The 53,071-nt window shown below is 36.9% G+C and overlaps 4 protein-coding genes and 1 long non-coding RNA gene across 5 annotated transcripts; all 5 read left to right on the top strand.

Moving 5' to 3' along the window:
* The first annotated feature begins 11,997 nt into the window (after nucleotides 1-11,997).
* LOC146950954 (flowering-promoting factor 1-like) lies at nucleotides 11,998-12,779 on the top strand. The gene has a single exon (XM_085741582.1). The coding sequence runs from the start codon at nucleotides 12,056-12,058 to the stop codon at nucleotides 12,431-12,433; it is 378 nt and encodes a 125-aa protein (XP_085597708.1). The 5' UTR covers nucleotides 11,998-12,055; the 3' UTR covers nucleotides 12,434-12,779.
* An 11,944-nt stretch (nucleotides 12,780-24,723) lies between these two features.
* LOC146950953 (flowering-promoting factor 1-like) lies at nucleotides 24,724-25,462 on the top strand. The gene has a single exon (XM_085741581.1). It carries the CDS (start codon nucleotides 24,739-24,741, stop codon nucleotides 25,114-25,116), a length of 378 nt encoding a protein of 125 aa, XP_085597707.1. The 5' UTR covers nucleotides 24,724-24,738; the 3' UTR covers nucleotides 25,117-25,462.
* A 5,430-nt stretch (nucleotides 25,463-30,892) lies between these two features.
* Nucleotides 30,893-32,194, top strand: LOC146950952 (uncharacterized). Its single transcript, XM_085748691.1, has 2 exons — nucleotides 30,893-31,712; nucleotides 32,190-32,194. Exons 1-2 carry the CDS (start codon nucleotides 30,893-30,895, stop codon nucleotides 32,192-32,194), a joined length of 825 nt encoding a protein of 274 aa, XP_085604817.1.
* A 1,688-nt stretch (nucleotides 32,195-33,882) lies between these two features.
* On the top strand, nucleotides 33,883-36,841 carry LOC146950951 (uncharacterized). The gene is made up of 2 exons (XR_015025492.1): nucleotides 33,883-34,502; nucleotides 36,462-36,841. It is a non-coding gene; the product is annotated as an uncharacterized LOC146950951 (long non-coding RNA).
* A 950-nt stretch (nucleotides 36,842-37,791) lies between these two features.
* On the top strand, nucleotides 37,792-38,909 carry LOC146950950 (uncharacterized). Its single transcript, XM_085748690.1, has 5 exons — nucleotides 37,792-38,184; nucleotides 38,305-38,426; nucleotides 38,477-38,519; nucleotides 38,608-38,807; nucleotides 38,849-38,909. The coding sequence occupies exons 1-5, from the start codon at nucleotides 37,792-37,794 to the stop codon at nucleotides 38,907-38,909; spliced, it is 819 nt and encodes a 272-aa protein (XP_085604816.1).
* Nucleotides 38,910-53,071: the final 14,162 nt, after the last annotated feature.

The raw sequence follows: 53,071 nt of genomic DNA, 5'->3' as shown, positions 1-53,071 counted from the left end.
CACCGCATCACCCCCAATGTGGACACTGGCTGTCCTAGTAAAGTCATCAGCTGCTCCACCAAATGCTGCACCACTGCCCCCTCCTGGGTAGATTGGCCTGTCCCCAGGCCACATGCAGGAATCATAGTACTGTGCAGGAGTGAACATAAAACACCGGGGATCCATGTGAGCATCGTAAAGATGCGAATAGATGCCCTGGTTGCTACGGAAGATAGCAGCCTGTTGATCCATAATGTGATTCTCTCTCAGCTCCTGTGCTTGAGCTAACTGAAAGGCTTGCTGCTGCTGTGCCTGAGCTCTCTCAACTGCCCGCTGCTCATACTGAGCCATGTATGCCTGAAAAGATGAAAAATCAAAAGTGGCTGACTGCTGAGGTGGTGGCATAGTCTGGTGAGGATCTTCATGCTCTGGAAAGTCCTCAGGTTGGGGTGCATCCTCAGGTTGGGGTACATCCTCAGGTTGGGGTACTTGAGAAGAAGAAGCAACACCCTTAGATAGTGCTCTAGAAATGTAACCCCGAATGTACTTGTCATCAATGGGAGATACCAGCTCTTCTGAAAAAGGCTCGGTGACTGGTACCTGATGGTGCCTAAGTAAGCCCATAATAAAGCCCGGAAAAGCGAGTCTGGTCTCTGGTCCTGCTACACCACCGAGAGCTACATGCTTCAGCTCTCTTGAAATAATTGCAGCCACATCCACTGCCCTTCCTTTGCAAATATGCCAAATCAGAGGAGGCATCACTTTCTTTGGAGTTGTGGTGACATGGCTTTTTGGCCAGACATTATGAACCAAGAACTTAAAAATAATACCAGCTTTTGGCCTCATATCAGAGAAAGCTGCCAAATTTCGGTTACCCGCTTTGGACTCAGTGTAAGTCCTTCCTGGGAGCAAAATTTCCCTCTCTATCTTACCAAGATTCCAATCAGCAGCCTCTTCTCTTTCCCCATAAGGACACAAGGCAGGTGTGTCAGGGTCATCGGACTCGGGTAAAGTGTAAGGTTTGCCTAGGTAATCATTAATAGCATCCCTATCGAAGCGGATGGTTTTTCCTCTCACCATGGTGGTATAGGAAAATGCAGCTTGCATTTCCTTAGCATCACAATCTGGTAAGGCATTTGCATAAAACTCACACAGAAGGTCCAGGTTGATTTTGGGGTATGGGTTAAGGAGTTTCTCCCATTTTCTCTCAGTGAAAACGGCTGCTATGTCAGCATACTCTCCCTCAGGGTTAATCCGGAAAATTTTGTCATGCCAAGTTTTCTCTTTTTTCAGCTCGAGAAACCTGGCATAGGTTTTGTTGGAAGTGTAAATGGTACGGTCCGGGTTTCTAGGTAAGGGTGCAGGACGGTTTACAACACCGGATGAGGAAGCAGTGGTTTTTCGTTTCTTGGTTGGTTGATTTTTAGGTGCCATCTGCAAAACAACCAGCAAAACCATATACAGTATAGAACAATAATCAGCACATGTATGGAATCAAAAAGGTTAAGGCAGATAGACTTTAAAAACAGAGGTACAAAACAATCTCGCTTGTGGCTCGCTTAAGCGAGTTGCAAGCGAGATATTTCCAGAATTTTCTTTGAAAATTCGCTTGCGCGAGATTTCTGCTCAAGAACCTCGCTTGCGCGAGATTTGTCTGTACCTGCGAAATTTCAGAACTTTTCCAGCATATTCAACACATTCAGCATTTCTAATCACAACATTCATCTCCCTAGGTTTCTATAACGTACCAAAGTCCAAAAAGGAACCAAAATCACAACATTTTTCCAAGAACCACTCAAAACCCTAATTTATCAAAAATTTCAAAAATGGGTCTATGTTCCAAAAGTGAGTGTTCATGGTATTGAGTTGTGATTCTTGTTCATGAACATCCTATGGAAACAGTCTCTAGTCACAAACAACTACATCTTTCCCTAACCTAGCCATTTCTACACAAATTGAGAAAGTGAAGTTGCAAAATGAAAACAAGAAATTGGAAAGGATAACAAACCTGTTATGATGCAAAAGCAAGATTAATGGAATGGATGCAATGAAATGCTTGACTTGCTTAAACTAAGAATGAATTGAGGTTTGTGTTTGATGGTTGTGAGTGTGAGAGAAGAGAGAAAAAGAAATTTGAGGGGAAGAGATATGGAAACCGTAAAAGGGGAAAATGAGTGGATGGGGGAGTGGTTAAGGGGAGTTAATCCCCTTGGAAACCGTTACACTTTTTGAAATTCAAAACTCATCTCGCTTGCGCGAGGTCATCTCGCTTAAGCGAGATTTCTCCAGAACCAAAAATTCGAAAATGCAACAATCTCGCTTAAGCGAGATTAACTTCGCTTGAGCGAGATTTCTCCAGATATGCTTCTTACTTTGCTTTGCTCATGAAATTATTCCTAAATGCATTAAAACATGAAAATACTTACAAAACTGGGTGTGACTCCCAGCAAGAGCTTGTTTTACGTCCTTAGCTTGACGCATTTTGAAGAAATCATGGCTCGATTAGTGAAATCGTCGTCAAACACCGATCAATTTCACCACCGAAGTAGGGCTTAAGCCTTTGCCCATTAACAGTCCAGTTGGCTTTGGTGACTGGGTCCTCAAGTTCAACAGCTCCGTACGGTTTGACCTCTTTAACCATGAAAGGTCCGGACCACTTAGACTTCAATTTGCCCGGAAACAACCTCAGTCTTGAATTGAAAAGTAATACCATTTGTCCCGGCATGAATTGTCTCAGAATGATCTTCTTGTCATGATACTTCTTGGTCCTTTCTTTGTAGAGCTTTGAAGATTCATAAGCTTGATTTCTCAATTCTTCAAGCTCATGCATTTGAACTTTTCTTCTTTCACCGGCCTTCTCTTGATCAAAGTTTAGGAACTTCAATGCCCAAAAGGCTTTATGTTCGAGCTCGACCGGTAAGTGACAAGATTTGCCATAAACCATTTGGAAAGGAGTGAGGCCTATAGGAGACTTGTATGCAGTCCTATATGCCCACAAAGCTTCATCAAGTTTAGCCGACCAATCCTTCCGAGATGTAGAGACCGTCTTCTCAAGTATGCGTTTGACCTCCCGGTTAGAAACTTCGGCTTGTCCATTCGTTTGCGGATGATACGGTGATGCTACTTTGTGCTTGACTCCATAATGATCTAGGGCCTTGGCAAGTTGTGTGTTGCAAAAGTGTGACCCTCCATCACTAATGAGAACTCTTGGTGTACCAAACCGGGTGAAAATATTCTTCTTTAGGAACTTCACCACCGTCTTGCTATCGGCTTTAGGCGATGCTACGGCTTCCACCCACTTTGACACATAATCAACAGCGACCAAGATGTACTCATTTGAATATGATGAAGGAAAAGGGCCAACAAAATCTATACCCCAACAATCAAACACTTCCACTTCAAGGATGAGTTGTAGAGGCATCTCATTTCTTTTTGACATTGATCCGGTTCTTTGGCATTCATCACAATACTTGCAATGTAAATTGGCATCTTTGAATAAAGTTGGCCAATAGAACCCGGATTGAAGTACCTTTGCGGCTGTTCTCTCCCCGTTGAAGTGACCTCCATAGGGCGAATTATGACATTGCCATAGGATCTTCTTTGCCTCTTCATCGTCCACACACCTACGCAAGAGATTGTCCGCTCCAATTTTGAACAAGTATGGCTCATCCCACACATAGTGGTTAGCATCATGGAGGAACTTCTTGCGTTGTTGCCATTCAAAATCTTCCGGAATGAACCCGGTTGCTTTGTAATTCACCATGTCGGCAAACCACGGTCTCACATTGATTGCTAGCAACCGTTCATCTGGAAATTCTTCACGAACCTCCGGTTCATTCTTGGTTACCTCATTGTTTGTCAACCTTGAAAGGTGATCAGCTACAAGATTCTCCGTGCCTTTCTTATCCTTGATCTCTAAGTCAAACTCTTGAAGCAACAACATCCAACGGATGAGTCTAGGCTTCGAGTCGGACTTAGTAAGGAGATACTTGATAGCTGCATGGTCAGTATAAACAACAATTTTGGAACCTACAAAGTAAGAACGAAATTTCTCCATTGCATAAACTATTGCAAGTAACTCTTTTTCAGTTGTGGCATAATTAATTTGTGCCTCATTTAAAACCTTACTTGCATAGTGAATAGCATGAAAAATTTTATCCTTACGTTGACCCAAGACCGCACCAACAGCATAATCACTTGCATCACACATTAATTCAAAATTTAAATCCCAATTAGGAGCAATGATTATTGGTGCGGTGGTCAACTTTTCTTTTAAAGATTCAAATGCATCAAGACATTCATTATCAAAAACAAAAGACTTATCTTTGTTGAGCAAGTTGCTCATAGGCTTTGCAATCTTTGAGAAGTCTTTGATGAATCTCCGGTAGAAACCGGCATGACCAAGAAAACTCCGAACACCTTTGACATTCACCGGTGGTGGAAGCTTTCCTATGACATCGACCTTTGCTTGGTCTACCTCAATACCCTTAGCAGAAATCTTATGACCAAGGACAATACCCTCGGTAACCATGAAGTGACATTTCTCCCAATTGAGCACCAAGCTAGTTTCAATACACCGCTTCAGCACGGTATCCAAGCTATTCAAACACGTATCAAATGACGAACCGAAAACTGAGAAATCATCCATGAACACCTCCATGCATTTTCCAATAAGTTTGGAGAAGATTGCTTGAACACACCGTTGAAAAGTTGCGGGTGCATTACACAAGCCAAATGGCATTCTTCGATAAGCAAAAATACCAAAGGGGCAAGTGAAAGCCGTCTTCTCGTGATCATCTGGATTCATGGCGATTTGATTGTAACCGGAGTAACCATCTAGGAAGCAATAAAAGGATTGACCGGAGAGTCTTTCAAGCATTTGATCCATGAAGGGCAAGGGGAAGTGATCCTTCCTTGTTGCTTGATTGAGTCTTCTATAATCTATACACATCCTCCATCCGGTGACGGTTCTAGTTGGGATCAACTCATTTTTATCGTTAGTGATCACCGTCATTCCTCCTTTCTTGGGAACTACTTGAACCGGGCTTACCCAAGCACTATCCGAGATAGGATAGATCATGCCGGCTTCAAGTAACTTCACTACTTCCTTTCGCACCACCTCTTTCATGTTTGGATTCAAGCGGCGTTGAGGTTGTGCTACCGGTTTAAAGTTTTCTTCCATCATGATCTTGTGCATACAATAAATGGACTTATCCCTTTCAAGTCGGATAGCTTCCACCCTATTGCTTCCTTGTTGGCCTTGAGAACCTCTACCAACTTTGTTTCTTCATCGATGGACAAGGAGCTACTAATGATCACCGGTTTTGTACCATCTTTCTCAAGAAAAACATATTTCAAATTAGATGGTAAAACTTTTAATTCTACCTTGGTGTCATCAACTTTGGCTTCTTCCTTGGATTCTTCTTTCAAATCTTCAAGTATGGCTTGATTAGGAAGAACCTCCTTCAAGGAATCTAGCTCCTTTAAACACTCTTCAATGGCACTTGCTTCGTCTTCATCAATAGCATTGAGTGCGTCCACCAAAGCACTCTCAAGGGGTGTTCTATTGTGCATTTGCTTCCGAGTAGTCAAGATGACTTCTTCGGTTGCATCCATTTTGAAACATGCACCCTTGTCTTTCGAGTACTTCAAAGCTTCTCGGATGTTGAAGGTAACCTCTTCATCATTTACCTTGACCTTCATGATATTATCATCAAGATCAATCATCATCCGAGCCGTTTGCATGAAATTCCTTCCCATTAAGATAGGCACATCCTCATCTTCTTCGACATCCATAACCACAAAATCAGCCGGAAAAATAAATTTGTCCACTTTTACAAGAACATCTTCGGCCATACCTAGTGGTTTTGCAAAGGATTTGTCGGCCAATTGCAACATCATCCTAGTCCGCTTTATACAAAGGTCACCAACTCTTTTGGCAACGGACAAAGGCATGAGATTGATGCTTGATCCAAGATCAAGTAGTGCTTTACCTACATGTGTTGTGCCAATAGCTACCGGTAGAGTGACTCTTCCCGGATCTTGCTCTTTCTTTGGCATTGTTCTTTGAATAATAGCACTACAATTGGCATCGATTTGGATCGTCTCTTCATCGTTGATTCTTCTTTTCTTGGAAAGGATATCTTTCATGAACTTTGCATAGACCGGCATTTGCTCCAAGGCTTCCGAGAATGGTATATCAATTTGCAACTTCTTGAAGAGTTCAAGAAACCTTGCGTATTGCCGCTCTTTGTCTTTCTTCGATGGAGCATGTGGGTAAGGTAAGCGTTGAGCCACCTCTTGCTTCTCAACTACTTGTTTCTTCCCTTTATCTCTCCCCACATCTTTATTCTTCCTCTCCATCTCCTCTTGTAACTCTAGATCTCTTTTTTGATTTTTTTCTTTTTCAACTAATGCTTCTTTATTCTTTATATACACTTCCTCCTCTATCTCTACACTATCCTCCTCTTTGTCCTCCTTATTGACAACTTCATCATCCTTTTCCTCAACAACAATATCATCACCTACCCCTATACCTACTACTCTCCCACTCCTTGTAGCTATAGCTTTTGACTGCTATGCCTTGTGGTGCTCTTTAGGATTTGGTTGAGTGTTAGCGGTGAAAGCTCCCACTTGCGGAGGACCTTGAGCCATTTGTTGAGCTAACTGACCAACTTGCGTTTCAAGGCCTTTGATGGACGCGTCGGTGTTTTTCTGGTTAGCCATGGACACTTGCATGAATTGTTTCAAGACCTCCTCGGTGCTTTGGGAATTATTTGGTTGTTGGGGGTTATTTGGTGGTGGATTTTGGTATTGATTATTGAATGGTTGTTGGTAAGGTTGTTGGTAGTAGTTTGATGGTGGATATTGATAGTTATTATTGTACGGTGTTCTCCAAGGTCTTTGTTGGTTTTGGTTGGCCGGATACCTTCCTTGGAAGTTGGAAGTACCCGGATTTTGTTGTGAGGTTCCGGCTTGTTGTGGTTGGTTAGGCCTTTGTTGGTTTCCCACATAGTTGACCTCTTCCCCTTCAAAAGAACCGGGCTCGGGACAATAGCCGGTGGGATGATCCCCCGTACAAAGTCCACAAGTATAGACTTGAGCGGTTCCTCCTTCTTGCTTGAGAGATTCAAGAATTTGTTTAGGCATAGCTTTCATCTCCTTTTGCATAGCTTCTAATTGTTGAGTGAGAAGCTTATTTTGAGCTAAGACCGCATCATTTGCTTCAAGCTCAAGAATACCGGCTTTCCTTTGATTAGGATTCCGATTGTGAGAAGATTTTCTTGTGTTGAGCGCCATTTGGTTAATGATTCTGACAGCTTCAGCTGGGTTTTTCAAAGCAATAGAACCTCCAGCACTTGCATCTAGCATCGTCTTGGACATGTCTTGAAGCCCTTGACGAAAAAGATATAGCTGCATTTGGCTATCAAAACCATGCTTTGGACAATTCCTTAGCAATGATTTATAGCGCTCCCAAGCTTCACAAAGAGTCTCACTTTGGCCTTGAGCAAAAGTTGTAATTGAAGTTTTAGCCTCAAGATGCCTATCCTCCGGAAAGAACCTTTCTTGAAATGCTTTCTCTAGCTCACCCCAATTTTCCATCAACGAAGTTGGTTGATCAAGATACCACTCCTTAGCCTTCCCGATCAAAGAATGAGGAAACAATTGCACAAACACACCCTCTTCCTCATCTTCCTTCATACCAAGTGTACCGGCGGTAACATAGAAGTTGGTAAGATGTCTATATGGATCCTCATGATCCATACCGGTAAACTGGTTATGAGTTATCAAGTTTATCAACCCAGACTTCAGCTCAAAAGATTTGGCATTACGGTTGCCAAGATTAGCTAGCCTCCTCGGACTAACCCACATAGGTAGAGCATTCTCATCTTCATTAGCCATGACTACTTCTGGATCACTCCTCGGAGATGAATGTGCAGAAGAATGTGATGAAGAATCACCTAGTGATATAGTATGCACCGATCCTGACGGAGAAGGAATAAAAAGTAAAGATTCCGGCTGAGCCAGCCTGGCTAATCTCCTAGCTTCCTTTGCTTGCTTTCTAAGTAACCTAGCAGTTTTCTCAATTTCAGGATCAAATTGTAGGTCTTCCTTATCAACGGTACCTCGCATAAACAAAGTTCACCAAGACTATACCAGGTGGTTAGCATAAAAAATAATGAATGACATAAGTGTATAAGTATATGCATGAAAGAATTTTGTGCAAAATTGACTTAACATGACAAAATTGTTTCAATACTTATGATAAAAGTTTCCGTTACTCCCCGGCAACGGCGCCATTTTGGTATAAGATTATTCCTACACGTCATATAACTATGTACACGTGAGTATATATAGGATCGTTTCCACAGGGAGTTACGTTTAATCATAAGCATTTACACAATCGTTCACATTAAGGGTTTGGATATAATTTGTTTGTTTGTAACACTATATCCATATTTGACACTAAAGTAAAAACGAGAGGGGATCGAACTATTTCGCTTGCGGTATAAGATAACGAGCAAGCATAACAGCAGCAATCTCTCGATCGATTAACAGACTCTAGCTTTATAACCAATATTATCACAATCATTTCTACAATATCCTTCGTGTCCAAAGCGACATCGTTATTTCCAAGTTAGCGTTTAAACATTCGTGTCCAAATTCCTTAAACGATAACAAAGTCGATCGGATAACTTAATCGACCGTGTCCAGCCTGATTAAGTATCCGAAAGCATTAAAATCTTGATTAAAAGTAATTATCAAAGGTTTACAAACTTGTCAAGAGTGATATAACATAAGATAGATTGTTATTCTAGTTCTAGATTCAAGAGTTTGTGTCCAAATCATCTTGAATCTCTTTGAAAGCATTAAAAGCAAGAATAACAACAATATTGAATCATATAGCTAGAACCATATATATTAAAAGATCAAAAGATTACATAATAGCTTGATTGTTACCTCAATACTACAAAGAAGGTTAGTTACATATAGACATGTAAACTAATGCAAGGAATGAAGGAAAGATGAAGATTCCATGCCAAGATCCTTGATGTCTCAATGAATCTAGGGTTGAATCTACTCCTTAATCACTTGCTTTGTGTTTCTCTCTATGAAATAGCTCTAACCTCTCTCTAGAATTGTGTAAAATGTTTTAATGGAATAGTGAATAGTCCTAGAGAGAGGGAAAACTTGTATTTAAATGGGCTGAAAACGTGCAATCTCGCTTAAGCGAGCTGCATCTCGCGCAAGCGAGATGCCTAAATATCTAACAATAACCAATGAAGTCTTGCCACGTAGCCCTGCTCCTTGATGAAGTTGTATCTCGCGTAAGCGAGTTAGACCTCGCGCAAGCGAAGTTGCTTCAAACATAAACCGCCTTAGAATCCTGCTTGAGCGACATGGAAGCGAGATGGAAAGCGAGATGCTCATCAGTTCCCTGGAGAAATCTCGCGTAAGCGAGATGATCTCGCGTAAGCGAGATGCCAAAATCCACAAGCGACCCTGGAAGCGAGATGCAAGCGAAGGTTGAGCTTCTCCCTGGAGGAATCTCGCTTAAGCGAGATGACCTCGCGTAAGCGAGATTTGCTTGGTTCACACAACTTGAGTTTTGGTCCTTGCTTGTCATTTCCTGCATAAATTGGGTAGAATTAGGCATATAAAGCATAAATGGTATAATTACAACAATTGATTGCTTTTCCGTAGATAACTTGCATAACAAGTCACTAAAAATGCCTCTTTTAACACATGAAATATATTACTTTTGAGCACTTATCAATATGCCACACTTACACTGTGTTTGGTAGAAGAGAAAAAGGAGAGAGAGAAGTTGAAGAGAGAGAGATAGAAGAGAAAATGAGTATTTCTCTAGTTTGGTTGTGGTGAGAAATAGGGAAGAGAGAGATAAAACATGTAGGGCCCACGCTTTTTTTAGTCTTCCCACAACAGCGAAGAAATAGGAGAGAGTTCCAATTTTTAATGATTTTCCATTTGTACCCTTTCATTATATCATAAAAGACAAAAAAAAAAAAATACATTGGAATTCTGGAACCGTTTGTTGATAGCCCTATACATGAAAGATGAAGCATTGCAACGAGAATAGTAATTTGTACCCATTTCACAATGTTTATTTTTTGACACAATCAGTTTTGGTTTGTTTATGTATGACCTTATCAATTACATTAGGCAAATATTTACTGATTGACAAAATAATTAAATTCTAAGAATAACATAAATTAATCAAATATAAATTAATAATTAATTGTTTAATTAAATTAATATTGATAAAAAATGTGTTTCAAAACAACATTAAATTATGTATTTGTTTATTGAGTTAAAGGGTATTTTTGTCCTTTCAAAAATAAATGCAGTTCTCTCTATTCTATTTCTGAAACCTTTCTCTTCTACCAAACAATCCATCAACTATACTCTATTTCTCATCTTTTTCTCTCTTCCCACTCTCTCTCTCACCTATTTCTCTCTTCACAACTTCTCTTTCAAACCAAACACACCCTTAATGTTAGAAGTCAGACATCTTCTACTTCTTTCTTCATCTCTGAGAAGTAAATAACATAAAGGTCATGTTAACCGGTGCTTCCGGGACACTAGTTAAGGAAACCAAAAAAAGAAAGTTTTAAATTTAAAAAAAAATACTTTTTAGACTTTTAATGAGTTGACTGCACAAGTTCCAATGTGATATTACTATATTTTCTTCCTTAACCAATGCCTCGGAGGCACTGGTTAACATTACCCATAACATAAACATCAGATATTCTTTGATAAGAAATTTATTGCAAAGGAATCTAATTTTTAAGGGACATTTTTTTTTCACAGACAAAGTGGTAAAGACCACTGAAAATCACACACTGCAAGGTCTTGTGTTTGAGTCTGGATGAAGACGTCTAACCTAACAATTTTGATTTTTGACATTACTAGTTGAGTTAAACTTTACGGGCTGAAGGGGTGTTTTTAAACCTTTGTTTATTGTGAATAAGTAAATTAGTCTTGCACCACGCATAAGTTTATTTTTCACAATAATTTTTATTTAATTTTCATCAAATTTAAATTTAATTTAATTTAATGATGAGACTTATTTATACAAAATAGATTTAATTGGTTTTTGAAAGTAATGATATTTAACAACTATTTTAAGGCAATATTAAGAATAATATTTTTTTCCTTTTTTTTTATCATAGATAAAAAACAACATAGAGATTAGGGAGAAATAGAAAGAGAAAAACACAATAATCATTTTTAGTTTTTAAATAGTTGCAATGAAAATGATATCTCTTCTCTTCTATGAAGCCCGTATACTCCAAAATGGTGCCGTACTCGTGTCGGATACGTATCGGATACCGATACTCCACGGATACTCCGGATACCGTATCCCAGAAGTATCGGAATTAATTATTTTAATTTAAAATATATATTTTATCGGATACTTAAAAGATACTCGACGGATACACACTGATACTTATAAGATACTTCACACATACGTATCCAAAAAAAATGAAGTGTATAAAAATGAGATTGTGTTGTGAAAATTTAAGATACGAATCACTATAATTACTTTTCAATTAACAAATTAAATATTATGATTTTGGTGGATGAAAGTAACGAGAGAGAGGGGAGATTTAATCAATCAACATTAAACAAACTTTGTTTTGAGTTCTTTTATTGATACATTTGTTGATATCCTAACATATGAATGAAAATATAATATGATTTATACAAAAACTTTACATTTTTTGATCATATGTATTTTTATTTTTTTTTGTAAATTGAAACTTTTATGATTATATAGTATGAGTAATCAATTTTTTTTTAAGTATTTTACACGCATATAAATTTTAATATAAATATTTTGTTAACGTATCTTAGCCGTATCGTATCCTAAATTTTAAAAATTCCGCGTATTCGCATACCCGTATCGTATTGTACCCGTATCGCACTACGTATCCGGCCTTCCTAACTTCTCTTTCATGGAGTATTCAATTTTCTTAACACATACATATATATAAGTGATAGCTACACTAGAGAAGAGATAGTGAAAACAGTGAAACAAAGCAAGCAAGCAATGTCAGGTGTATGGGTATTTGATAAGAAAGGTGTGGTGAGGTTAATAACCAACCCAACAAGAGAATCCTTCGAGCACAAGACAGAACCAGGAACAGCAACAGCAACAGCACCAGGTGCAAGACCAAGAGTTCTTGTATACCTTCCAACAAACCAAGTCATTCATTCCTTCTCTCAACTTGAGCAACGACTCACTGAACTTGGTTGGACTCGTTACTCTCATTCTCATCTTCCTGACCACATCCAGTTTCATCGTTCAGACACATCTCCACACCTTCTCTCACTCCCAAGAAACTTCTCTAGTTTTAAGCACTTTCATATGTACGATATTGTTATTCAAAACCGTTCTTTTTTTCAAGTTCGTGACCCTATTTCTTAGTTCTTACTACTAAGCCTATACATAGCTTCATTTTGTCTTTTATCATCTTGATCGTGCATTGTTAGTTAGCTAGGAAAAAAAATTCCTCTTGCCCTATGTTCCTACCCTAGCTGTAAACATAGGCATATATAACATGCATTGTATCATTTTGATGAACAAGTAGTACATGAATTATCGATCCCTTGTTAATTCATCCCAATATTTATCCTAGTTTTTCTGCCTCCTTTGATTGAATTGAAAACTTAATGATATCACGATCATTGAGTAATTTATTTGTTCGTAGTAGTAACTAGCTTTTTCAGTTTAGGTTTAAATATGTTATCCTCATAGTTATGTTGGAGCTTTGTTCCCCTGATTAGTTTTTATGATTAACCAAGTTTAAATTAAATCCTTGTTATTCAATCATTTCCTTTCATAAGCGTATTTCTATATGCATGTTTTTGAAGACTGTAAAATTTATCCATTTTTTGTACCAAAAAAAAAAAGTAAATTTTTTAAATATAAAGTGAGTTTTTGAAAGCATATGTGTGTATATGGAATTAAAGAGTAATCTACTCTTGCTGGATATGATTGTAAAACTGTTTTATGAACTACACCGATAAGAAGAAGCAACACCCTTAGATAGTGCTCTAGAAATGTAACCCTGAGGGAGAGTATGCTGACATACCCCAACCTGATCCTCAGGTTGGGGTACATCCTCAGGTTGGGGTACTTGAGAAGAAGAAGCAACACCCTTAGATAGTGCTCTAGAAATGTAACCCCGAATGTACTTGTCATCAATGGGAGATACCAGCTCTTCTGAAAAAGGCTCGGTGACTGGTACCTGATGGTGCCTAAGTAAGCCCATAATAAAGCCCGGAAAAGCGAGTCTGGTCTCTGGTCCTGCTACACCACCGAGAGCTACATGCTTCAGCTCTCTTGAAATAATTGCAGCCACATCCACTGCCCTTCCTTTGCAAATATGCCAAATCAGAGGAGGCATCACTTTCTTTGGAGTTGTGGTGACATGGCTTTTTGGCCAGACATTATGAACCAAGAACTTAAAAATAATACCAGCTTTTGGCCTCATATCAGAGAAAGCTGCCAAATTTCGGTTACCCGCTTTGGACTCAGTGTAAGTCCTTCCTGGGAGCAAAATTTCCCTCTCTATCTTACCAAGATTCCAATCAGCAGCCTCTTCTCTTTCCCCATAAGGACACAAGGCAGGTGTGTCAGGGTCATCGGACTCGGGTAAAGTGTAAGGTTTGCCTAGGTAATCATTAATAGCATCTCTATCGAAGCGGATGGTTTTTCCTCTCACCATGGTGGTATAGGAAAATGCAGCTTGCATTTCCTTAGCATCACAATCTGGTAAGGCATTTGCATAAAACTCACACAGAAGGTCCAGGTTGATTTTGGGGTATGGGTTAAGGAGTTTCTCCCATTTTCTCTCAGTGAAAACGGCTGCTATGTCAGCATACTCTCCCTCAGGGTTAATCCGGAAAATTTTGTCATGCCAAGTTTTCTCTTTTTTCAGCTCGAGAAACCTGGCATAGGTTTTGTTGGAAGTGTAAATGGTACGGTCCGGGTTTCTAGGTAAGGGTGCAGGACGGTTTACAACACCGGATGAGGAAGCAGTGGTTTTTCGTTTCTTGGTTGGTTGATTTTTAGGTGCCATCTGCAAAACAACCAGCAAAACCATATACAGTATAGAACAATAATCAGCACATGTATGGAATCAAAAAGGTTAAGGCAGATAGACTTTAAAAACAGAGGTACAAAACAATCTCGCTTGTGGCTCGCTTAAGCGAGTTGCAAGCGAGATATTTCCAGAATTTTCTTTGAAAATTCGCTTGCGCGAGATTTCTGCTCAAGAACCTCGCTTGCGCGAGATTTGTCTGTACCTGCGAAATTTCAGAACTTTTCCAGCATATTCAACACATTCAGCATTTCTAATCACAACATTCATCTCCCTAGGTTTCTATAACGTACCAAAGTCCAAAAAGGAACCAAAATCACAACATTTTTCCAAGAACCACTCAAAACCCTAATTTATCAAAAATTTCAAAAATGGGTCTATGTTCCAAAAGTGAGTGTTCATGGTATTGAGTTGTGATTCTTGTTCATGAACATCCTATGGAAACAGTCTCTAGTCACAAACAACTACATCTTTCCCTAACCTAGCCATTTCTACACAAATTGAGAAAGTGAAGTTGCAAAATGAAAACAAGAAATTGGAAAGGATAACAAACCTGTTATGATGCAAAAGCAAGATTAATGGAATGGATGCAATGAAATGCTTGACTTGCTTAAACTAAGAATGAATTGAGGTTTGTGTTTGATGGTTGTGAGTGTGAGAGAAGAGAGAAAAAGAAATTTGAGGGGAAGAGATATGGAAACCGTAAAAGGGGAAAATGAGTGGATGGGGGAGTGGTTAAGGGGAGTTAATCCCCTTGGAAACCGTTACACTTTTTGAAATTCAAAACTCATCTCGCTTGCGCGAGGTCATCTCGCTTAAGCGAGATTTCTCCAGAACCAAAAATTCGAAAATGCAACAATCTCGCTTAAGCGAGATTAACTTCGCTTGAGCGAGATTTCTCCAGATATGCTTCTTACTTTGCTTTGCTCATGAAATTATTCCTAAATGCATTAAAACATGAAAATACTTACAAAACTGGGTGTGACTCCCAGCAAGAGCTTGTTTTACGTCCTTAGCTTGACGCATTTTGAAGAAATCATGGCTCGATTAGTGAAATCGTCGTCAAACACCGATCAATTTCACCACCGAAGTAGGGCTTAAGCCTTTGCCCATTAACAGTCCAGTTGGCTTTGGTGACTGGGTCCTCAAGTTCAACAGCTCCGTACGGTTTGACCTCTTTAACCATGAAAGGTCCGGACCACTTAGACTTCAATTTGCCCGGAAACAACCTCAGTCTTGAATTGAAAAGTAATACCATTTGTCCCGGCATGAATTGTCTCAGAATGATCTTCTTGTCATGATACTTCTTGGTCCTTTCTTTGTAGAGCTTTGAAGATTCATAAGCTTGATTTCTCAATTCTTCAAGCTCATGCATTTGAACTTTTCTTCTTTCACCGGCCTTCTCTTGATCAAAGTTTAGGAACTTCAATGCCCAAAAGGCTTTATGTTCGAGCTCGACCGGTAAGTGACAAGATTTGCCATAAACCATTTGGAAAGGAGTGAGGCCTATAGGAGACTTGTATGCAGTCCTATATGCCCACAAAGCTTCATCAAGTTTAGCCGACCAATCCTTCCGAGATGTAGAGACCGTCTTCTCAAGTATGCGTTTGACCTCCCGGTTAGAAACTTCGGCTTGTCCATTCGTTTGCGGATGATACGGTGATGCTACTTTGTGCTTGACTCCATAATGATCTAGGGCCTTGGCAAGTTGTGTGTTGCAAAAGTGTGACCCTCCATCACTAATGAGAACTCTTGGTGTACCAAACCGGGTGAAAATATTCTTCTTTAGGAACTTCACCACCGTCTTGCTATCGGCTTTAGGCGATGCTACGGCTTCCACCCACTTTGACACATAATCAACAGCGACCAAGATGTACTCATTTGAATATGATGAAGGAAAAGGGCCAACAAAATCTATACCCCAACAATCAAACACTTCCACTTCAAGGATGAGTTGTAGAGGCATCTCATTTCTTTTTGACATTGATCCGGTTCTTTGGCATTCATCACAATACTTGCAATGTAAATTGGCATCTTTGAATAAAGTTGGCCAATAGAACCCGGATTGAAGTACCTTTGCGGCTGTTCTCTCCCCGTTGAAGTGACCTCCATAGGGCGAATTATGACATTGCCATAGGATCTTCTTTGCCTCTTCATCGTCCACACACCTACGCAAGAGATTGTCCGCTCCAATTTTGAACAAGTATGGCTCATCCCACACATAGTGGTTAGCATCATGGAGGAACTTCTTGCGTTGTTGCCATTCAAAATCTTCCGGAATGAACCCGGTTGCTTTGTAATTCACCATGTCGGCAAACCACGGTCTCACATTGATTGCTAGCAACCGTTCATCTGGAAATTCTTCACGAACCTCCGGTTCATTCTTGGTTACCTCATTGTTTGTCAACCTTGAAAGGTGATCAGCTACAAGATTCTCCGTGCCTTTCTTATCCTTGATCTCTAAGTCAAACTCTTGAAGCAACAACATCCAACGGATGAGTCTAGGCTTCGAGTCGGACTTAGTAAGGAGATACTTGATAGCTGCATGGTCAGTATAAACAACAATTTTGGAACCTACAAAGTAAGAACGAAATTTCTCCATTGCATAAACTATTGCAAGTAACTCTTTTTCAGTTGTGGCATAATTAATTTGTGCCTCATTTAAAACCTTACTTGCATAGTGAATAGCATGAAAAATTTTATCCTTACGTTGACCCAAGACCGCACCAACAGCATAATCACTTGCATCACACATTAATTCAAAATTTAAATCCCAATTAGGAGCAATGATTATTGGTGCGGTGGTCAACTTTTCTTTTAAAGATTCAAATGCATCAAGACATTCATTATCAAAAACAAAAGACTTATCTTTGTTGAGCAAGTTGCTCATAGGCTTTGCAATCTTTGAGAAGTCTTTGATGAATCTCCGGTAGAAACCGGCATGACCAAGAAAACTCCGAACACCTTTGACATTCACCGGTGGTGGAAGCTTTCCTATGACATCGACCTTTGCTTGGTCTACCTCAATACCCTTAGCAGAAATCTTATGACCAAGGACAATACCCTCGGTAACCATGAAGTGACATTTCTCCCAATTGAGCACCAAGCTAGTTTCAATACACCGCTTCAGCACGGTATCCAAGCTATTCAAACACGTATCAAATGACGAACCGAAAACTGAGAAATCATCCATGAACACCTCCATGCATTTTCCAATAAGTTTGGAGAAGATTGCTTGAACACACCGTTGAAAAGTTGCGGGTGCATTACACAAGCCAAATGGCATTCTTCGATAAGCAAAAATACCAAAGGGGCAAGTGAAAGCCGTCTTCTCGTGATCATCTGGATTCATGGCGATTTGATTGTAACCGGAGTAACCATCTAGGAAGCAATAAAAGGATTGACCGGAGAGTCTTTCAAGCATTTGATCCATGAAGGGCAAGGGGAAGTGATCCTTCCTTGTTGCTTGATTGAGTCTTCTATAATCTATACACATCCTCCATCCGGTGACGGTTCTAGTTGGGATCAACTCATTTTTATCGTTAGTGATCACCGTCATTCCTCCTTTCTTGGGAACTACTTGAACCGGGCTTACCCAAGCACTATCCGAGATAGGATAGATCATGCCGGCTTCAAGTAACTTCACTACTTCCTTTCGCACCACCTCTTTCATGTTTGGATTCAAGCGGCGTTGAGGTTGTGCTACCGGTTTAAAGTTTTCTTCCATCATGATCTTGTGCATACAATAAGATGGACTTATCCCTTTCAAGTCGGATAGCTTCCACCCTATTGCTTCCTTGTTGGCCTTGAGAACCTCTACCAACTTTGTTTCTTCATCGATGGACAAGGAGCTACTAATGATCACCGGTTTTGTACCATCTTTCTCAAGAAAAACATATTTCAAATTAGATGGTAAAACTTTTAATTCTACCTTGGTGTCATCAACTTTGGCTTCTTCCTTGGATTCTTCTTTCAAATCTTCAAGTATGGCTTGATTAGGAAGAACCTCCTTCAAGGAATCTAGCTCCTTTAAACACTCTTCAATGGCACTTGCTTCGTCTTCATCAATAGCATTGAGTGCGTCCACCAAAGCACTCTCAAGGGGTGTTCTATTGTGCATTTGCTTCCGAGTAGTCAAGATGACTTCTTCGGTTGCATCCATTTTGAAACATGCACCCTTGTCTTTCGAGTACTTCAAAGCTTCTCGGATGTTGAAGGTAACCTCTTCATCATTTACCTTGACCTTCATGATATTATCATCAAGATCAATCATCATCCGAGCCGTTTGCATGAAATTCCTTCCCATTAAGATAGGCACATCCTCATCTTCTTCGACATCCATAACCACAAAATCAGCCGGAAAAATAAATTTGTCCACTTTTACAAGAACATCTTCGGCCATACCTAGTGGTTTTGCAAAGGATTTGTCGGCCAATTGCAACATCATCCTAGTCCGCTTTATACAAAGGTCACCAACTCTTTTGGCAACGGACAAAGGCATGAGATTGATGCTTGATCCAAGATCAAGTAGTGCTTTACCTACATGTGTTGTGCCAATAGCTACCGGTAGAGTGACTCTTCCCGGATCTTGCTCTTTCTTTGGCATTGTTCTTTGAATAATAGCACTACAATTGGCATCGATTTGGATCGTCTCTTCATCGTTGATTCTTCTTTTCTTGGAAAGGATATCTTTCATGAACTTTGCATAGACCGGCATTTGCTCCAAGGCTTCCGAGAATGGTATATCAATTTGCAACTTCTTGAAGAGTTCAAGAAACCTTGCGTATTGCCGCTCTTTGTCTTTCTTCGATGGAGCATGTGGGTAAGGTAAGCGTTGAGCCACCTCTTGCTTCTCAACTACTTGTTTCTTCCCTTTATCTCTCCCCACATCTTTATTCTTCCTCTCCATCTCCTCTTGTAACTCTAGATCTCTTTTTTGATTTTTTTCTTTTTCAACTAATGCTTCTTTATTCTTTATATACACTTCCTCCTCTATCTCTACACTATCCTCCTCTTTGTCCTCCTTATTGACAACTTCATCATCCTTTTCCTCAACAACAATATCATCACCTACCCCTATACCTACTACTCTCCCACTCCTTGTAGCTATAGCTTTTGACTGCTATGCCTTGTGGTGCTCTTTAGGATTTGGTTGAGTGTTAGCGGTGAAAGCTCCCACTTGCGGAGGACCTTGAGCCATTTGTTGAGCTAACTGACCAACTTGCGTTTCAAGGCCTTTGATGGACGCGTCGGTGTTTTTCTGGTTAGCCATGGACACTTGCATGAATTGTTTCAAGACCTCCTCGGTGCTTTGGGAATTATTTGGTTGTTGGGGGTTATTTGGTGGTGGATTTTGGTATTGATTATTGAATGGTTGTTGGTAAGGTTGTTGGTAGTAGTTTGATGGTGGATATTGATAGTTATTATTGTACGGTGTTCTCCAAGGTCTTTGTTGGTTTTGGTTGGCCGGATACCTTCCTTGGAAGTTGGAAGTACCCGGATTTTGTTGTGAGGTTCCGGCTTGTTGTGGTTGGTTAGGCCTTTGTTGGTTTCCCACATAGTTGACCTCTTCCCCTTCAAAAGAACCGGGCTCGGGACAATAGCCGGTGGGATGATCCCCCGTACAAAGTCCACAAGTATAGACTTGAGCGGTTCCTCCTTCTTGTTTGAGAGATTCAAGAATTTGTTTAGGCATAGCTTTCATCTCCTTTTGCATAGCTTCTAATTGTTGAGTGAGAAGCTTATTTTGAGCTAAGACCGCATCATTTGCTTCAAGCTCAAGAATACCGGCTTTCCTTTGATTAGGATTCCGATTGTGAGAAGATTTTCTTGTGTTGAGCGCCATTTGGTTAATGATTCTGACAGCTTCAGCTGGGTTTTTCAAAGCAATAGAACCTCCAGCACTTGCATCTAGCATCGTCTTGGACATGTCTTGAAGCCCTTGACGAAAAAGATATAGCTGCATTTGGCTATCAAAACCATGCTTTGGACAATTCCTTAGCAATGATTTATAGCGCTCCCAAGCTTCACAAAGAGTCTCACTTTGGCCTTGAGCAAAAGTTGTAATTGAAGTTTTAGCCTCAAGATGCCTATCCTCCGGAAAGAACCTTTCTTGAAATGCTTTCTCTAGCTCACCCCAATTTTCCATCAACGAAGTTGGTTGATCAAGATACCACTCCTTAGCCTTCCCGATCAAAGAATGAGGAAACAATTGCACAAACACACCCTCTTCCTCATCTTCCTTCATACCAAGTGTACCGGCGGTAACATAGAAGTTGGTAAGATGTCTATATGGATCCTCATGATCCATACCGGTAAACTGGTTATGAGTTATCAAGTTTATCAACCCAGACTTCAGCTCAAAAGATTTGGCATTACGGTTGCCAAGATTAGCTAGCCTCCTCGGACTAACCCACATAGGTAGAGCATTCTCATCTTCATTAGCCATGACTACTTCTGGATCACTCCTCGGAGATGAATGTGCAGAAGAATGTGATGAAGAATCACCTAGTGATATAGTATGCACCGATCCTGACGGAGAAGGAATAAAAAGTAAAGATTCCGGCTGAGCCAGCCTGGCTAATCTCCTAGCTTCCTTTGCTTGCTTTCTAAGTAACCTAGCAGTTTTCTCAATTTCAGGATCAAATTGTAGGTCTTCCTTATCAACGGTACCTCGCATAAACAAAGTTCACCAAGACTATACCAGGTGGTTAGCATAAAAAATAATGAATGACATAAGTGTATAAGTATATGCATGAAAGAATTTTGTGCAAAATTGACTTAACATGACAAAATTGTTTCAATACTTATGATAAAAGTTTCCGTTACTCCCCGGCAACGGCGCCATTTTGGTATAAGATTATTCCTACACGTCATATAACTATGTACACGTGAGTATATATAGGATCGTTTCCACAGGGAGTTACGTTTAATCATAAGCATTTACACAATCGTTCACATTAAGGGTTTGGATATAATTTGTTTGTTTGTAACACTATATCCATATTTGACACTAAAGTAAAAACGAGAGGGGATCGAACTATTTCGCTTGCGGTATAAGATAACGAGCAAGCATAACAGCAGCAATCTCTCGATCGATTAACAGACTCTAGCTTTATAACCAATATTATCACAATCATTTCTACAATATCCTTCGTGTCCAAAGCGACATCGTTATTTCCAAGTTAGCGTTTAAACATTCGTGTCCAAATTCCTTAAACGATAACAAAGTCGATCGGATAACTTAATCGACCGTGTCCAGCCTGATTAAGTATCCGAAAGCATTAAAATCTTGATTAAAAGTAATTATCAAAGGTTTACAAACTTGTCAAGAGTGATATAACATAAGATAGATTGTTATTCTAGTTCTAGATTCAAGAGTTTGTGTCCAAATCATCTTGAATCTCTTTGAAAGCATTAAAAGCAAGAATAACAACAATATTGAATCATATAGCTAGAACCATATATATTAAAAGATCAAAAGATTACATAATAGCTTGATTGTTACCTCAATACTACAAAGAAGGTTAGTTACATATAGACATGTAAACTAATGCAAGGAATGAAGGAAAGATGAAGATTCCATGCCAAGATCCTTGATGTCTCAATGAATCTAGGGTTGAATCTACTCCTTAATCACTTGCTTTGTGTTTCTCTCTATGAAATAGCTCTAACCTCTCTCTAGAATTGTGTAAAATGTTTTAATGGAATAGTGAATAGTCCTAGAGAGAGGGAAAACTTGTATTTAAATGGGCTGAAAACGTGCAATCTCGCTTAAGCGAGCTGCATCTCGCGCAAGCGAGATGCCTAAATATCTAACAATAACCAATGAAGTCTTGCCACGTAGCCCTGCTCCTTGATGAAGTTGTATCTCGCGTAAGCGAGTTAGACCTCGCGCAAGCGAAGTTGCTTCAAACATAAACCGCCTTAGAATCCTGCTTGAGCGACATGGAAGCGAGATGGAAAGCGAGATGCTCATCAGTTCCCTGGAGAAATCTCGCGTAAGCGAGATGATCTCGCGTAAGCGAGATGCCAAAATCCACAAGCGACCCTGGAAGCGAGATGCAAGCGAAGGTTGAGCTTCTCCCTGGAGGAATCTCGCTTAAGCGAGATGACCTCGCGTAAGCGAGATTTGCTTGGTTCACACAACTTGAGTTTTGGTCCTTGCTTGTCATTTCCTGCATAAATTGGGTAGAATTAGGCATATAAAGCATAAATGGTATAATTACAACAATTGATTGCTTTTCCGTAGATAACTTGCATAACAAGTCACTAAAAATGCCTCTTTTAACACATGAAATATATTACTTTTGAGCACTTATCAATATGCCACACTTACACTGTGTTTGGTAGAAGAGAAAAAGGAGAGAGAGAAGTTGAAGAGAGAGAGATAGAAGAGAAAATGAGTATTTCTCTAGTTTGGTTGTGGTGAGAAATAGGGAAGAGAGAGATAAAACATGTAGGGCCCACGCTTTTTTTAGTCTTCCCACAACAGCGAAGAAATAGGAGAGAGTTCCAATTTTTAATGATTTTCCATTTGTACCCTTTCATTATATCATAAAAGACAAAAAAAAAAAATACATTGGAATTCTGGAACCGTTTGTTGATAGCCCTATACATGAAAGATGAAGCATTGCAACGAGAATAGTAATTTGTACCCATTTCACAATGTTTATTTTTTGACACAATCAGTTTTGGTTTGTTTATGTATGACCTTATCAATTACATTAGGCAAATATTTACTGATTGACAAAATAATTAAATTCTAAGAATAACATAAATTAATCAAATATAAATTAATAATTAATTGTTTAATTAAATTAATATTGATAAAAAATGTGTTTCAAAACAACATTAAATTATGTATTTGTTTATTGAGTTAAAGGGTATTTTTGTCCTTTCAAAAATAAATGCAGTTCTCTCTATTCTATTTCTGAAACCTTTCTCTTCTACCAAACAATCCATCAACTATACTCTATTTCTCATCTTTTTCTCTCTTCCCACTCTCTCTCTCACCTATTTCTCTCTTCACAACTTCTCTTTCAAACCAAACACACCCTTAATGTTAGAAGTCAGACATCTTCTACTTCTTTCTTCATCTCTGAGAAGTAAATAACATAAAGGTCATGTTAACCGGTGCTTCCGGGACACTAGTTAAGGAAACCAAAAAAAGAAAGTTTTAAATTTAAAAAAAAATACTTTTTAGACTTTTAATGAGTTGACTGCACAAGTTCCAATGTGATATTACTATATTTTCTTCCTTAACCAATGCCTCGGAGGCACTGGTTAACATTACCCATAACATAAACATCAGATATTCTTTGATAAGAAATTTATTGCAAAGGAATCTAATTTTTAAGGGACATTTTTTTTTCACAGACAAAGTGGTAAAGACCACTGAAAATCACACACTGCAAGGTCTTGTGTTTGAGTCTGGATGAAGACGTCTAACCTAACAATTTTGATTTTTGACATTACTAGTTGAGTTAAACTTTACGGGCTGAAGGGGTGTTTTTAAACCTTTGTTTATTGTGAATAAGTAAATTAGTCTTGCACCACGCATAAGTTTATTTTTCACAATAATTTTTATTTAATTTTCATCAAATTTAAATTTAATTTAATTTAATGATGAGACTTATTTATACAAAATAGATTTAATTGGTTTTTGAAAGTAATGATATTTAACAACTATTTTAAGGCAATATTAAGAATAATATTTTTTTCCTTTTTTTTTATCATAGATAAAAAACAACATAGAGATTAGGGAGAAATAGAAAGAGAAAAACACAATAATCATTTTTAGTTTTTAAATAGTTGCAATGAAAATGATATCTCTTCTCTTCTATGAAGCCCGTATACTCCAAAATGGTGCCGTACTCGTGTCGGATACGTATCGGATACCGATACTCCACGGATACTCCGGATACCGTATCCCAGAAGTATCGGAATTAATTATTTTAATTTAAAATATATATTTTATCGGATACTTAAAAGATACTCGACGGATACACACTGATACTTATAAGATACTTCACACATACGTATCCAAAAAAAATGAAGTGTATAAAAATGAGATTGTGTTGTGAAAATTTAAGATACGAATCACTATAATTACTTTTCAATTAACAAATTAAATATTATGATTTTGGTGGATGAAAGTAACGAGAGAGAGGGGAGATTTAATCAATCAACATTAAACAAACTTTGTTTTGAGTTCTTTTATTGATACATTTGTTGATATCCTAACATATGAATGAAAATATAATATGATTTATACAAAAACTTTACATTTTTTGATCATATGTATTTTTATTTTTTTTTGTAAATTGAAACTTTTATGATTATATAGTATGAGTAATCAATTTTTTTTTAAGTATTTTACACGCATATAAATTTTAATATAAATATTTTGTTAACGTATCTTAGCCGTATCCGTATCGTATCCTAAATTTTAAAAATTCCGCGTATTCGCATACCCGTATCGTATTGTACCCGTATCGCACTACGTATCCGGCCTTCCTAACTTCTCTTTCATGGAGTATTCAATTTTCTTAACACATACATATATATAAGTGATAGCTACACTAGAGAAGAGATGGTGAAAACAGTGAAACAAAGCAAGCAAGCAATGTCAGGTGTATGGGTATTTGATAAGAAAGGTGTGGTGAGGTTAATAACCAACCCAACAAGAGAATCCTTCGAGCACAAGACAGAACCAGGAACAGCAACAGCAACAGCACCAGGTGCAAGACCAAGAGTTCTTGTATACCTTCCAACAAACCAAGTCATTCATTCCTTCTCTCAACTTGAGCAACGACTCACTGAACTTGGTTGGACTCGTTACTCTCATTCTCATCTTCCTGACCACATCCAGTTTCATCGTTCAGACACATCTCCACACCTTCTCTCACTCCCAAGAAACTTCTCTAGTTTTAAGCACTTTCATATGTACGATATTGTTATTCAAAACCGTTCTTTTTTTCAAGTTCGTGACCCTATTTCTTAGTTCTTACTACTAAGCCTATACATAGCTTCATTTTGTCTTTTATCATCTTGATCGTGCATTGTTAGTTAGCTAGGAAAAAAAATTCCTCTTGCCCTATGTTCCTACCCTAGCTGTAAACATAGGCATATATAACATGCATTGTATCATTTTGATGAACAAGTAGTACATGAATTATCGATCCCTTGTTAATTCATCCCAATATTTATCCTAGTTTTTCTGCCTCCTTTGATTGAATTGAAAACTTAATGATATCACGATCATTGAGTAATTTATTTGTTCGTAGTAGTAACTAGCTTTTTCAGTTTAGGTTTAAATATGTTATCCTCATAGTTATGTTGGAGCTTTGTTCCCCTGATTAGTTTTTATGATTAACCAAGTTTAAATTAAATCCTTGTTATTCAATCATTTCCTTTCATAAGCGTATTTCTATATGCATGTTTTTGAAGACTGTAAAATTTATCCATTTTTTGTACCAAAAAAAAAAAGTAAATTTTTTAAATATAAAGTGAGTTTTTGAAAGCATATGTGTGTATATGGAATTAAAGAGTAATCTACTCTTGCTGGATATGATTGTAAAACTGTTTTATGAACTACACCGATAATTTTTTTTTTAAAATTTGAAAATTTATTAATAATTTTACTAAATGAAAAACATTATTCATGTATCATGCAATATTTCTTTTGTTTGGGGGAGTATCATGCAATATTAATTACTTGATTGAAAATAATTGCAATATTTAGAATATGCTCTTCCCTCAAAAAAAAGAAAAGAAAAGAATTTTCCCTAAACACTTTTTTTGTATGTGATAAACTCTAAATAACGTGCCTATTAATGCAGCGAACAAATAGATGTATCTTCATTTTTTATGTTTTGATGTAAACCTTCAGTTTTATTCATATGACTATAGTCAAGATTCAAGAACCAACCACCAATGCAACTGGTTAGTTACTTACCATTCATAACTGATAGTATAAAGTTAGAAACGAACTAGTGGCATGGCTGTAAATATTTCACAATTGATCGTAATCGTTGAAATATGTGAACAAGGATTCTCAAGTCATGCGTTAGCGTTACCTTTCCCTCTTGACTGTGAAACTTGCCATCTTCTGTAAAAAGCTGAATAAGATGATGCAACACCTGTAGTAGATTATATAAATAAGCTGGTAGCTGTCAACCTCTCAAGCTGCAGTGTAGTGTGCACTTTGTACTATCTTATATTTTTGCATCAGAAATATCATCATTTTGGGTCTATAAAGGCTACTCAAGTTATAGCTAGACTCTACTGCAAGGTCATTGAGCTATAGCCTATAGCTAAAATTTCTTGGACTAGCTATGGGGAAGAGGGGTTGATGGACATTTTTTAATTGGATTTATTTTTTATTTAGGCCGAATAATTTTTTTTAATTTGACAAAAATATCATTTGAAACCCTTAAGTTTTTAAAATTTTAAATTGATCTTTATGACCTTTTTCTAGTTTTGGAAGAGCAAGAATTGATTCTATAAGAATAATTGATTTTAACATATTTGAATTTCTTTAAACATAATTATTAGGTGATTTCGGATAAAAAATTGATTCAAAACACCACTTTAATTAAGAAAATGGAAGAGAAAAGCTAGAAAGAGAAAATTAGGGTCGACTTTTTAGATAGGGAAGAACTAAATAACACTTGAATTTATTGTTCAATTCATTTTAAGAACGTATGTAAAATAAGTGTGGTGTCTAAGGTTCAAAGCTTGGTTCTACATATATTATGTATTTTTCCTACCAATTGAGTTAAGTTCATGAAAACAATTTATATATTTTTTTATTATATGAAGAAAGTCATTTGTATTTTTTTAGAGACCAAAAATCATATGCGGTCCTTTAAATTAGATATTTATAACAAATCATTCATTTAAATATTTTGTTACAAATTGATCATTTTAATCATAAAATATGTGCGACATGATCCTGTTTCATCATATTCAATTAAAAAAGTGTTTATAAAACACATAATGTTAACTTGGTATGTCCAAATTTACCGCTATCAAAACTAAGGTTCATAGGTGTATTATTCTATCTTGATTTCAAACAAAACACATCAATTACTTTATTTATAATATTGTTGATGAAATATTAATTTGTAACAATAGGCTTTAATTCAAAAACAAAATAAAATAAAATGTGTAAATAATCATATTTGATGTCATAGACATTTTTTGACCTACCACGTCAATGTTAAATGGTTCATAAACACAATTTATCATAGATGATTGAAAAATGTATAAATATGTAAATATTCTATGACTTAAATGACTGATTTGTAATAAAAATAACTTAAAAGAAAATACTAACGAATGCCGTATACACTCTTAAAAGACCATGACCAATTTGTAACAAAAAAGTTTAAAGGAGGATGCTAATGCCATAAATCACTCTTTAAAAATCATAAATTGTAACTATTTATAAAATGTGTTTATTCAATTAATTAAAAATTGAAATATTTGAGTTTTTTTAAAGAGAAGAGAAGAGAGAAATTGGCATTCTCTCCGATCATATGTGAAGAGAGAATGCCAACTTCTCTAACCAACTTCTCTCTTCTCTCTTCTCTGGCATTCTCTTTTTTTTGTAACTTCTCTTTTTTTTTTTTATAAATATGATCGGAGGAAGTATAAATTACGGGAGGTATTTGACCTTGTTTAGAAGAAAAAAATAATTTATACTTCCTCCGATCATATTTATAAAAAAAAATTAAATTAATTGAATAACTAATATATTTGATTGCGGTTAAGTAACTCAAACAAATAAATTTTTATACTAAAAGGTATAATATTTTTAGAGTCTTGTTAACAAGTGCCCTAAGGAAGGAATCCATAAAAAGAAATTATGTTTTGAAAATATAAATCAAACACTTGTTGAAGTTATAACCGCACAATTTTCAATGCAAAAGTTGCTACTTTAAGATGCTTAAACAATGTTTTTAGGGCACTTGTTAACATTTTTCATACTAGTATATTTTTATCATATACTCCCCCTGTTTCAAAATGAGTGTCGTTTTAGCCAAAAAAATTATTTCAAAATGAATGTCACTTTCAGTTTTCAATGCAATAATAACTTTTTCTTTTCAATTATACCATTCAATTAATACTATGTTACACTATTTCCAAAATATTATTTTTTCTTTAATGAAAAACAAATCAATAGTTGATTAGGATAATTTGGTGAAATTGCTATGACATTTGTCTACTTTATTCCATTTTTTAATATGTGTACAATTGGCTAAAACGGTATTTATTTTGAAACGGATGGAGTATTTTCATAACAAAATTTATACTCCAGTCACTAATATAAGCAAAAGTTTGATTTTTAGATTCATTCATTAAATGATGTATGTAGTCTATAATAAAGACTACATACATCATTTAATGAATGAATCCAAATATCAAACTTTTGCTTATATTAGTGACCGGAGGGTGTATGACGTATAGTCAAAATTTATACTTTGTTGACTCTTATTCAGCCGTGGTCCCCACTTTTAAAACAGACATACTAATAACAAAGTTATATCACTTTTTGAATGGCCCACTATGATGGGTCTTTTGGGGAATGAGAGATTTGCAACGACGAGAACGAAAACAGAGAGACTCAGTGAAGTGAATCACACCTTTTGATTTGACACCTCAAGCCTGCGAACTCGTACCAATAATTCCATTGATACTCAAAGTCTCATTTTCTAAGTTGTTTCTTGACCGGGTAATAATGGTTAAGGAATTTACAAATAAATATTTTGTTTTGAAAATATAAAATTTTACTTGTTTTTGGATCTTTAACCATTATCTATGGAGTACTCGTTAGCATTCTTCTAAAAATAAAGATATCTTTCACACAACTATTTCTTCCGGCAGGGCCGTCTTAACAAATCCGTAGGCCCGGTTTTAGTTTTTAAAGGATGTATAAAAAATTAAATTTTAGGCCAAAAAAAAAAACATTAAAGAAAATTATTACAAAAAATACTCAAGCAAGACTTGAACCCATGACCACCCCCACTGAATCATGAATCAAAAAGCAGCCATGCCACTAATGCACTGCAATCCGGTTGGTAATATCACACATTAATTAGTATATAACCAATATTTTCGTGCCTTGGAAACAAAAAAATAATATTTTGGGCCCCAAAAAAATTGAGGCCCGGTGTCATAGCCCAGCCTCGACGGGCTATGGGCCGGCCCTGTCTTCCGGTCATATTTATAAACAACAAAAATGACTTTTTAAGTACATTGAATAATTAATGTATCCGATCACATTTATGAGTTAGATACATTAATTATTGAAATGTATTTAAAAAGTTGTTTTTTTTTTTATAAATGTGACCGGAAGAATTACATAAATTAATCTCTCAAATTTTGTTGAACTTGAAACACTTTGTCATCTTATCTAAATTCTCTTGAATCTCCATATTGATATTGTTTGAGAACGGAGTTTTTAGCAATAACAACTGAGTTTCTATATTTTGAAAGTTTAACAAAACAGACTTAGGTATCTAATACATACAACAACCTAGTAGTGTTTTTACGCAAAAACTAGTAGCATTATTAAAAGTTTTTATCATACATTAAACTCTCGGTCACAATTAATTAATTCAATATGTCTAAAACAATTAAAATGAGAAAATTTAGTGTTATCCATTTCGGAAGCACAACTCAATTGATAGTTATAAAGATAATTTTATATAAGAACTAAGAATGAAACTCGGATATTCTACTTCTCCACATTTAAAATGTATGAGCCCAAATCATTAGACTATTTAAAAAAAAATATAGTGTTAACAATGAATTAACTAATAAAATCAATTCAGTTGTGTGAGGTTCGACATTGTGTGATGTCTTTATTGGTGCTTTGATGTACGATATGTAGGAGCTATTAGGATATTAATCAATAACTGTTGTTCAGTTTCTGAAGTGCAACTTCTGAAGTGCAGCTTCTGAACAGCAGCTTCTGAAGTGCAGCCTCTGAACATCAGCTAGCTTCTGAAGTGTAGCTTCTGATGTCTTCAAAAGCTGGGTCTAGTAACAAACCTTGGTTAGCTTGTTAACCAAGGGAGTTCGTTTGTTAGAGGAGTTTGTTACAACGTCTAGTTGTATATATACTCACTCATATGTTGTAAATATCAGAGAATGTGTGTGAATCAATAAAAATTTCCATTAGTTTTCTCTCTTTCAGTTTTACAAATAATTCTGTTATTTCTCATCTTGCTTAAAACAGCTTATTCTTCATAAGCACTTTTGCTGCGCAAAGAACATAGTGATTGTTCTAACAATTGGCATCGAGAGCCTGGTTGAATCTTGGGAAACACGAGTGAAAGTGAGGGGAATCATCATCGGGAACCAAAGAGTGAGGTGTGTGTATTGATTTATCTGTTTTTCTGAGATTTAGCAAGATGAACACAAACGGTTTTGGATCAAATATCTTGATTCTTGATGGCAAGAATTGGGAACGATGGAGCGCTTTGATGAGATCGTTGTTTGGCACGCAAGATGTGAGTGATCTTGTTCAGAATGGGTTTGAAGAACCTCCTGCAAATGCTACTGATGTGCAGAGAGCTGCATTCAGAGAAAACAAGAAGAAAGATTGCAAGGCTCTGTTCTACATTCAACAGAATGTTGATAATCAGCACTTTGAGAAGATAGCCAAAGCAACAAGATCAAAGGAAGCATGGGATATTCTTGAGAATTATCACAATGGGGGAGAAAAGGTGAAACAGGTCAAGCTGTAATCATATAGAAGGAAGTATGAAATGAAGCAGATGGAAGAAGACCAGAAGGTGAGTGATTATTTCTCAAAGATGATTGAAATCGTGAATTTGATGAAGAACTGTGGTGAAAACATCTCTGATCAGATGGTAGTTGAAAAGGTGTTGAGATCTTTAAGCCCAAAATTTGACTTCATAGTAGTAGCAATCCAAGAAGCAAAGGATGTGAAAACTTTGAAGATTGAAGAATTGCAGAGTTCTCTGGAAGCACATGAATTGCTGGTAATTGATAGAAGTTCTGAAAGATCAGTTCAGCATGCCCTTCAAGCTCAAACAACAAAGAAAGAGGGAAATCACAAGAATTCCAAGAAAGGAAAGGGTAAACCAAACTGGGCCAACAATTCAAAATCCAAGGCTGATAACAAAACTGAATCTTCTAAAAGAGGAGGTTTTGGGAAAAATCAGAACAAAAAAAAGGATTTTGATAAGAGTAAGGTTCAGTGTTATAATTGTGACAAGTTTGGACATTTTGCTGATGAGTGTTGGTTCAAGAAAGATCAGAATACTGAAAAAGCCAATATTGCTTATGGAGGTGACCCTGATGAAGTGTTGTTAATTGCTGCCACATGTGAAGATAGGATGAAAGGTGAAGAGTGGTACCTTGACTCTGGGTGCTCTAATCATATGACAGCTCATAGAGAATGGTCAACCAACTTTGATGCTAGCAAGAAAACTAGTATCAAACTGGCTGACAACAGGAAGCTTGCATCAGAAGGTAGTGGTAACATAGTGATGAGGAGCAATTTTGGTAGTAAAGTCATAATTGAAGATGTGTTCTATGTCCCAGATATGAAGTGTACTGATTGTAACGCCCCATTTTTATTTAATTATTTTTAGTAGATGTGTGAATATTTTTATATGACTTTATTTGATATATATATATATATATATATATATATATGTGTGTGTGTGTGTGTGTGTGTGATTTTATGTGATATATGGTGTAATTCTATTTTATTATATGATTTATGGAGTTGTGTTTTATTTGAATGAATAATGTTTTATTATTTGAGGAAATAATATGAGAAATAGAAATAATATAGAATTTTGGTCAAGTGAAGTAAGTTTTCTTGGCCATATTATTTCTGGTAGTAGAATTGCTGTAGATCTGTCGAAGGTTGATGCGGTATCGCAATGGGAGACTCCTAAGTCAGTTACAGAGATTCGAAGTTTCCTTGGCTTGGCTGGTTATTACCGTAGATTCATTGAAGGATTTTCGAAGCTGACACTTCCATTGACTCAGTTGACCTGTAAAGGTAAAGCGTTTGTGTGGGATGCTCAGTGTGAGAGTAGTTTCAATGAACAAAAGCAACGGTTGACGACAGCTCCAATTTTGATTTTACCAGAGCCAGATAAACCTTTTGTTGTATATTGTGATGCGTCCAAGTTGGGCTTAGGTGGTGTGCTTATGCAAGATGGTAAGGTAGTAGCTTATGCTTCTAGACAATTGAGGATTCATGAGAAGAATTACCCTACGCATGATTTAGAGTTGGCTGCTGTGGTTTTTGTGTTGAAAGTTTGGAGATACTATTTGTACGGTTCCAGATTTGAAGTGTTTAGTGATCATAAAAGTCTGAAATATTTATTTGATCAAAAGGAGTTGAATATGAGGCAGAGAAGGTGGCTAGAGTTGTTGAAGGATTATGATTTTGGTTTGAATTATCATCCGGGTAAAGCCAATGTGGTTGCAGATGCCTTGAGTAGGAAAACATTGCACATGTTGGCTATGATGGTGAAAGAATTTGAATTGCTAGAGCAGTTTAGAGACTTGAGTCTTGTTTGTGAATTGGCACCTCAGAGTGTGCAGTTGGGTATGTTGAAGATTAATAATGATTTCTTGAAGAGTATCAAGGAAGCACAGGAAGTTGATGTGAAATTTGTAGACTTGATGGTTGCTAGTAATCAGACTGCAGATGGTGATTCCCAGGTTGATGATCAAGGAGTGTTGAGATTCCGAGGCAGGATTTGTATCCCTGATAATAATGAATTGAAAAAGTTGATTTTAGAAGAAAGTCACAGAAGTAGCTTGAGTATCCATCCGGGAGCTACAAAGATGTATCATGACTTGAAGAAACTGTTTTGGTGGTCTGGATTGAAGCGTGATGTCGCACAATTTGTTTATGCTTGTTTAACTTGTCAGAAATCGAAAGTTGAACACCAGAAGCCTGCTGGTTTGTTGACACCATTAGATGTGCCGGAATGGAAATGGGATAGCATCTCCATGGACTTTATGACGAGTTTACCAAACACTCAAAGAGGGCATGATGCCATTTGGGTTGTTGTTGATAGATTGACGAAGTCGGCACACTTTATTCCGATTAATATCACCTATTTAGTAGCTCAGTTGGCGGAGATTTATATTCATAATATTGTGAAGTTGCATGGTGTCCCGTCGAGTATTGTGTCGGATAGAGATCCGAGGTTCACTTCGAGATTTTGGAAGAGCTTGCAAGAAGCTTTGGGCTCTTAATTGAAGTTGAGTTCAGCGTATCATCCGCAAACGGATGGTCAGTCAGAAAGAACGATTCAATCATTAGAAGACTTGTTGAGGGTGTGTGTACTTGAGCAAGGTGGAGCTTGGGACAGTCACCTACCATTGATAGAGTTCACGTACAACAATAGCTACCATTCAAGTATTGGTATGACACCTTTCGAAGCTTTATATGGTCGAAGCTTTATTGGTCCTTATCAAATATCTGAGAGAATTGGCACGGTGGCTTATAGAGTCGGGTTGCCACCACATCTTTCGAACTTGCATGATGTGTTTCATGTGTCGCAACTTCGGAAGTATGTAGCGGATTCTTCACATGTCATTCCTAGAGATGATGTGCAAGTTAGAGACAACCTTACGGTAGAAACTTTACCTTTGAGGATTGATGATCGCAAGGTGAAAACGTTGAGAGGCAAGGAGATACCTCTAGTGAGAGTTGTTTGGGGAGGAGCAACTGGTGAAAGTCTTACTTGGGAGTTGGAGAGTAAGATGCCGGAGTCATATCCTGAGTTGTTTGCTTGAGGTAGTATTTCGAGGACGAAATTCTATAAGTTGGGGAGAGTTGTAACGCCCCATTTTTATTTAATTATTTTTAGTAGATGTGTGAATATTTTTATATGACTTTATTTGATATATATATATATATATATATGTGTGTGTGTGTGTGTGTGTGTGTGTGTGTGTGTGTGTGTGTGTGTGTGTGTGTGTGTGTGTGTGTGTGATTTCATGTGAAATATATGTTTTGTGTGATTTTATGTGATATATGGTGTAATTCTATTTTATTATATGATTTATGGAGTTGTGTTTTATTTGAATGAATAATGTTTTATTATTTGAGGAAATAATATGAGAAATAGAAATAATATAGAATTATTATTTATTTTAATTAAAGGGAATTAAATAGTAATTATGTGAGTTTAGTGGGAGTTAAATGAAAAGAGGGGAGGTTATAGTTTTTGGGAGAAAAAAAAGAAAGAAAAGGAGGCAGAAACATTTTCACGTAAAAACTTTAGAAACTGGTTTTGAGAGAAGGAAGAGGAAGCTAGGAGAAGAGCTAGGAAGAGAGAATCCAACCATTTTTGCTGTAGAATTTGCTGAGATAAGGTAAGGGTGGGATTCCTTTCACTAATAATATGTATAATTCTAAAATTTGATGAATTGTTGTGTTCTTGATTTTAGGGTTAGCAAGTTATGCTAGGTTGCTATAATGAAATGAATTATGTTGAGAATGCATGTTTTCTATGTTGTTTTGACTGCTATGTTTCCCATAGAACCTACAAACATTGTTGCAAATCATTTGGGGTTTGGGTGATCAGAAATTGGGATTCATATTCTCTAATCTTAAGTATGTTTTCTGAAATTGGGTTTGGCAAAGGTTGCAGGTTGTGAGTTTTGGGGATTAGGGTAAATCTTATTTTGATGTTCATAGTTTTGGTTGTTTGAGAAATTAGGTTTTGAAGATGTGTTTGGTTGTTAATAGAATAGAAAATTCATTGAAGTTATGTTAAATTGATGTTCAGGTCTTAGATTTATCATAGGCAATGTTCCTTATCAAATTTAGGGTTGGGTTGATGAAAATTGAGATTATGAGAAAAAGTGATTTTAAGTGTTTTTGAGAAATAAGTGATTCTGGGATAAGCTGTGTTTGAGATTTGAAAATATGATTTTTCAGTAAAATATAATAGGATTTGTCGAATAGAACGCGTAGGTGAAAACGGAATCGGATTCGGGGTAACAGTTAGGTTTTTACGGACGAAACAATGAAACCGGGAAAAATGGGACTGCACAGAGCTGCATCGCAGGTCCCTGGCTGCTGCCTTTCCACGCCTGGGCGCAGTTTTCCACGCCTGGGCGCAGCAAGGCAGCCCCTCATGGGTGACTGCTTGCTGTGTTTTCGTTGCGTGCTGTCAGAACTTCGATTGTTGCGTTCTTGTGTCTTTTTCACCCCCTTCCGTGTTGAATTAGCTTTCGGTGTAAACATAAAAGTTGTAGATATTCGAGTTAGCTTTCTAATGGTTTTAGTTTGACATGAAAATGATTCATAGTTTTTGAGTTATGATAAAAATAGTCCAGGTGGGTCTTCAGAAAACCTTAAGAAAACTTAGCATAACTAATCCCAAGTTAGTCCAAAAACTTATGGTTGGTTTCCCAACTTCAAACTTAAGTGTTAGGGATTTAATTGAGGTGTTTTATGGGTATTTGGCTTATGTTCTATTGATCAAAACTTAATTGCTATTGAAGGATGTTTTGAACTTTGAGAGGAATGTAATTGAATTTATATACACGCTATGTTGTTGATTTCCGTTGTTGATGTCGTTGTATCATCTGATGTTGAAGTTGTATGTTGATATACACAAGTTGAGTCTATTTGCATACTCACATCTGTTGGGGGCTTATGCCCTGGAATGTTCATCATTCAACCCGTTGGGGGCTTATGCCCTGGGATGCTTTAACCATCCAAATTGTTGGGGGCTTATGCCCTGGAATGCTTAGTAGCATTCAACGCGCGTAGATTGGTACCACATGCATGATGCTTTAGTTGTCGTGTTGTCATTGCATTGTCGAGTTGTCGTTGTTGTCGTTGCCGTCGTTGCATTGTCGAGTTGTCGGTGTCGTTATTGATAACGAATTTGTTGTTGTTGTTGTTCTTGATGATGTTGTTGTTGTTGTTCTTGAAGATGTTGTTGCTGTTCTTGATAACGTTGTTGTTGTTCTGACGTTAATGGATGATATTAATTGATGTTATATAATGATGAATCTATATGTTGTTGATGACTAAGATGTGGTAGGATGCTTTATCCTTATTAAATGAATGTTAAGTTGATGATGTTGCATAGTCGAGTTGGTGTTCTTTGTTGATAATGACGTTGGTGTTGTGGTAGATGTTGTTTAATGCAGTTGAAAATGAATATGATGCTGAGTTATATGTATATATGAACTTGATAATGCTTGTTGTTGAACTGTTGTTATTTTCATTAATTTGATGAATTATATATTATTATTATTGGATAAGTTTCTCACCCCTTCTGCGTATATGTTGCCTCGACCGTGGGTAATGTGCAGGTAATGATGGCTTGTAGGTTAATTGGCTCAAGTGTCTAGGGCTCTGATACATATTAGGATGGGGATCGTCGCAAATGTCTTCTTCATTTCTTTTATGTATCATATTTTGAAAAGACCTCGTTGTTGGATTTATTATTGTTGAGGATAATGTCTATTACGTTGAGGCCTTTGTGCCAAGATTTTCATTGAGGTTGAATTTGGTTGAAACTATATTTTTAAAGAATTATTCCGCTGCAGTTTATTAAGATATTCTAAACGTTGATTTTAAATAAATAGATATTTCCTATTTATGAAATTTTGAAAAGTAGTGTGACACTCCGTTGTGTGATTACTCTGATTTTATTTATTAATATTACGTTGTTTGAGAACGGGGTGTTACACTGATGAGCATAGATCAACTGGTGGAGAAATGATTCTCAGTTTCAATGGAGGGTGAATCATTGAAACTGTTTGATCCAAAGAAGAATCTGGTATTAAAATCTACTTTGTCAAAGAACAGAACCTATAGATGCAACATATCAAGCAACAGAATGATGTGTATGTCTGCAACTGTCATTGAACATGCTGAAGCATTGTGGCATTTGAGGTATGGGCACCTAAACTTTAGAAGTCTTAGTGAATTGAGTTCTAAAGATTTAGTGAATGGCTTGCCAAAGTTGAATGCCAAGAAATCCATATGTGAAATATGTGTGAAGAGCAAGCAAAGTAGATTGCCATTTGTATCTGATGCACCTAAAAGAGCAAGTGAAGCACTGCAAGTTGTTCATTCAGATATTTGTGGCCCATTTGAGGTACCTTCTCTTGGTGGTAGTAAGTACTTCATTACCTTTATTGATGAATTCACAAGAATGATTTGGCTGTTTACTATTAAGCTTAAGAGTGAAGCTTTGGAAACATTCAAAAAATTCAAAGTCTTAGTAGAAAAGGAAAGTGATAAATCTATTAAGATTTTGAGAACATATGGTGGAGGTGAGTATACCTCAAAGGATTTTGAAGCTTTCTGCACAAGTCAAGGAATTGTTCATGAAGTAACTGCTCCATATACTTCTCAGCATAATGGACTTGCAGAAAGAAGAAACAGGACTCTGCTAAACATGACCAGAAGCATGCTTAAGCAGAAGAATTTACCACACAAGTTTTAGGGTGAAGCAATAACTACTGCTGCTTACATTCTAAACAAGTTCCCGCTAAGAAGCTAAATCTGAAGGTGCCAAAAGAAGCTTGGTGTGGTAGGAAGCCCAGTGTTAAACACTTTAAAGTGTTTGGTTCCTTGTGTTATAAGCATGTACCAGATGCTAGAAGAAGCAAGCTAGAAGATAAAAGTGAAATTATGATACTCATAGGGTATCATCCTACTGGTGCATACAAACTGTACAATCCTGTGAATCAGAAGGTTCATTTCAGCAGAGATGTGATAGTGAATGAAGCTGAGAAGTGGAAATGGGAAAATGAACCTGAGTACAATAGTGAAATCCAGCAAAGCTACATATACCCTTATTCAAGTGATGAATCAGAAGGTGAAGATGATCATGAAGTGACTGCAGATGATCAAGAGGAAATCATAGTACCAGCAAGACCTCAAAGGAACAGAAATCCACCTTCCAGATTGACTGATTGTGAAGTAACCTCTGATAATGCAGTGAATGATGAAGGTGATTTCATTCACTTTGCATTATTAGCAGATGCTGAACCAGTTAATTACAAAGAAGCTTTGAAGACTGATGTATGGAAAAGAGCTATGGTTGAAAAACTGCAGTCAATTGAGAAGAATCAAACCTGAGAGCTAGTTGACTTGCCAGACAAGAAAAAGAAAATTGATGTCAAATGGGTATTCAAAGTGAAGTTGAACCCTGATGGACAAGTCTCTAAGCACAAAGCAAGATTAGTGGCTAGAGGTTTTCTTCAGAAGCAAGGCATAGACTATAATGAAGTGTTTGCTCCAGTTGCTAGAATTGAAACTGTGAGGTAAGTCACTGCTATTGCTTGTAAGAATGAGTGGTTACTCTACCATTTAGATATAAAGTTAGCATTTTCAAATGGGCCACTGGAAGAGATAGTGTATGTATCACAACCACCAGGTTTTGAAATTGTTGGGAAAGAAAATATGGTGTATAAACTGCACAAAGCACTATATGGATTAAAACAGGCTTCTAGAGCATGGAACAAGAAGATTGACCAAGTTTTAACCCAGATAGGCTTTGAAAAGTGTGTAGTTGAGTTTGGTGTTTATGTTCATAAACTTTTTGATGGAGGAACTGTTATAATTTGTCTGTATGTTGATGATTCACTTATCACTGGTAGCTCAACAACAGAAATTGAGAAAACTAAGAAGAAACTGAAGCAGGAGTTTGAAATGACTGATCTGGGTGAACTTTCATTCTTTTTAGGAATGGAATTTGTGAAATTGAAAGCTGGGATGGTGACGTATCAGCAGAAATACATTGGTGAATTGTTTGATAAATTTGAAATGAAAGATTGCAATGCAGTTTCAAATCCATCAGAAACAAACTCAAAGCTTGATGAATGCATTGAAGAAGAGAAAGTAAATTTCACAATGTTCAGGCAAATTGTGGGATCTCTGAGGTATCTGTGTAACAGCAGGCCAGACATATGCTACTCAGTGGGTGTGATCAGCAGGTTCATGCATGATCCAAGGAAATCTCATCTGATAGCTGCAAAGAGGATTATCAGATACATAAAGGGCACCATAGATTTTGGTCTGTTATTTCCTTATGGAGCTCAAAGCAAAGTGAATGAGCTCATAGGATACTCTGATAGTGATTGGTGTAGGGATCTGACTGATAGGAGGAGCACTTCAGGCTATGTGTTCAAATTCAATGATGCTGCAATTTCATGGTGCTCCAGGAAGCAACCAGTCACTGCACTTTCATCATGTGAAGCAGAGTACATAGCTGGAACTTTTGCTACCTGTCAAGCACTTTGGCTGAATTCAGTGATGAAGGAACTTAAGTGTGAAGTGATGAAGCCTTTAACACTGAAGATTGATAACAAATCAGCTATAAGTCTTGCTAAGAATCCAATCTCACATGGCAGGAGTAAACACATTGAGACCAAATTCCATTTCATTAGGGAGCAAGTGACTAATGGAATGATTGAGCTGCACTACTACCCCACAGAACTGGAAATTGCTGATGGTTTTACAAAAGCAGTGAAGCTTGACAGATTTGAATTCTTGAGGAAGAAATTAGGTGTTTTTAATATTCAGCAGTTATGATTAAGGGGGAGTATTAGGATATTAATCAATAACTGTTGTTTAGTTTCTGAAGTGCAGCTTCCGAACAGTAGCTTCTGAAGTGCAGCTTCTGAACAGCAGCTTCTGAAGTGCAGCCTCTGAACATCAGCTAGCTTCTGAAGTGTAGCTTCTGATGTGTAGCTTCTGATGTCCTCAGAAGCTGGGTCTAGTAACAAACCTTGGTTAGCTTGTTAACCAAGGGAGTTAGTTTGTTAGAGGAGTTTGTTACAACGTCTATTTGTATATATACTCACTCATATGTTGTAAATATCAGAGAATGTGTGTGAATCAATAAAAATTTCCATTAGTTTTCTCTCTTTCAGTTTTACAAATAATTCTGTTATTTCTCATCTTGCTTAAAACAGCTTATTCTTCATAAGCACTTTTGTTGCACAAAGAACATAGTGATTGTTCTAACAGGAGCTTACTTTTAAGTGTTTTGTCTATATAGAACGTCATTTGCTTGTTTATGTCTTGCTCATCCTTGTTCTTCTTGAGCACATATACATTTAACAACAATTTTTTTACAATCTTTTTCATTAAAAAAAAGATTTGATCGTATAATGCAACACATTAAACACAAAATATAAAGAATAAACATAAGCATCAAATTGGATTAACTAGGACTCATAGATTACATAGTTCAACTAATACATAGAGGTCCATCGTTCACTCATAATCTAATTAGTTTTGCTACCACGCTAATACTTAACATAATAAAAGGTTTAAAAAACAAATCGTTCAATGGAGACCGAAAGGTCTTCAATCTTATTGACAATGGTAGAAAATCACTATCTTTGATCACTTGAATCACTCAATATGCCTTCACTAGACCAAAATTTGAAACCCTTGCATATGGCTAAAGTTTGGAACTTATATGGAAAATTATCAACTTGTGCACGTGCGTTGCACACAGGTTTGTTTGCCTCATGCGTGTCCTTCATTTATGTGTTGTCATGTATTGATTGTCAGTACACGCTTCGCGCATAGTGCCATGCGCGTTGTGCATGATCCAATAGCTCATTGATTGTTAATATTCCAAAAACTATTGAAATAGAACATGAGGTATTAGAGAACTTTCTGTATATTATTCACAGTGCCGAGAATAGTTACAAACTGATATCTTTATACAAGCTCTAAAACTATGACAGCTATTTAATATTAATTCAATTAAATTGTCAATTAAACTAATTAAATGACACACTTATGCAAAGTCAATGACACACATAGTCAATGACAGAGCTAGCTGATTCTATTACATCGACATCTAATTTAATTAAAACATCAATCAGTAAATAATAGATAAGATCCCCCCTCAAGTTGGACTTGGTGAAGTGTGAATATCACAAAGTTTCAACTTGGACAATATAGATTGGAAAGATGAAGAGTGTAGGGGTTTGGTGAATATGTCTGCCAATTGAGAAGCTGATGGCATAGGAAGCAAATGAATTAACTTTGAATTGATCTTTTCTCTGACGATATGGCAATCCAACTCTATATGCTTACTTCTTTCATGGAAAGTTGGGTTGTGAGCTAAGTATATAGCTGATCGATTATCACAATAAACAGAAGCCGGTTTTGAAAAGTTAACTTGCAGGTCATGAAACAAGTAATTCAACCATTGTAGTTCACATGTTAAGTGAGCTAGAGCTCGATATTCGGCCTCTGTTGAAGATCGGGACACATTGTACTTTGTTTCTTGGACTTCCAAGAAATAAGAGAAGAACCTAAAAGCACACAATAACCAGTTACTGACCTTCTAGTATCAGGGCAGCATGCCCAGTCCGAATCCGCAAAACCATGCAACTTGAGTTCACTAGATGAAGAGAAGAACAAGCCTTTTGCAGGAGAAGATTTGAGATATTTGAGAATCCGTTGAGCTGCTTGATAATGAGGAACCATAGGTCTTGAGACAAATTGGCTTAAATGTTGAACTGAATAAGAGATGTCCGGCCTAGTATTAGTTAAATACAAGAGTCTTCCAATTAGCCTCCTATAAGAAGAAGCATCAGTGAAAGGGGTCCCCGTGGTGGCTCCAAGTTTTGTAGAAGGGTCAAATGGGGTTGCAGCCGGCTTGGAACCAAGTATTCCTGCATCTTCTAAGAGTTCCAAAGTATATTTCCTTTGGTTGAGTAAAATTCCAGATTTTGATCTAGCTAACCCAAAAAAAATCTCAACTGACCAAGGTCTTTTATGCAGAATTTGTTATCCAAGAATGTCTTAACAGATTTTATTTCAGAAATGCAATTGCCTGCCAAGACTATGTCATCAACATAGACAAGTAAAGCAGTAAATGAAGCACCAGAAACTTTTACAAATAAAGAATAATCTGCCAATGATTGAGTATAACCGAAAGAAATCAAGGATGCAGAGAGCTTGGAGTACCACTGTCTACTAGCTTGTTTTAGGCCATAAAGGGACTTGTTTAACTTGCAAACTTGAGAGGAATTAATGGTGGGATAACCCGGAGGTAAAGCCATGTATACCTCCTCATGAAGGTCACCATGCAAAAAAGCATTGTTGACATCTAATTGCTCAAGATGCCAACCCTTAATAGCAGCTAAGGAAAGAAGAACTCGAATTGTTGTTAGCTTTGCAACAGGGGAAAATGTATCAAAATAGTCTACACCTTCCATTTGAGTGTAGCCTTGAGCAACTAACCGAGCCTTATACCTCTCAATTGTTCCATTAGCATGATACTTTACCTTGTAAACCCACTTGCAACCAATGGGAACTTTACCGGGTGGAAGAGTAACCACACTCCAAGTATTATTCTTAGCAAGAGCATTTAATTCAGTAGTCATGGCTTCCCTCCAACATTCAGATTTGTTTGCTTGAGCAAATGTTTTGGGTTCAATTATAGAAGAAATGGTGCAACAAAAATGTGTGTAAGTGGGTGAACAATTATCATATGAAAGGAAAGAAGAAAGAGGATATGAAGAAATACCTGAAGACACATTGGAGCAGCTCTTGGATGGAAGATTGCAATGATAATCAACAAGGTAACTAGGAGGCTGGCTTATTCTAGTAGATTTTCTAACAGTAGGTTCAGGAACAGAATTTGTAACGGGAATTGCATGCTGAATTGCAGGTGCAGAAACAGATTGAGATGGAGGTGTGGAAGTAAGCTGAAACTCAGGTGCAGAAATAGGACGTGGTGACAAATCAGTTATAGGATCACCAAGATCAATATGGGAAGAGGTAGTTGGGATGACAGGTTGTTTAGTTGCAAGTGTGAAGGGAAAATGATTTTCATAGAAAATAACATTTCTAGAGACAAACAACTCATTAGAATTGAGATCATATAAGATTGATCCCTTGGTCCCCTCTTTAAAGCCAAGAAAGATAGTCTTTCTAGATCTAGGATTGAATTTTGTGCGATGAGCTTGCAAAGTAGATGCATAAGCCAAACAACCAAAAACCTTTAAGTGAATTATAGAAGGTGGTTCTTTATGAAGTAACTCAAAAGGAGACTTAAATTTTAGCAAAGGTGAGGGAATCCGGTTAATGATATGAACAACATGTTGCACAGTAAAATTCCACATAGTAATGGGAACATAAGAGTGAAAAGCCAAGGATCTAGCAACATTTAAAATGTGTTGATGCTTTCTTTCAACCACCCCATTTTGTTGGGGGGTTTCAACACAAGTTTTGTGATGAAGAATACCTTTGGATAAGAGAAAAGATGTCATGGCAATAAACTCACTACCATTATCAGATCTAAGACACTTTAAAGTGGTATGAAATTGATTTTCAACATAAGAAATGAAGCGCTTCAAGTGTTTTTGAGTTTCATCTTTTGTTTTAAGAAATATTACCCAAGTAAATCTAGAATAGTCATCCACAAGAGTAAGGAAATATTTGTGTCCTAGAAAAGATGGAGTTGAATAAGGTCCCCATAAGTCAGCATGTAACAAATCAAAAGGAGCTGAAGATTTTATTGAACTATGAGGAAAGGGAAATCTCTTTTGTTTAGCATAATGACAAGCATCACATGGTGGAGCATTTTTGATACAAGGAATGAAAGGAAATTGCTTAGAAATGACTGACAATCCTGAACTAGAGACATGACCTAATCTCATGTGCCATACATCAAAACAATCAGTAAAAACAGAATTACAAGAAAGCTTATTGGCTAAGGAAGGACCAGTTGCAATCAAATATAATCCTCCAACAAGACTAGCTGTACCAATCGTCTTCTTGGAATTTTTCTGAACAATGTGACACACACAATCAGTAAATTGAAGGTAACAATTATTGGTACTGATTAATTTTGCAACGGATACTAGATTAACACTAAAATCAGGAATATACAGAACATAATGCAGAATGAGCGTTGGTGTAAGTTGCACAGTGCCTGAAACAGAAGCAAAAATTCTATTGCCATTGGGCAGTGACACAAGAATAGGTTTTATTGGTTTGAAACTAGTAAATGATTGGAAATTGAAGGAAATGTGATCAGTTGCACCCGTGTCAAGTAACCAAACAAACAGATTCTTACCACTTGGCTTGTTGGAATCACAATTGAAAGCAAAAGGATGTGTCATTACTGAATTAGACTGATGTACTTCTGATTTAGAAGCTGAATGTGGTTGTTGAGACTGTTGAATTAAAGTCAAAATGCCTTGGAACTGTTCTTGTGTGAAGCCACTAAAATGAGGAGGTTGCTGTTGTGTATCAGAAGCATGGTTTTGTTGGTTACTAGGTGATACTGTTTGAGTAGAATTGACTTGGCTTTTACCCTTAGGTTTATAGCCAGGAGGAAACCCATGAAGCATAAAACATGTATCAACGGTGTGGTTGGTTCTACCGCAGTGAGAGCACGCACGATTGTGACCATTTGGGCCCTTGTTAGCATAGAAATTCTTGCCTTTATTTTGACCATTGGCAGCATTGTTTCCACTTGAATTGCTAGGATTAGCAAAATTAGATGAATTCCCTCGATTCCAAGAGGAACCAGATCCAAAATTGGAGGAATTTCCAGAAGCATTGACGGCTAAAGCTATAACATTCTCATAAGTTTCAGAAGCAGCGGATACATTTCCAAGTAATTCCCTTTCTTGTTGCAAAACTAATGAAAAAGCTTTGCTAACAGTAGGCAAAGGATCCATGGCCATTATATATGATTTGATGTGGGAAAAACGCTCGTTCAAACCCTTGAGAAATCGAATGACGTAGTCTTGCTCACGAAATTCTTTCATGGATGTATACCCACCACATGAACATGCAATAGAGCACTTACAATAAGGAATTGGGCGATAATCCTCTAATTCATCCCAATAAAATCGCAAACCAGTAAAATAATCAGATACATCAAGGTTACCTTGGCGAAATCGATATAATTCCTCTTGAATGTCAGAAATTCTGAAAATGTCACCTTGAGAGAAGCGACTCTTCAGATCAGACCAAACTCCAGCGGCAGTAGAAATCGAGAGAATCGATTTTGCAATAGACTCAGAAACAGAATGATGGAACCATGCGAGAACCATATTGTTGCATCGTGTCCATTGTGCAAACATTGGATCGTTGTTTGGCGGCTTCTGAAATGTGCTGTCAATAAACTGTTCTTTGTTCTTGGAAATTAATGCAATGTGCATTAAGCGTGCCCAATTGTGATAATTCTTGTTGTCCAATAATGGAGCTACAAGAACCACAGAAGGATTTTCATTAGGATGTAGGTAAAAAGGGTTTGAAGCATTGGTGAGATAATCTCTGTAATTTGGAAATGCCATGACAATGACAAATTGATAGAATAAAGAAGAAAAGCAAGGACTGCCAAATATAACAATGGTGGAAAAATACCAGAGTATATATTAATGGCGGAAGCAAAGAAAATTTGCGACTGATACCATGTTAATATTCCAAAAACTATTGAAATAGAACATGAGGTATCAGAGAACTTTCTGTATATTATTCACAGTGCCGAGAATAGTTACAAAATGATATCTTTATACAAGCTCTAAAACTATGACAGCTATCTAATATTAATTCAATTCAATTGTCAATTAAACTAATTAAATGACACACTTATGCAAAGTCAATGACACACATAGTCAATGACAGAGCTAGTTGATTCTATTACATTGAAATCTAATTTAATTAAAACATCAATCAGTAAATAATAGATAAGATTGATCAGAAATTAATGTGCGCGCATGGTGCCTCGCGCCTCATGCATGTATAATAGCGAAATTGTGTTGCACTTCATTTCTTCAACTCTAACGGAGAATAAACCTTTTGACTAGCGGTCGAGACTTGGGACATAATTTTTTCAAATTGTCTAGGCTTCAATTCTTAACTGTAAATAGTATTCATATCTCTGCAACATCCACAAAACACAATCTTCATCGGATCAACTTGCTGGTTATCTCAAAAATAAAATATTGACAGCTTACAAAGTTGTTTGGTTGAAAAATTACCATGAATAACAATGATTCATTTTAATCCATGAAATACTTTTCCTATACTATAAGTAACTCAATTAGAAACCTTTAAAATACAAAAATAGAATGGTTTCCCTCAACAAAAAAAAAAAAATAGAATGGTAAAGAGACCGTATAATACTAAAAATTCATTTTATGTCGAGGAGTCGTCATATTGTCAATTTCTGTTTTCTTTTTTGCACGAACTAACCTAAATTCTTATTTTGATGGGTTAACAACGAGACTTCACTTAAATCCGAAAAAATAAATTGCTATGCAATCAAAGTCAATAAATTTGTAAGAAATAAATAAAAGGCTCTAATGTCATATATTAGAATGGCTCTGTTTGGTAAGGCCAAGAAGCTAGCTTATAGCTTACAGCGGATAGCTTATAAGCTTGTCTGACAAAAAAAACTCAGTTGGTACGGTTTTTTACAACGAGCTTATAACTTATTTCACGAGCTTATAAGCTATTTTTCAGAAACTATTCCAAGTAGCGTTTGAGCTTATAGCTTCTAGCTTCTCACTTTTTCTTCCATTTTTACCCTTAATATTTCATTTAAATTCCATTTTTATCCATTACAGTTTATTATAATATGCTATGTAATAAATACTACTATCCCCTTTTTTTTTGTCGGGAACAAATAACGCTGAATCTAGTTGTATAAAATTATGACACCATATATAATTTAAGGATAAGATGGTGTGATAAAACTTAGAGAAATGATATTCCTACAACCATTTTATAACAACTTTTGTGACAACTTTCTCTCTCATACTTACATTATATTTTTACTTTCTCTCTCTATTACTTTGATTTTCGTACCAAAACATATTTTTCTTTGTATAAACATGGTTGTCTATTTGGCTGTCAAGCAAATAGATGTTCAAATAACACTACTCTAAAACTTATCCCATAAAGACATCCTTTTTTTTTGAATCGGCAAATATTATTAAACGCCATCCCCGCAAGACACAGGGTATGGACGAAACAAGATACAAATGATGCCGCATATATACAGTACACCATAACCACCTAAAAACACCATTGAAGATAACCCCACCAAAACACATCACCACCTAAAACAGACTCCAAAAAAACAAGCACCGTAAACACAATATCCACCACTGTAAAGACATCCTCTTGAGATTTAAGGATATACATTGATTGATTACAGAATGGTGGGACATACATTTATTACATCAAATAAAAGAGTGAGTATTAAAGAGAGTGTTGAAAAGTGAGTGTTGCTAGCGATACTTTCAATGATAAATGGCAAATTAAACCTTGTATCTAACGGCATATTTGAGCAGAAAGAAAACTATAAGAGAAACAATTCAATTGGTGTGCCTATATGTTGTGAGTGGTACAAGCCTGGTAAGTATCTATTGCCATAATTTTGTGACCGTTACGTAAAACTTTCGAAAACGTGTTGTCACAATTTTCATAAGATCTTCAATATAGCTTATAAAATCAATTTATAACATATACAAACATTATTTTATTTTTTGTTATAAAAATAGCTTATGCCAGCTTATATTACGAGCGTCTATCATGATTAGTGTTTGTGCTATAAGGTGCAAATAAATTGCTTATCTAAGTTGATCCATATTCAAAAAGCGATTGAACGCTGAATGCTCTGTTTGGGAAGACGTTTCTGCTAACTTATAATAGATAACATGTAGCATATATGCTCGTATAATTAAGAAAGAAATTAAATGTTACATAACGATCATTTCTAAGGAACTTTTATAACGTTTTTTCATATACTACAAGTAGTGTTTGAGCTAAAAGTGAGGATTAATGTTTGATTCAAAGTTGTTGAGCCAATTAGCGCTTGAGCGATCATTTAGTTAGGATTATGTTAAGTAGTTTATAATTACTTAGGATTAATATTGGATTGCATAGTCACATTCAAGTGATCTTCATCATATAACTCATACTTAAACAGTTATATGATAACTAATGTCAAAATAAAAATAAACTTAACTAACCACTTCTTCAACAAAAAAGAAGAGGTTGAGGAACCATTCATAAAACTATGAAACTCACTATAGATCTTGTATCACACACAGTCACAGATGCTCTAACCCAAAATTGAATGAAGTCACAATAGTCTTGAATTAAGTGATGACTTTTTCTTTTTCAATCATATGAGTTTCTCGCGTGTCCTATGCAATTCAAATTATAAAATTCAAACGGCATAAACACCCCATAAAAATCTCCAAAAAACACGTTGAAATATTTCGAATTTTAAAATCTGAATAGAACGTATAAGAAACTTATAAGGTGGAAAATGTAATGGCCTTAAGTGATAGCCATCAAAAGAGATTTACTTTTCCCACCCTACTGCCTTCTCGCGCGCCCTGCAAAAATTCCAAAAATACCCCAGGTCCGGATTACGTAATCCGGACCAGATTGTTAGCGTTTCCGGAAAACATAATTCGGACAAATATGATATAAATATTTTGTGCCTTTCTTTGATGTCAACGGTCTCTGTTGACCGTTATACGACCCCCGCATAAGCTGCAATGCAATTGCAGGGGTCGTATGAGCAATCAACAATGACCATGACACCACAAACACTCCTAAAAGGTACCTAAAAAACTTAAAAAAATTGAAGAAAATGTAAGAAAGGAGGTGAAGAAGAATGAAGGAAAATGTTGAAGATCCAATCCTTTTTATAGCCTTATATAAGTCATAGGTCTTAATTACAGTCAAATAAAACGTGTTCCACATTCAAAACCGTAAAAAAATGCATTCAAACTCCACTAACCGGCCTAACCTTTGGTGAAACGTCACCAGCCAAAATGTTACTGAGGGTTTCTGGAAAATAAAATCTGGAATGCATGCAGTTGTTCCAGATTATATAGTCCGAACTACACCTAACCCTTTATTTGGATCGTTTTCGTTGCGAATGCCTTGGAAAAAAATAGATCAAAGATACATAACATAAATAAAAGCAACATAAGACAAATAAACAGTTAAAAAAAACCATAATAACATAAATGATGAATCTTTTGGGAAGGTGTTCGAAGAGGAGCTTTTGAACTCGATCCTGCCGGCCTGTCAACTGACATGTTACGATCGGCAGGCCGACATGTTCGAGTTCATAAGAACCTCTTCTTTGGAGTTAGATCTGCAACACAATGAAGAAAGGCAAGGTGTTTTCAAGAGGATTTCTTTCAGTTAGATCCTGCTGCCTTGCCAAATGACATATTCATCTGGCAGGCCGCAAGATCTAACTCATAGAAACCTCTTGATATTTTTGAGTTATCTATCTATCAAAGAGGCATCAAGGACTATCTATATATTTTTGACAGCATGCTGAGAATCTTCATCATGCCGTCAAATAGAGAGCTAACTCATCCATTCGCGGCAGCATGAGAAAGATCCTCAGCTTAATGACAAAAATTTGCATGGTTTTCTTTGGTGTGTTTATGTGTTTTGATGGTATTGAAGGTGAAAACCAGAGAGGATGTATTTATAGAGGTCCTTGGATGTTGTGGACCACACAAACTCTTGGTGCAATGTGGTCCATACAAAAGAATCCTATGTTGAGGCATTCCGGATTTCGTTTTCCGGAATACACGCCCTATGTGAATCCGGATTTCATAATCCGGAATGCATATCTTTGGTTATTTTATCGATTAAATGATTATCTTTGACGTAAATTAAAACATAATGAAAGTTTAAATAACACACACACACACACATATACACATATATATATATATATATATATATATATATATATATATATATATATTATTAAAAACATAATGCAACAACTTAATTCAACAACACATAACTAACACGCAATTAAAACAACATAAAACACGCGATTAATTAAAACATAACACATTATCACGGATCATCTAAACTAACTTCTTCCTCCTCTGGTCCCTCCAACAGAGCCCTGATCTCTTCGTAGTTCCTGGGCCGGTGCAAACTTTTCAGAATTTGTTCAGCAGATCTAACCAACGAAGCGTCCAACTCGATCGGTCCTCTAGTGTTTGTTGGAACAAAATGTGTTTAACAATGAACCTTAAAGAGTTTTGATGATAACAAGGTATTAAAAATTGTAAATTGGACTAGCTAATATTTGTTCAAGTGTACAGGACCATAATTATAAAGTTACATCATCATTGGTTCTGAATGAGCAAATAAAGAGCTATGGAAACAACAAAAATTTGAAGCTTGGACGCTCCTGAAGGCAACTTGCTACTGAAGAGAAAAAGCGCTCCTGAAGTCAAGCTGCTCCTGAAGAAATAGCGCTCCTGAAGTAGGCTGTTCCTGAAGAATAGTGCTTCTGAAGACAAGAGGTCCAGAAGCCACATCATCAGAAGCTGCAGAAGTCATATCATCAGAAGCTGCATCATCAGAAGCTGCATCATCAGAAGCCATTTCACCAGAAGCTGAATATCAACTGGATTTGCAAAGAATCAAGAATTGAAGAATTATCAATGCAAAAGCTGTCTATTGGATTCGAAAACACAAACAAAGGATTAGTGGAGTTTGCAACGGTCATTTCAAAGGTGTTTGAAGGCGTGTGTTTGCAATTTGGACGAAAGCGTTGACATTGTACTTTGTACGAATTGTACAACCACGTTCTCCACTACTCTGTTTTGTGTCCGCGCTACAGGACAAGAAAACAGCTCCAGAATACGGTTTCGCCTGCATAGATGTTCCTTTGGATAAGGAATGGATTTCAAATTTGTTCTTCATAGGACAACAGCCAAATCAGGCAAAAGATTATTGGTGAAAGATCAAGCTTCAACAACGACTCTTTGGTGTGCTGGCAATTTCACAACGTCTCTCTCACACCTCTATATAAAGGAGTGAAGACCTAGAGAATTGGTAATGCAAGAACGCTGAACGAAAGACTCACAAGATTTTCACAAGTACCAAACCTCTGCTGAAATTGTTCTGCATTCACTTAGAATTTCTGTGTCTCAAAGTCATATCTTAGAAATTCTTAAGTCCATTGAGTCTGTATCTGATTTGTATTGTGAGCACCTCTGATTGTATATCAAGTGTTCAACCTTAAACAATTTTCTGTGTAATTTTGTTTAGTTAGGAAGTCTCTTGCAGTTGTGCTTGAGCAGGAAGTCTCTTGATTGTGTTCTTGAGCAGGAAGTCTCTTGATTGTGTTCTTGAGCAAAGGAAGTCTCTTGCTTGTGTGCTTGAGCATTGGAAGTCTCTTGCTTGTGTGCTTGAGCATTTGTAATCAGATATTACTCATAGTGAAATCTCCTTGGAAGTGCAAGGGGGACTGGACTACTTCCGGATTGTGGAAGGAACCAGTATAATTGCTTTGTGTCGTTCTTCTTCTCTCTCTCTGTTTTATTCCGCTGCATTTAGATTCTGATTATCACTTCAGAAGCTGTCTCGCTTAGCTTCTGATCAGTGTGTTCAGTTTTTAGGAGAAACGAAGAATTTTTCTAAAACACAATTCAACCCCCCTTCTTGTGTTTTTCTCACCTTCAATTGGTATCTAGAGCCTTGGTCTGTTGTGTATCACTTAACCGTGCAACAGTCAAAGATCTGAGAAAAACATGACTACTCCTCCTCCTGATGGTGATACTAGCTATAAAAATGTCTCACATGATTATAGTGATAGTAAGAAAACCAGTGTTGGAAAAGTTCCAAAGTTCAATGGAGATGCTGAAGAGTTCTCTTGGTGGAAGACCAATTTTTACAGTTACATCATGAGCCTAGATGAAGAATTGTGGGATATTCTGGAAGACGGCGTTGGTGGTTTAGTCCTTGATGAAGAAGGAGCTGCTGTGGACAGAAAGAAACATACTCCAGAACTGAGGAAACTCTACAAGAAGCATCATATTATCAGAGGAGCTCTTGTCACGGCCATACCCAAAGCAGAATACATGAAGATGAGTGACAAATCCACTGCTAAAGCTATGTTTGCTTCTCTCTGTTCAAATTATGAAGGGAGCAAGAAGGTCAAAGAAGCAAAGGCTCTCCTGCTTGTACATCAGTATGAGTTATTCAAGATGAAGGATGATGAAACTATTGAGGAGATGTACTCAAGGTTTCAAACTTTAGTTTCTGGGCTACAGATTCTAAAGAAGAGCTATGTTGCTTCTGATCATGTAAGCAAGATACTCAGAAGCTTACCTGCTAGATGGAGACCAAAGGTGACTGCCATTGAGGAAGCTAAAGATTTAAACACTTTAAGTGTCGAAGATCTTGTTAGTTCTCTCAAAGTTCATGAGTTAAGTCTTAATGAACATGAGTCTACTAAGAAGAGTAAATCAATAGCTCTTCCATCCAAAGGCAAGTCATCAAAAGCTCTCAAAGTGGTTGAATCTGAAGAGGAAGAACAGTCAAGTTCAGATTCTGAACCAGATGCTGCTGAAATGGCCATGCTCTCAAACAGACTTCAATATCTGGCCAAGAAGAACAGAAAGTTTCTCTCCAGAAGGGGTAACTCTAGAAGCTCAAAGAAAGAAGATCAGAAGGGATGCTTCAACTGTAAGAAGCCTGGACACTTCATTGCTGAATGCCCTGATCTTCAAAGAGAAAAGTCAAAGGACAAGTCAAAGAGGTCTACATTCAAACCAAGCAAACTCAAGAAGCAGATTAAGCAGAGTTTAATGGCAACCTGGGATGATTTGGGTAGTGAATCTGGATCTGATAAAGAGGAAGCTGATGAAGATGCAAAGGTAGCTGTTGGGTTGGTAGCAACAACAACTTCAGAAGCTGGATCAGATTCAGACTCAGAAGATGAAAACGAGGTATATTCCAAAATTCCCAGAGATGAACTTGTTGAGTCACTTAAAGAACTTCTTACACATTTTGAAGTAAGAACCAATGAGTTGAAGGATTTAAAAGAAAAATATGCTGATTTGGTACAACAGCAAAAATCAACTCTATTGGATCTGAAAGCTTCTGAACAAGGACTTAGGGGCTT

Source organism: Medicago sativa, chromosome 2, assembly GCF_051527215.1.
Source record: "Medicago sativa cultivar Bolivia chromosome 2, Bolivia_mono, whole genome shotgun sequence".
Lineage (NCBI taxonomy): Eukaryota > Viridiplantae > Streptophyta > Magnoliopsida > Fabales > Fabaceae > Medicago > Medicago sativa.
The sequence above is the reverse complement of the archived record's forward strand: the minus strand, read 5'-3'. Positions and strand labels throughout refer to the sequence as shown.

Bases quoted from the DNA above. Each gene is read 5' to 3' on its own strand.
- LOC146950954 (XM_085741582.1), top strand. From the start codon at position 12,056: ATGTCAGGTGTATGGGTATTTGATAAGAAAGGTGTGGTGAGGTTAATA.
- LOC146950953 (XM_085741581.1), top strand. From the start codon at position 24,739: ATGTCAGGTGTATGGGTATTTGATAAGAAAGGTGTGGTGAGGTTAATA.
- LOC146950952 (XM_085748691.1), top strand. From the start codon at position 30,893: ATGAAGCAGATGGAAGAAGACCAGAAGGTGAGTGATTATTTCTCAAAG.
- LOC146950950 (XM_085748690.1), top strand. From the start codon at position 37,792: ATGATACTCATAGGGTATCATCCTACTGGTGCATACAAACTGTACAAT. The intron at 38,427-38,476 runs GTAAGTCACTGC...TCTACCATTTAG, and splicing joins GCTAGAATTGAAACTGTGAG to ATATAAAGTTAGCATTTTCA. The intron at 38,520-38,607 runs GTATGTATCACA...GGATTAAAACAG, and splicing joins GGGCCACTGGAAGAGATAGT to GCTTCTAGAGCATGGAACAA.